The following is a 64,125-nucleotide window of genomic DNA, read 5'->3' on the forward strand; positions in this document are numbered from 1 at the left end:
CAAAGAAAGAAAACTACAGACCAATATCTCTAATGAACCTAGATGCAAAAATCCTCAATAAAATTTTGGCAAATCGGATTCAAAAACATATCAAAAAAATTGTGCACCATGATCAAGTAGGATTCATCCCTGGGATGCAAGGCTGGTTCAATATACGGAAATCAATTAATGTTATTCACCACATCAATAGACTTAAAAATAAGAACCATATGATCATCTCGATAGATGCAGAAAAAGCATTCGACAAAGTACAGCATCCCTTTATGTTCAAAACGCTAGAAAAACTAGGGATAACAGGAACTTACCTCAACATTGTAAAAGCAATCTATGCTAAACCTCAGGCTAGCATCATTCTGAATGGAGAAAAATTGAAGGCATTCCCTCTAAAATCTGGAACAAGACAGGGATGCCCTCTCTCACCACTTCTGTTCAACATAGTTCTCGAATCACTGGCCAGAGCAATTAGACAGACGAAAGAAATTAAAGGCATAAAAATAGGAAAAGAAGAACTTAAATTATCACTATTTGCAGATGACATGATTCTATACCTAGCAGACCCAAAAGGGTCTACAAAGAAACTATTAGAGCTAATAAATGAATTCAGTAAAGTGGCAGGATATAAAATCAACACGTATAAATCAAAGGCATTCCTGTATATCAGCGACAAATCCTCTGAAATGGAAATGAGGACAACCACTCCATTCACAATATCCCCCCAAAAAATAAAATACTTAGGAATCAACCTAACAAAAGAGGTGAAAGACTTATACAATGAAAACTACAGAACCCTAAAGAGAGAAATAGAAGAGGATCTTAGAAGATGGAAAAATATACCCTGTTCATGGATAGGCAGAACTAACATCATCAAAATGACAATATTACCAAAAGTTCTCTATAGGTTTAATGCAATACCAATCAAAATCCCAATGGCATTTCTTATAGAAATAGAGAAAGCAATCATGAAATTCATATGGAAAAATAAAAGACCCAGAATAGCAAAAACAATGCTAAGCAGGAAGGGTGAATCAGGCGGTATAGCGATACCAGACTTCAAACTATACTACAGAGCAATAGTAACAAAAACAGCATGGTACTGGTACCAAAACAGGCGGGTGGACCAATGGTACAGAATAGAGGACACAGAAACCAACCCACAAAACTACAACTATCTTATATTTGATAAAGGGGCTAAAAGCATGCAATGGAGGAAGGATAGCATCTTCAACAAATGGTGCTGGGAAAACTGGAAATCCATATGCAACAAAATGAAACTGAATCCCTTTCTCTCGCCATGCACTAAAGTTAACTCAAAATGGATCAAGGAGCTTGATATCAAATCAGAGACACGGCGTCTGATAGAAGAAAAAGTCGGCTACGATCTACATACTGTGGGGTCGGGCTCCAAATTCCTCAATAGGACACCCATAGCACAACAGTTAATAACTAGAATCAACAAATGGGACTTACTCAAACTAAAAAGTTTTTTCTCAGCAAAAGAAACAACAAGAGAGGTAAATAGGGAGCCTACATCCTGGGAACAAATCTTTACTCCTCACACTTCAGATAGAGCCCTAATATCCAGAGTATACAAAGAACTCAAAAAATTAGACAACAAGATAACAAATAACCCAATCAACAAATGGGCCAAAGACATGAACAGACACTTCTCAGAGGAGGACATACAATCAATCAACAAGTACATGAAAAAATGCTCACCATCCCTAGCAGTCAGAGAAATGCAAATCAAAACCACCCTAAGATACCATCTCACTCCAGTAAGATTGGCAGCCATTATGAAGTCAAACAACAACAAGTGCTGGCGAGGATGTGGGGAAAAGGGTACACTTGTTCATTGTTGGTGGGACTGCAAATTGGTGCAGCCAATCTGGAAAGCAGTATGGAGATTTCTTGGAAAGTTGGGAATGGAACCACCATTTGACCCAGCTATTCCCCTTCTCGGTCTATTCCCTAAAGACCTAAATAGAGCATGCTACAGGGACACTGCTACATCGATGTTCATAGCAGCACAATTCACAATAGCAAGACTGTGGAACCAACCTAGATGCCCTTCAATAGACGAATGGATAAAAAAAATGTGGCATTTATACACAATGGAGTATTACTCTGCATTAAGAAATGACAAAATCATAGAATTTGGAGGGAAATGGATGGCATTAGAGCAGATTATGCTGAGTGAAGCCAGCCAATCCCTAAAAAACAAATGCCAAATGTCTTCTTTGATATAAGGAGAGTAACTAAGAACAGAGTAGGGACGAAGAGCATGAGAAGAAGATTAACATTAAACAGGGACGAGAGGTGGGAGGGAAAGGGAGGGAGAAGGGAAATTGCATGGAAATGGAAGGAGACCCTCAGGGTTATACAAAATTACATACAAGAGGTAACGAGGGGAAAGGGAAAAATAATACAAGGGGGAGATATGAACTGCAGTAGAGTGGGTAGAGAGAGAAGAGGGGAGGGGAGGGGAGGGGAGGGGAGGGGGGTAGTAACGGATAGGAAAGGCAGCAGAATACAACAGACCCTAGTATGGCAATATATAAATCAATGGAAGTGTAACTGATGTGATTCTGCAATTTGTAAACGGAGTAAAAATGGGAGTTCATAACCCACTTGAATCAAAGTGTGAAATATGATATATCAAGAACTATGTAATGTTTTGAACAACCAACAATAAAAAAAATAAAAAAAAAAAACAAATAAATAAAATAAAGGTATTGTGTCCAACTACAACTAAAAATAAGTATAAAAATTGTTTAAAAAATTTTTTAAATATACATACACATATATTATCTTCTGAATATATATTTTTATATTTTACAAAATACTTATATATATATATATATATATATATATTTTTTTTTTTTTTTTTTTTTTTTTTTTAATGGTGCTGGGAATCAAACATAGGGACTAGCTGTATCACATAACTACACCCCCTAGCCCTTGTGTCTCTGCTTGTTCAAATCATTTAAAGAACAGAGGTGGAAGAGCTGGCTCTTTCCAGGACCCAGGTCTGTTCTTTCAGTTCAAACATTTCTGTCCTACTTTCTCAAAATAAGCAATTAAGGTGCAAAGTTTGCCAGCTACACAGGCGATAGGCAGGTTGCTTGTCCTAGTGCTGTTTAAAGCTATCAGATGTAAATGAAGACTTTTGATATCCTTAAAGGCATCAAGTAAATCTTTCCAACACACACAATTAAGTTCTGTATTCTTTACCCATGTTTTACCTGTAGGTAAATACAATCTAATGGGATTTGGTTTCCCTTTATTCCACAAGCCAGAGCTCAGGAATAAAAGATTTCTCTGTATGAAAGGGCATGTACCTACTTTAAGCCTTGATTCTGCTTTTCTCTCTGGCCCTTCCAATTGGGTTCTCTGATTTTACAAAAATAATATATATTCACTGTCATTTTGAACTTAAAAAACTCAGAAAAGCTTTTGTGTACAGAGCATAATTAAAACAACCTAAAACAGGGCCATAGCCTGGGACCTTACTGGATGAACTCCAGCTTGCTTTTTCATTGTGACTGATAAATGGGTTTAAGAAAATGCTGCTTGGCTAGAGATTTGCCCTGTAACAGAAGGGATAAGCAGGGCCCTGATCAAATGCCAAATCTAATCCTTCCAATTTTGAGACTAGCATACAATGTACTTTTTCTTTTTAGGACAACCTTATTCTTGAGCTGACATTTATGATTCAAAATGCTACAGGATTAACTATAAGTCATTTGAAAAGGAAATTAAGGAAACAATTTCATTTATAATAGCATCAAACTGAATACTTAAAAATGCTTAATAAAACACTTAGGAATTGTACAATAAAAAGCACAAGAGATTTCTAAAAGAAATTAAAGGAGAGATAAATGGAAAGACATTCCATGTTCATGGATTGAAAGACAATATTGCTAAGATGTCAATATTATTCATATCAATCTATAGACTTAACTGTCATCTCTATCAAAATTCAAGTGGCCTTATTTTTTTTTTTTTGCAGTAATGGAAAAATCCCTCCCAAAATTCATATGGCATTTCAAAGGATCTCGAATAACCAAAACACTGCTAAAAAAGAACAAAGCCAGAGCACTCACACTTCTTGATTTCAAAACTTACTACAAAGCAACAGTAATCAAAAACTGACATAATAAGACATGTAGACCAAAAGAACAGAATAGGGCTGAGAAATAAATCCTTATGTCAAATGATTTTCAAAAAGAGTGTCAAGACCAATCAATGGCAAAAAGACAGTTTTTTTTTTTTAAACAAATGGTTCTGAAAATTTTGACTATGATACACAAAAGAATGAAGTTGGACTCTCACTTTAAGGCCATATAAAAAAAATTAATCCAAAATAGACCCATGATGTAAATGTAAGACCTAAAACTAAAAAATTCTTAAGATATAGGGCAAAAGTTTTATGACATTGGGTTTGGCAATGATTTCTTGGAAACACACAGGCAACATAAGAAAAAATATTGTCTTGTGCATCAAAAGACACTATTTAGCCAGATGCAATGATGTGTGCCTATAATCATAGCTATTTGGGAGGCTGAGGCAGGAGGATTGCTTGAGCCCATTAATCTGAGGCCAGTAATGTAGTGAGACCCCATTTTTTCCTCTCTCACACAAACACACACTATCAAATCACAGGATAAGAGGAAATATTTGCAAGTCATCTGATAAGGAATATCTAAAATATATATAAAAAAACTCCTAAAACTCATCAACAAAAACCTGGTACCCAATATAAAAATGAACAAACAGAAAGACAAATCTGTATGATTCCACTTATAAGAGGTAATTAAAAGAGTAAAAATTTAAAACACAGAAAATAGAACAGTGGTTGCCAGGGGCTGGGGAGAGAGAATAGGGAGTTATTGTTTTAATGCGGAGTTTCAAAGTTTGCAAGTGAGAGTTCTGAAGATAGATGGTAGTATAACAATATGAATGTACTTTATATCAATAAACTGAATACTTAAAAATGGTTAAAGTTAGCAGGGCACTGTCATGCACTTTTATAATCCCAGAGACTTAGGTTGAGGCAGGAAGATTGAAGCTGGAGGTTAGTTGCAGCAACTTAGTGAGACCGTTTCAAAATAGAAAGAAAGGTGCTGGGAATGTAGATCAGTAGTAAGGCACCTGTGAATTTAATCCCTAGTACCCCTCGAAAAAACAAAACAAAAACAAAAAAATCTAAGGTAGTAAATATTTTCAGTGGTGCTGGAAATAGAACCCAGGGCCTTGTAAATGGAGGTAAGCACTCTGCCACTAACCTGTATCCACAACCCAATATGTAAATTTTATGTGCATTTTACCATTTTTAAAAATTAGGAGCTAGTCATGATGGTGCACACCTGTAATCCCAGATACTCAGGAGGCTGAGGCAGGAGGATGGCAAGTTCTAGCTTCAGCAACTTAGGGAGACTTGTCTCAAAATAAAAAGGGCTGAGTGTGCAGCTCAATGGTAAAGCATCTCTGGGTTTGATCCCCAATAACATACACACACAAAAAAAAAAAAAAAAAAAATGGGGGAAAAAATGTTACAGGATATCTGAGGTTTCAATTATATTCTCAACACTTACTGATTTTCTAAAATTTATATTTTCCTTTCTACATCTAGATTTTTCTTTTAGAAACATGTTTTTAAACATGTCAATTTAAATGAAATAAAATAGAATGAAATAAAATAGAATAAAATAAAATACCACTGATAGAGGATAGCAAATTGAAACAGTAACTCTGTTTCTTCAAAATTATTTAAACCTCACACTTTCTTAGCCTTAAAGTTAGATGTCACAAACCTTAGGAAATACACAACATTGTCTTCCCTCTCCCCTTTCCCCCAGCCTGTTTTACAGAAAATAAACCAGAATGGAAAGACTAAGTAACACTGGGGCTTCTTAAATGAGTTAAAATATTTAAAGTACCTCTGTAATAAGCATTCAGAAAATGGTAATAATTCCCTAGATGATAATTTTTTAGGTCTAGTAGAGGCATTTTTCCAAACTTAAAAAATTGTTTGTAAACCATATATGGTGGCACATGCCTGTAATCTCAGTGGCTTGGAGGCTGAGGCAGGAGGACTGCTAAATGCAAAGCCAGCCTCAGCAACTTAGCGAGACCCTTCTCAAAATGTTAAAAAAAAAAAAACAGGCTGGGATGTGGCTCAGTGGTTAAGCACCCCTGGGTTCAATCCCTGGTACAAAAAATAATAATAATAAATAAAAAGGTTATAATCTTATCATGGAAAAGGTTGAGCCAAGAGAAAACAGAACAAATAAGATGGAGCAATCCTTTATTTTATACACTTTGAAGTTTTCAGTAAACAATCTTTCAATGGAAAAGAGAACATGAAACATCAGCCTCTTGCCATCAGCAGCTGCTCTGCTCAAGGCCTAGGATCCGCCTTGCCCAAGTGGTGAGGTGGAGGGGTGTAGTTCCCTTCCTTTATTAGCTTATCCCGCTGCTTCCTGATGGTATTCACACGTTTCATCTGTCAAAGGAAAAAAGCATTTAAAGTAGAAGAAAAGTTGTATCAGAAAGCAAGGTCTGGAGAAATCAAGCTAGATTTTTGTTTCATTTTTAAATTCTGTAAGGTTTTTCATCCTATAAAGGAACTTTAAGACAAAGTCCATCATTTTCTTTTTACTGTCCTAGGAATGGAAATCCCCCACACATGTTAGGCAAGAGGACCACAAGTTCAAGGATGGCAGGGGCAACTTAGCAAGACTTGCCCTCAAAAAAGGGCTTGGGGGTGGGGTAGGGTGCTGGGTTCAATCCTCAGCACTACATAAAAATAAAATGATTTTGTCCATGTACAACTAAAAATACTTTAAAAGAAAAAAGAGGGGAGGGCTGGGGTTGTGGCTCAGTAGTAAAGTGCTTGCCTAGCATGCGTGAGGCACTAGGTTCGATCCCCGGCACCACATAAAAATAAACAAATGAAATTTAAAAAAAGAGGGCTGGGGATATAGCTCAGTTGGTAGAATGCTTGCCTCACATGCACAAGGCCCTGGGTTCAATCCCAGCACCTCAAAAATAAATAAACAAATAAGATTTAAAAAAGAATAATAAAAAAAAAGGCTGGGCATATAACTCAGTGATAGAGCACTTGCTTAGCATATGCTAGATCCTGGGTTCAATTCCCAGTACTGTAAAAATGAATAACATAAAATAAAAAATGAAAAAGGGCTGGGGATATAGCTCAGTAGTAGAGTGCTTACCCAGCATACAAGAGGCCCAGGGTTTAATCCCCAGGAACTGGGTGCAGTGGCACACACTTTAATTCTAGTGACTGAGGAGGCTCAGGCAAGAGGATTCCAAGTTTGAGGCTAACTTCAATAGTTTAGGAGGCCCTGTCTCAAAATAAGAAAATGGGGTGGGGTGGGAGGCTGGGGATATAGCTCAGTTGGTAGAGTGCTTGCCCCGTATGCATAAGGCCCTGGGTTCGATCCAAAGCACCACAGAAAAAAAGGAAAAGAAAAGAAATAAAACAGGGGCTGGGGATGTGGCTCAGTGGTTAAGTGTCCCTGGGTTCAATCCCAGGTCCAAAAAGCAAAAACAAAAATTCAGTAAGGTACAAAGAAAGAAACAGTCAATATGAGATCTCTTTTTAGGTAAAAAAGTAAAGGCTTGGAAAGTGCTTGGCCACCTTTGAGCCCTGAGTTCTATTCCATTCTCTGATGGGCCACTGGTTTCTTCCCAATAAATCAAAGCCTAGCCACAACAATGATATGATTTGGCCCCTGGTTTCTGTAACATAGAAAGTATACTTACCAATCCTGAGGCATTCCTCTAATAATCAAAGCCCTTCAATGGCGTCTCCTCATAATGGCTTACAAGGACCTCTCTGACTTTATCTTTTAATATCCTTCTCTATTCCAGCTCAGGGACCTTTGCACTTACTGTTTCCTCTGCCCAGAACATTCTTCCCTCATATCCATGTGGCTTTCTTAAATTCTTTGCCTACATCTTCAAATGCTGAGAGCTCTTCTTTGACTAACCTAATATCTGCTTTATAATAATTTTTTTTTTTTAGTTGTAGATGAGCATCTTATGCGGTGCTCAGGATCAAACCAAGTGCCTCACAGGTGCCAGGCAAGTGCTCTACCACTGAGCCACAACCCCAGCCCTGTTTTATTTATTTATTTTTGTACCAGAAATTGAACCCAAAGGGTGCTTAACAATCGAGACACATCCCCAGCCCTTCTTATTTTTATTTTGAGACAGGGTCTTGGTAGGTTGCTTAGAACCTCACTAAATTGCTGAGGTTGGCTTTGAACCTGCAATCCTCCTGCCTTAGCCTCCCAAGCCGCTAGGATTACAGGCATGTACCACCACCCACTGACTACCCTAAGGGCTATTCAGAGTAGCATTCATTTAGCTCCCACGCTAACACTCTCTGTCCTACTCCTAGTTTACTTTCCCCATCACACTTACCACCTGACACATCATATTTTGTTTGTCAATTTTCTTCTAATCGCACTAGAATAAAAACTCATGAAGTCAGAGACTTCTGCTATTTTGATAATTGTGATATTCCTACTGCCTAGAATAGTTCATAACATAATAGGTGCTCCAATTAATATTATCTTTAAATTAATGACTATCTTTTACCAAAAGCACAAAGTTAGCATATTTAGCTAAAATCTTATCAACTTTAAAGAAGTAATATGGGGTGGGACTGCGGTTGTGGTTCAGTGGTAGTGCTTGCCTAGCACATGTGAGGTACTGGGTTCAATCTTCAGCACCATATAAAAAACAAAATAAATAAAATAAAGGTATAGTGTCCATATACAACTAAAAAAAATAAAATTAAAAAAAAAAGAAGTAACATGGATATAACTTCGGTAGGAAGAAAAAAAAAAAGTTAACCAAAATACTGATATAAATATTAACAATTTTAAATGGACTATATTCTTTTTCTTATTTTCCCTAGTATTGGGTTTAGCCCAGGTGTGTTAAATAGCAACACCCCAGTGTTCTTTATTTTTTTGAGATAGGGTCTTGCAAAATTGCTGAAGCTGGCCTCCAACTTGTGATCCTATTGCCTCAGCCTCTAGAGTGCCTAGGATTCTGAACATGTGCCACCTGGCTAGGTTTAACAGACTACTTTCTTACCATTTCTCTCAAAAGCATTTCTTTTTTCTTTTTTTAAATATTTATTTTTAGTTTTTAGGTGGACACAATATCTTTATTTTATTTTTACGTGGTGCTGAGAATCGAACTCAGTGCCCCAAGCATGCCAGGCAAGCATGCTACCACTTGAGCCACATCCCAAGCCCCTCTCAAGAGCATTTCTGAATGAGTCTCCCAACAGAACAAGTCATGGTTGACAATACCATATATCAAATCTTTCTGAGCGAGAAGCAATAACCACTGAATGGGGCTGAGGAAATAGTAGTAAAGTGCATGCTTAACATGCACAAGGCCTGGGTTCAATCCCTAGTACCAACAAACAAACAAGGAAAAATAATTAAAAAATGACACTCAGTGTTGTAGATAAGGACAGTCTCTAGAATAGCCTTACCAGGCTGAAATCCCAAGTCCAACACTTACTAGCTCTAAGAGTTTAATCAATGTCCTTAATTTTTCCTTGTCTTAATTTATTTATTTTAGGTGCCAGGGCTTTGCAGATGGTATGTTAAGTGCTTTACCACTGAGCTACAACCCTATCCCCTCTCAAATTTTAAACTTATAATAGAAAAAATAATAGTAACTCATCTCACAGGATTACTTTGAGAAACAAATGCATTATTATATACTAAGAACTTTTAACAAAATATTTTTAGATGTAGATAGACACAAAACGTTATTTAATTTGGTGCTGAGGATCAAACCTAGTGCCTCACATAAGCAAGTGCTTTTACCACTGAACCACAACCCCAGCCCTGCTAAGAACTTTTTAACAATGCTTCATTTTAATTCCCTGATTTACTAATTTCTTTGCCTATAGGAAGTTATTCAGTCATTTAGCAACACCTGTAACATGGTAACTTATCTATTCATAAACTATAAGTTTAGGAGTGAGTTTGGAGGCAGCTCTAATTTCCCCTTATAAGAAAACTAAGACAAAGAAGAGGACTTGCTCAATGTCATGAAACTAGCGGTGGCAGAACCAGCACCAGAATCTGGCTCTCTTAACACCCAATCTGATGTTCTTTCTACCTCACACACTACCTCCTTCTGATACAAATTTTTGAAGATTATGTAAACATCTGGATCTGAGCAATAAATAACTGGGCCAGAAGAAAAAAAGTTAGAGGACATGCTGTGAACTAAATGGCTATAAAGTGGTCACAATCTACCCATCGAACCTGGGTAATACTAAACTATTAACTAATGAATGACTGGATTCCGGGAGAGATCAATATAAGAACACTACCTGATACTTCCTCATTCCTTCCAAGTTTAGCTTCCTATTATCCAAATGTCAATAGCAGATGTTAACAGATAAGAACTTTAAATTATTTTTTGGCAGGGGTGCCAGGGTAGTACTGGGGATTGAACTCAGGGGCACTCAACCACTAAGCCACATCCCCAGCCCTTTTTTGTATTTTATTTAGAGTCAAGGTCTCACTGAGTTGCTTTGTCCTTGCTGAGGCTGGCTTTGAACTCACTATTCTCCTGTCTCAGCCTCCCGAGTCGCTGGGATTATAGGTGTGTGCCATCACACCCAGCCAAGGACTTTAAATTGATCCAGTTTGCTGCAAATTTAACTAAAAATGTGAATTGTCTCCCTGAACCCCAAGCATTTGTAAGTAATAGAAACATTTCTATGGGCTGGAGATATAGCTTAGTGGTAGAATGCTTGCATGGCATGCATGAGACCCTGGGTTCAAATCTTAGTACCACATAAAGAATTAAAAGTTGTTTAAATATGTTAAAAAGAAGTTGTTGTTTTTTTTTGTTTGTTTGTTTGTTTTTGTTTTCTATATGGATCCAGGCTTAGCACCATACTCTGGGACTATGGGCTAAGGAAGGAGGATCACTTAAGTCCAGGAGTTGGAGACCAGCCTGGGCAATGTGGCAAGATACTATCTTAAAAGGGAAAAAAAAAAAAATCTGTTATATCTGAAGCACAGAAATAGGCAAAATTAAAGCCCAAACCAAGAGATTTCTTCTCTATGGGAAAATAGGTCCCTTTATGTTATAAAACTCATTCAACTCTTGAGGAGGTGGGCACTGTGCTGCTAAGATCTTTTTTACTCTGCATCTTGGTCAGCAATCTCTTTAACACTTCCATCTTCCCTAGAGTATGAACGAATTCAGACTGCTATATGATGTTCATTCTAACAGATCTGTAGGATATAACCTCTTCTCAATGAGTGTTCAATGAATCTAAAATATTTTTTGCCCAGAGATTTTCAAGGACAGTTAAAACACCCAAAGCTACTTGGTATTTTCTGCTTTATAGCCTACTGAAAAAAATGTACACACATATAATTTCTAACCTGGTGGCTACAGCAGGGAAAATTTGGGAGAAGATGAAGAAGAACACTAAGGAAGACTGGGCCTCCTCAGATCTGAAGGCACTTGGTCTCTCAGTAGCCCCAGTCTCAAGACCAATTAAAACACTTTAAAAATAGCCCCAAAGAAAAAAGCAAGTCATTCAGCTCCCATCTCCACCATTTCCTCACCGTTTTCAGTCGAAGCAAACATTCTATGAAATCTTCATATTCTATCTTGCACTCTTTCTGGGCGCGGATATTACCAATTCCATGTGCACACTCTATCCATTCTTTTTCAAAAGCGTGGCATCGAGAAGGAATCTTGTAGGGCTGATCAGCACTTTGGATTGTTAGATGACGGTCTAAGTTAATGCCCAACCTTTTCTGCACATCAAAGAAAGGCATGGCTGTAATGGAAGATAAATAATAATAATAATGCCACAAGAATACAATCAAATGAGACATTACCAAGGAAAAAATGAGATAATCATGATAAGTATCCTCTAGAATGCTGTATTATCCAAATTTCTTCTCAACAAACTTTTTCATTAGATAGATTCTCCCAATTTATGGTAGGTGAGCAATTTTTGTACTTACACAAAACTCAAGGAAAAACTTGAACTAGAATTAAAAAACAATGTTAAAAACTCCTCTGTATATTAAGAACATTTTTGTCAAAAGTTCAAAAACTTTCACGTTTTGAGTGAATACCAGGTATTTGAAATAGATCTGAAGAAAACTGAAAAGAACAAAATAGATACAAACACAGAATACTTCTTTACATTGTTCTTTTTCCTTTTTCTGTATGAGGATTGAATCCAGGGGCACTCTACCACTGAGCTACATCTCCCCAGCCCTTTCTAATTTTAATTTTGAGACAGTCTTACTAAGTTGCTGAAACTGGCCTCAAACTTGTGATCCTCCTGCCTCAATTTGCCAGAAAGCTGAGATTACAGGTATATGTCAGAGTGACAAGTTTCTTTACATTTTTTCTGTCCATTCTTTCCATGTCAACTTGGGCGACACATTTCCTGAGAAACCCTCCTGAATATGGTGTCCCTCCTCTGTTATATAGCATTCTCAATTTCCAAGAAGTACTTTGCACAGTACTATATATAACAGATTTTTCTTGTATCTCTCCTACTGGACAAAAAATGCTTTGAGGGCAGGGGCTTGGTAACTGCTGAAAAAAATGAATTTACAATAACTGAAGCAGGGCATGGTGATGATGACTGTAATTCCAGTGACTTGGGAGCAGGAGGACAGCAAATTTGAGGACAGGGGCTGGGGATGTGGCTCAAGTGGTAAAGTGCTCGCCTAGTATGCGCGGAGTGCTGGGTTCCATCCTCAGCACCACATAAAAATAAAATAAAGATGTTGTGTCCGCCGAAAAATATTTTTAAAAAATTGAGGACAGCCTGGGCAACTAAGCAAGACCTGTCTCAAAATATAAAAAGGGCTGGGGATGTAGCTTAGTGGTAGAGCATACCTGGGTTCAAACCCCAGTACTGCAAAAAACAAAAAACAAAAACAAGACAAAAAAAAAAAAAAAAGAAAGAAAAGAAAATCCCACACATTTACAAACCAAAAACACTTAAATGTGCAAATAATAAAGAAATGGGTAATTAATTTCTGGTATTCAGTAGAATAAATGAGACATCGGGAGAAGAGAATATACATGTCAAATACCTTATACTGTTAAATAAAGTAAAGACAAAGAGACAAAGACACACATAATAAAACAAAAGGAGGAAAAAATAAAAATACCATTGCAATTGTGTATACAAAGTAGATTTACTGGTGAATTTAATTTCTAAAGTTTCATCCTATTCTTTCCTGAATAATTTATTTCCAGGCACTGAGAAGGGGGAAAGCAGCTAATCAACGTATGCACTAGAGAGACACTGGGAACTAGAAACCCACTGCAAGAAACAGAGTGGTTCAGAGGTCAAGAGTTTTTGAGGAAGCAGCCGAGGATTCCCTGAGACTTGAAAATGCCTTTGAGACGGGCTGAGTTGGCCAAATGAAGATCGGTGGACACACTACTCCAGTCCAGCAACAGAATGCGTTCCAGCGTGTGTGCTGGGCATGTTTGGGGACACTGAGGCCCCGGAGAGGGTGAAACACAGAATGCACGATGGGAAAAATGAAATGAACGAGGCTGGAGGGGCCAAAACCACTCAGGGGCTTGATGGCCGAGATAAGGAGCGTGGATTTCAGTTAAGGAACAGAAGGCCAAAGCATCAATCCGGTAAAAACTAAATCAACCTGGAAAGACAACTGAGCAAGGTGCGGTCTCCAGGAGAGGGGGTCACGGGATGTGCCAGGGAGCAGGCCCAGAGCTCGGGCCTGGGAGAAGGGGACACCCAAACCATGAGGGAATTCGTCCAAGACAGGTCAGAAGGAAACTCATTCACTGCCATGCAGACATAAGCAACTCCTACCTTCCCACCGCCGTGTCCTTGTCCCCTCCCGGGCCTTCGCTTCAGAACGTCCGGCTAGCGACGCACACGCCTGCCGTAAAGGACGCCCGCAGCGCGACGTTTGCAGTTAGACGCCCGGAGCCGACTTTGCCTCTGCAGTCTCAGCCCGGAAACCACAGAAACCTAGCCCATCAATCTGCGCCCGGGTGCCTTTCTACCTGGGCCTCTGGGGACGCTGACTGTGGATAAACTGACCTGCCCTGAGCCACCCTCTGGAGAAGGCTTAGCTGTTAGTGCGTTCTTGCTGTCTCCTAGCATAGGACTAGCACTCCCACGGTAGCGCTGATCGGTGAGCGATTTTGACTTGGAGCCACCTGTGAAGAACACTGTTCTAGCCCCCAAACCCGTTAAACCCGTGGACTGTGAACCCAGATCATTTTAAAAAAATATTTATTTTAGTTTTTGGCGGACACAACATCTTTGTTTGTAAGTGGTGCGTGAGGATCGAGAACCCGGGCTGCACGTATGCCAGGAGACCGCCCTACCGCTTGAGCCACATCCCCAGCCCCGAACCCAGATCACTGAGGGGCAAATTCTGGCAATGCAGCTGTGTGACCCGGAAAGATTTCCTAATCTCGCCCGCCCTCAGTTTCCTCTTTTGTTATAGATAATAGTAATCTGTCCGGCCTGTGGTGCACTGTGATCCCAGTGACTCAGGAAGCTGAGGCAGGAGGCTCACAAAAGTCAAGGGCCAGCCTTGGCGTGACCCTGTTTCAATATAAAAAATAAAGGGGCTGGGGTTGTGGCTCAGTGTTAGAGCGCTTGCTTAGTATGTGTGAGACACTGGGTTTGATTCTCAGCATCGTATATAAATAAATAAAATAAATTTGCTCAACAACTAAAAAAAAATAAATAAAAATAAAAGAGGCTGAGGATGTGGATCAGTGGTTAAGCGCCCCTCTGTTCAATTCTCATACCAGTATAATGATGATGATGATGATGATGATGATGATAAAGCCTACAGAGTAGGATTGTTATAGGGACTAAATTTGAGTTATTATAATTTAGTGGGGCAGTGGCAGGCACTTGGAAAGCACTGTAAGCCAGTCACAGTTTTTTGATGTCTCAGCTTCTAAAATTTTGCAGATGGACTGGTAACATGTCTTCCTCTGCTCCAGAAGCTACAGTGATTCTCTTTGATTGTATCAGAGCCTCCTAAGTGTGTGCAATGGGATATACAATTTACATATAAATAACTTGTAAACAAGTATTTATTGGGGGTTTGGGCTGAAATTTTTTACTCCTTAAATGGTGTGCTATCAAAAACATTTACAGAAGTCAGCCTTCCCAACTTCCCAGCCTCATTGTCCAAAATCCCCTGCCTAATATTCTGAATAAGAGCTTGGTGTTTCAACAATTCAGGTAAAGTCTTGCAGTTTGGTTTCTTAACCTTTTGATTTTGTTCCCTGGAGCAACAGCATTTTCTTCCTATCTCCACTTCTCATACTCAATTCCTGTTTTGCTTCTGGACTTCTGCACAGGTTTTTTTTCCCCCCAAATGGAATAACTATGACCAAGGCTGAGGATCACCCATCCTGGAGAAATTCCTAAGATGCACAACTTACTGGTTTCATTTGACCATTCCAGCTCTCCAATATCCCATCAGATATGGTTCACATGAAAATCAGGTATAATCCAACTAGAATTTCCTGAGCACCTAATATATGTCCAGCAGAATACTGGAAGATTATGTATTTGGTAACTCATGGACCTTGCTCACAAAGTACTATTGGCAAAGTATTGATCATCACCCTTTCCAGTTACTCCCTATCTTTCTTTCTTTTCCTTCTCTCCCTCCTTTTGTTTAGTGGTGCTAGGGATTAAACCCAGGGCCTGACATGGTAGGCAAATGCTTTACTATGAAGCTATACCCACAGCCCTCCCCACTTTGTTGTTCTTTGATGATGATATCTTCCTGGCCACTTAGGCATGAAAAATCCCTAGAGTTTTATATCAATATTCCTTCAACAGGTTTCCAACCTATTTCTTATTTTCTGACTCCCAAATTTTGCATTCAATCTGTTTTGCATGACCAGTCATTCTAAAATAGATTTATTTTATCATTCCTCAGAAATACCATGTAGAAATAGTACAATGATGGGCATTTCAAACATTTCCAGGCCAAACAGGACTCAGTATAAGAAAATGACAACAGGGCTAGGGATGTGGCTCCAGCGATAGAGCACTCACCTGGCATGCCTGCGGCTCAGGTTGGATCCTCAGCACTACATACAAACAAAGATGTTGTGTCCACCGAAAACTAAAAAATAAATATTAAAAAAAAAAAGAATCGCTTGATTCTTATAAAAAAAAAAAAAGAAAATGACAACAAAAGCACATGGTAAATGACAATCAATACTTCACCTCAGTTTAAGGGATGGAAGGGATAGTGGGAAATGTGATAAACTGGAGGCCATATATTTTGTTTAAAGGCACAGCAGATACACAGCTCCAGCTTATTAATTATGAAAGAATCAGGGCTGTAAATTGTCAAATCTTCTGATGTTTCAAGAGAAGTTAGAAATCTTAGCGTTTAAATGTTAGGTCTTCTATTTTAAAATATGGGCAAACTAACTTTTGGGGGCGGGTAATGGGGATTGAACTCAGAGGCACTGGATCACTGAGCCACATCTGCAGCCCTGTTTTTTTAATATTTTATTTAAAGACAAGGTCTCACTGACTTGCTTAGCACCTCTTTTTTGCTGAGGCTGGCTTTGAACTCCAGAGGCTTCTTGCTCTCAGTCTTGCTGCCTTCTTATTCACTCTATGGTTGACCATTTCTTTTTCTTGTTGTACTGAGAATTGAATCCGGGGACTCATACTTGCTAGGCAAGCATTGTACCACTGAGCCACATTCCCCAAGCCCCTGACCATTTCTTTTTTAAATCTCAGATATGATCATCTAAAAAATACTTTTTAAACTCTGACCACGTCATGATCCTTACTGGGCTCTTGGGTTGTAGCTGCAATCAGCATGCTATAGCAAGTGATCTTTTTGTTATAAAAAGATGAACTAGGGCGGGGGTGTAGCTCACTGGTAGAGCTGCTGCCTTCCGTGCCAAGGCTCTGAGCAGCACAAAAGAGGAAGAAACACAAAAGTAGGGAGCCATTCATTCTGCAGGGGCTGTGTGGTGTCCATACATTTAAAAAAGGTCAAAATCTTGAATTTGACGTTCAGACTCTTCATGACTTGGTTTCTTTCCACTTCTAAATCCTCAAATCCACTGTTTGCCATACCTACTCAAACTTGTGTCCTCAGCCATCCAGAATTGCTGCTTCCAAGTTTTCTAGGAGCAGTTTCTTCTACCTGGGATGATCCTATCACTTCTAGCACGCTTTCTTCCCACTATCTTCAAGCGTATACCTAATTCATTCATACTGTTTATCTTGCCATTTTCTGGTAAAAACTTCCCGAATTTTTGAGACTCCGTAAACTTCCATCGGAGAAAGTGTGGATACAGCTAGCCCCTCCACTGGACGGTGCAAACAACCTGGCCTACAGAGGCCGCAGCTCTTCCTCCACCTCCAAGGATGGAAGACTACAACTCCCAGAACCCCACGCGCGCGGTTGCTGTGGAGCTCACGGGCCGCCGGGATTTTGCTGTTGTGTCTTGTAACCCTTGCGGAGAGGGGCTTGTTGGTGTTCCATTTCTTCCCGCCCCTTTTACCTGTTCTTTCAGGGCCCTCTTGCATCACGGTAGGCAAACCCCTGCCCCGAAGTTCTTCAGTACTCCCCGCAACACCTTTTCATGGCCTCGCCCTGCAGGTCCTTTGCTTCCTTAGAGACTTTATGCCTCTGGAGGCAAGCCCCAATGTTTCCTCTTTTCATTTCATTTTCAAGACTACGTTTTGAGACCAGGTGGAACCCGACTAGACGGTTCGCTGCAGAGTTCCTGGGGATGTGTTCTTCCAGCAGAGCTTTGGAAGTATAATGAGATGGAGCTTGAAGTCCTAAACGAAGGTCCCCAGGCTTTCCCCTCTAAAGAGAGAGTGAGCACCTTTAAATCTTGGGTTAACTTATTTACTAGTTTGCCTGTCTTGCTTAACAAGAATATAAGTGCCACAAGAGCAGGGACCATGTCTATTCAGTTCAGTTCTAGGTATTCCTAATACCTAGAACAATACTTGGCAAACAGTAGTGCTCAATAAACATTTATCTAATGAATAGGTAACTGCCTTGATGAAGGGAGCAGAAAGCTGATCACCACTCAAGTTGGCATCTATCAAGAATGGAATTAATTCCAAGCAGAGGTCAATAGGAGCACCATGAAAGATAAAGATGATGGGCCAAGTATAGGTTTCTGGGGACAGTATGAAAGGAAAAACTTCAATAGTCCATATAAGAGCTAATTAATGCCTTTAATAAGTAAATTTAAGAGACTCTATGTCCTCCCACTCCTAAAAAAAAAGGGACCAGCAGTAGCTAATAGAATTAGACTAGATTAGAAAGTGAAGGGGAAAGACAGATGAAATTAAGAGAAAATCTCTCTCTGAACATGTGTTATGGGGACCAGGAAGATAAGACTGGGAAGATGCTTTAAGAGCAATGTTCTGGGGACTAGGGTTGTGGCTCAGTGGCAGAGCGCTCGTCTAGCATGTGCGAGGCCCTGGGTTCAATCCTCAGCACCACATAAAAATAAAAGAAAGTGGGGCTGGGGATGTGGCTCAAGCGGTAGCACGCTCACCTGGCATGCGTGCAGCCCTGGTTCGATCCTCAGCACCACAAACAAAGATGTTGTGTTCACCGATAACTAAAAAATAAAATATTAAAAATTCTCTTTTTCTCTCTCTCTCCTCTCCTTAAAAAAAAAAAAAAAAAAAAAAAAAAAGAGCAATGTTCTTAGCTAGTTTAAAGTATCACCAAGTTTAATCATTCTTCCCAATCAATGTACAGGTCTTTATTACTTCTGACTAGCCCAAACTATTAGTTTTTTTTTTCTTTTTGTGGTGCTGAGGATTGAACCAAGGGCCTTGTGCATGCAAAGCAAGCACTCTATCAACTGAGCTATATTCTCAGGCCAAATTGTTAGGTTCTTAATGGTCAATCTGCCAAGGGTGAAACTCCTAATAGTCAAAGCCCTTTATTATGTAGGTCCTACTTACTTCCAAACTCTCTTCCCAGGATCCACATGGGTTTTCTTTTTTCTTTCTTTTTTTTAAGAGAGAATGGGGGAGAGAGAGAGAGAATTTTTTAATATTTATTTTTTAGTTCTCGGTGGACACAACATCTTTGTACGTGGTGCTGAGGATCGAACCCGGGCCGCACGCATGCCAGGCGAGCGCGCTACCGCTTGAGCCACATCCCCAGCCCCCTCCACATGGGTTTTCTACTCTGGCTAAACAAAGTCCTCATTGTACACCACCCACCACTATTTCCTATCACTTCAAGTCCCAGTTCCTAATTTTGCCTACATTAGTTCTATTCCTACCCTTTGAAACCTTGTTGCAACTGTACATTCCTAATTACTGTTGCTACTTAGAACCATCCCTTCTTTTTCTTGGCTCATTACCTGTACCATTCAATCTTTAACTCCAAGGGCACAAGGGGTTACTCACAGAACTTGCCAGGCTTTAAAAACTCAAATATTGTCCTCCCCAAATACAGAACAAAAAAGACTCGAGTAATAGTTACTCAAAGGTTGAGAAACAAAGGCAATATAAACATGTCCTTCCCTACTTGCATCCCATTAATATGAAGGAAAGTTGAATATCAAGCCAGGTCAAGAGCCTTCACCTACTAACCGCAGCTCCAAAGAAATAAGGAATCCACTTCTAGGACTGGAGTATGGAGTATGAAGAAATTTGATCAACCCAGTGCTAAAGCCAACTAAAAAGCAGTTGAGGGGCTGGGAGCATAATTCAAGGATAAAGCATATGCTTAACTTATGGTGAGGCCCTGTGTTCAATCCCTTGTACTTCTCTCCCCTCAAAAAACAAACAAACAAAAAAAAAAACGGGCAGCTGAAATAATAATTCACTAAACGCATCAAAAGGCTAAGTAGATAATGAAGAATAATAGAGTCAAAGTCTAAAAAGAATTTGGAGCCCTGTTTTTTCCTTTAAAGCATTTGCCTATTGGGAAGCAGCCCTACATACCTGATATTAATTTTTTGAAGTCTTCAGAAACTTCATGGACTGAAATGGACTAAAATCAAAACCAAAGGAACCTAAAGGTGGGAAACTTCAATCAGAGACATTGTAAGCTGGAATCCTAAAGTATTACACCTTCAGTATAGAGGAGAGATAAAATTAAACCAGTCCTCAAGTGGACTTGCCAACTGGTTATATCATCTGGATGATGCAGGGAACCTCTAGTCTTCAACCTAAGTTAAGATGGTTTGGTAGTATCCCCAGCACAAGAACCAGAAATCGTTCCTGGAGGTAGAAATCCTCATCCTTGTTCTGTTCATTTTTTTTTTTTTTCTTTTTTTGTGGTGCTGGGGACTGAACCCAGGGCCTTGTGCATGTGAGGCAAGCACTCTATCAGCTGAGCTATATTCCCTCCCCGGACCTGTTCTTATTTCTAAAAGCAATTTTTCAAATATACTATGTGCCTCACAGTTAACCTGACAAATAAGGAGATGAGAAACTATACTGAAATTATTAGTTAAAGTACTCTATTCTCTCTGTAATGAAGTATTAATTATTTAATTTAAAGTATGATTTGAGGTGGGTAGCCAATTTTTCCCTAAACATGCTCTTTTCTTCCTGGAGGTGTCCAAATTTATCCAAGGTCTTGTTTGTTGAACTGTAGCTCTAGAAGATACAACATGAAGCAATTTTCCATAAAGAATCTCCAGGGCAGCAAAGAAGTCTCGGTTCTGTAAGAGTATTTTTTCTTTTTTTGTGGGGGAGGGAGATTGCGGAGGGGAGGACACTGGGGATTGAAGCCAGGGACATTTTCCCACTGAGTCACATCCCCAGCCCTTTTTGAGACAGCCTCAATAAACTGCTGGGATTACAGGCATGTACCACTGTGCCCAGCAAGAGTAGTATTTACAAACTACCTTTAAATCTATGCTATTTTCTGATAAACAAAACATAAAATTCCCAAATCCACTTTTGTACATAAAATTTCAAAATATGCTGGAAATAACTAGTCATTCTGAATCTTTCCCTCACCAACAGCATGTACCCTGTCCCCAGCCTTGAGAATCACTGCTTTAAAAACGGGTTCATTAGGTTACGTGTAGTGGCACATGACTGTAATCACAGACTTGGGAAGCTGGAGCAAGAAAATCATAAGTTCAAGGCCAGTCTCTGCAATTTAATGAGGCCCTGAGAAACTTCAAGACCTTGTCTCAAAATTAAAAAATTAGAAGGGTCTTGGGGCTGGGGATGTGGCTCAAGCGGTAGCGCGCTCACCTGGCATGCGTGCGGCCCGGGTTCAATCCTCAGCACCACATACATACAAAGATGTTGTGACCGCCAAATACTAAAAAATATTAAAAAAATTCTCTCCCCCCCCCCCTCTCTCTCTCAAAAAAAAAGAAGGGTCTGGAGATGTAGCTCAATGATAAAAGTGCTTCTGAATATCCAGTAACCACCACCCTCCCTTCCTTGCAGCCCGCCACCACAAAGTTGTTCATTGACCTTTCTGGAAGATGTTCACTTCAGCAGTTTTCATTTGTGAGCACAGGACTTTTTCATCATACCTTGCGGTATAAAATTTTCTAGGAATGTCAAATTAGGGCAAGTATTCATGAATCCATGACAACCAGATGCATCAAAGAACATAGTTTGCTCTTTTTAAATATTTATTAATGACAAGAGTCAGCAAACTCTGAGGCTCATACTGTGGCCTTTGGGCATATCTTCAAGATCATAGATGGAGCATTAAAGTGGCCATGAATGCAAACAAATAGGTAATGGTAGTGTTCCCATAAAACTATGAAAATCAAGCCATGATTGACCCCTGCTATAGTGAACAGATTCACTTAAAGGCCTTAATAAATTAATTTATCATTCATCTTTTATTGTTTCTTTAGACAAATACTCAAAGTATACATTCTAATAAAAGAATGTGAAATTATGATCTTAAGTAATGGACATATTGGAAACCTGAGAACACCACTATGTAAACAGGAAGGTTTTTGTCTTCAGATCTGATAAAGACCATGATAAAAATAAATGAAAAAAAAAAAAAAAAAAAAAAAAAAACTCTTTTGGGGCTGGGGGTATAGTTCAGTGGCACAGCATTTGCCCAGCATGGATTGATCCCTAGCACGCCGCTGTAACACTTTAAAGCATATATTCTATGCCTCAAGCTATGCTAAATACTTTGTGTAAACTATTTCTTGCACTTGAAAACAAAACTGAATGCTGTACATTTTATTAAGCCTCACTTTACAGATAAACCATGGCTGAGAGTAACTTGATCAGGTTCACATAAGCAAATGATTAACACAAGAGGAACTAAATCCCAAGACTTCAAATACCCAAAGACCATTCCTTTATGATGCTAGCCAACCAATTCTCCTGGTGGACAGAGAAGACTCAACCTAAGCCTTCCTGAAAATTAATTTTTATTTATATACTTACTTTTTTTGTGGCACTAGTGATCAAACCCAGGGTGCATATGCTAGTCAAGTGATCTACCATTTGAGCAACATCCACTGCCCCCAAATTCTTTCATCTCTTGACATTCTCCCCTTGGGGAGCTAGCTCTCAACAATTATCATTACCTTTAGAACTTTGTTTTCCTTTCATTCCTGACCAGGAAGAATACTTACTCCTTTTATTCCCCTTAAGCTTAACGTGTTACTAAAAAATAGGATAACAATTGCAATTAAAATAACAAAACTTGGTGGGGCTCAGTGGCACATGCCTGTAATCACAATACTCGGGGAGGCTGTGGAAGGAGGTTCATGAGTTCAAAGTCTCAGCAAAAGTGAGTTGCTAAGCATATCAGTGAGACCCTGTCTCTAAATAAAATACAAAATAGGGCTGGGGAGGTGGCTCACTGTGAGTGCCCAAGTTCAATCCCTGGTACTGCTCCCCCTGCTACAAAAACGTGAAACTTTTTAACTAGCTCAGTAGATACAACTTTCTGAAACTACCAGTCCCAATGTATCCTTAAAATTTTTGTAGGTTTTCTTCTTCCTTGGGCCAGGATTTCCAGGTTAAGGGATGTGTCCTTAGTTTAAGTCCTAGAAATTCTAGGGGAAAACTCAATTTTTTGCCAGTCGAAGACCTACCAGCTTTTAGGGTCCAGTTTTCTGTCCTTGGAATTATTTTTTCCTCTGGATTATAGGCATTAAACAAACGTGTATGTGTAGATGCTTTACAGGAGATCCCACAAAACAGCCATGGTGGTATCTCATCCTATGGCCCCAGAGGGTAACCTATTCGTAACACAATAGCCAATACAGGGGGCAATGAGGGGGGGCATGATAGAGTGGAATGTCATTTTCCTTATAGAAACCTATTTTACTTCTTAGCCAGAAGCCATTTAGTAGGAATGGGTATTGACACTTGCAACAGAAAGGGAGCACACATTGATCTATAATTAGTCTTCAGTGAATCAATGTTCCTCATTCCCAGTCTAGCCTTCACTATTTTTTTCTTTTGCCCGATACTGGGGATTGAACCCAGGGGTGCTCTTTCACTGAGCTATATACCAGCCCCCCGTCTTTTTATTTTTTATGTGAGATAGGAAGTCTTGCTAAGTTGCCAAGCTGGCCTCAAATTTGCCATCCTTTTTTTCAGCCTCCCAAGTAGCTGGGATTACAGGTTTGTGCCACTGCTCCTGGCAGCCTTCACAACTTTTGATGGCCCCCACCAACACCCCTTTCTTGTTTTGGTGTGGCTATTCCATTGCTGGGCCACTCCCATTATATAGCTATTGCTTATAGAACAGATAACTAACTACTCTGGGCGGCGGGGGTGGGGGTGGGGACGAAACAAATTACCCTCCAAGTATGAAGTAAAAATCATTCTTTAATTATTTAAAACTTAATGCTGGGTTTTAAAAAAAGTCTATAAATCTTCAATGCACTGATGAGCTGGGTAAATGGGTATAGCAGCCGATGTAGGTTATTTGAAATAATAAACATTATCACAGTATGAAGAAGGCAAAGTAAACAAATAGCTTAAGTATTTTATTTGCAACTAAGCTTGTTAACACTATATAATGAAAATGTACAAAGAATAATGTTGCAGTTTTTGGTTAGATTTAAGTCAGACATTCATTAATAAGGAATCTTCGAATGTGAATATTCCAGAAATTTCTCTAAGCCATCTGATCAGAACAACTGTCTCTGAATATTACCTTACTTTGGAAGGTATTGGCATACATTTGAATTAAACTCAAAAATTTTCAAAATAAGCCATAATTAAAAAAACTATTCTATGTTCAAACTAAAACAATTTTAATAGAACTTTCCTTTCCAGAAACAATAAAGGAAACAAGGCATTTTGTAAAATGTGGTCCTGAACAAGTCACAGTAAAAAATAAATGTATACTTAACTCCACCTCCTCAAAACAGAGGCTACTTTCTGCTCTGCAGCCTTGGAAACAAGGTGAAGAACAGCCTATAAGCAACTTCGGGTAGGGGGTTGCCAAAACAAAGCTCAAGCAGTTGAACATGGACACCTCAGAAGAATTTGGGGGAACCTGACCAAAGAATCTGAATTGTATTTTTAATAACTAATACAAAGGTGAAGTGGTTCCTCCCAAGTAGCAGTGCTGCTGGGGCCTGGCCCAGTCCCTTGCTCACCTATACTATGCTCCCGAGCAAACCCCAATGCTTCTGCTCCAGGAGAGACTGTTTCCCTTTAGAGGTTCAGTGTCCAGGGAGCTCTTTGATTGTATGAATGAGGTGAGCGGCGACTCCACGGGGTATTTTAAGGCTTGGAGTCAAAGATTTTTTTTTTTTCTAACACGACTAGGTAGAGTCCATGTGTCAATGGCCTGTCTCCAGTTTGTTCTAACTTCTTACCACACATTTGTAGATCTAGGACCGCAGACCTTTGCTATACCATCATAATCACATCTAATGTCCATCCTAACTTATGATTCATATTCTGTGCCTGGAAACAGTCCCTGTATTTAACAATAATACCTACACATAAAACAATCCACTGTTACAACTTATATGGTCACAAAACATTAATGATCTTCTATAGACCAAGCAAATGTTTTTAACCATAATTGTCGTGCATCAAATTCACAGCCAGAATCCCCAAGATCAAAAAAAAATTTGCACAATACAAATAATAACTTAAAATATACATACACACACATACACACACTCTCACACACACTTCTTACAGAACTGTGCTTGGGGAAACTCCATTTGTTGAGTGCCACTGAAGGCATATTTTGCTAAACTGCTGCTCCAGGTATTTTTGTTTGGAAAAATCTATCACAGTAGGGCACAGCTGTTTATTGGATGAGCAGAAAAGAAAGATATGCTTGTGGCAACCAGAAAGTTTTAAGGTCTTTCAAGTTGTATAAAATGGACCTGCAGAAACGTTTAAGTGTTCTCAGGATGCAAAGTTTTGGAGCTGAAATGTGATATCAAACCAGTTGCAAAAAGTGTACAGCAGCCATCTCTTGAGGTCAAACCTGGTACCCAGATAATGCAAGAAAGCTTCAGGATACATCTGCAAATTAGGAATAAAAAGCAAAAGAGGGTAAGAATACTAAAAAAAAAAAATAAATAATAATAATGTACTGTCATGCTTTTCTAATATTTATTAACAGCATATGTGTCACAATGTAAAAGGTACTAAACTTTATGAATATAAGAAACCTGGCTCAGGTTCAATTAGATATATTTATAATTTATGCTGTAACTGGTAGTTAAAAAAATCTCCTGATCATGTATAAGCTAGCTAGCTTAAGGAAACAACTTTCATGAATGAACAACTGGAACCACCTTTCTGGAGAAAAGATAGGTAAACAAAATAATATTGGTGCTGCAGCCAGAATACTGTAGGTTTTAATCCTGGCTGAACCAATAGCTACATGAGCTCAGGCAAATTACTTAAGCTCTCTTAAGTGCTATCCTTACTATAAATGAGGCTAATGATTCCTCCCCTCTTGGTGTTACTGTGAGGAATATGTTAAGAGTCACTGAAAATTTAAAGGGCTTAACCAGTGCTGGGCACAAAGTATTCTTAGCTTACTTCACAGGGTTTTTGCTCTCAGGGACAAGATATTCTGTGTCAACATCTTGCTCTCGGTACTTGGGAAATCCAAAGAAAAACTTGGCATACTTACAGCTTGTTGGTCTTGTCCCATATCGCCGCATAATCTGATCATGTGTGAATTTCACAAAAGATTCGTACTGTTCTGTGAGGGAAAAAACAGCATGTACTTATCCCAGAAACTGCCTCCAATCCCAATTTTTCAAGAATCAGGTATCAAGATCATATCTATCTACCCAGTTTGAATTCTCTGCCTTCTCAAAGCCTCCTTATAAAGGTCATTCTAAGATCTCTTCCTTTTTGATCTCAAATCCAAATTCCTAGCTCCTAGACTTATCACTGATCATCTATGGTAATATTTTCCTAAAAAACCTCTTCCCTTATATAAACTTCATCACCTACCCCTGACCAAGAAAGAAATACGTGCTTCACTACCACAGGCCAGCAAGTTTTAGCAAATCTCCTTTTGAGACATGAAGTGTTTTGTTTTTTGGTACTGGGGATTGAACCCAGGGTCTTCTGCATGCTAGGTAAACATTCTACCACTGAGTCACATTCCTAGCCTCTGGGACATCAAGTGTTTTTTTTTTTTTTTGTTCTTTTTTTTTTTTAAGGGGTGGGGTGAGGTGGGCACTGTACCAGGGATTGAACTCGGGGGCATTCAACCACTGATGATGAGACATATCCCCAGCCCTATTTTGTATTTTATTTAGAGATAGGGTCTCACTGAGTTGCTTAGTGCCTTGCCATTGCTGAGGCTGGTTTTGAATTCGAAATCCTCCTGTCTCAGCCTCCCAAGCCACTGAGATTACAGACATGCACCACCATGCCCAATCCAAGTTTTGAAATCCTCTTTTGCCGTAAATTTTACACACACATTGAAAAAAAAAAAACATGAATGGAAGAGGCAGGATGGCCAGAAACCTAAGAGAAAACCCTATACTATGTAATTATAGATAATTCTGCAGAAATACCACTCTCTAAAGGGAAAATCATTAGAAAGGTAGAAGTAGTTTGATATCTGTGAAAAGGGAAGTAACTTGAGTCAATTGATACCGGAACTGAACCCAAGGCCTTGTACATACTAAGCACACACTCAATTATCAAGCTATACTCCCATCCTCTATAGAGTTATTTTCTTAAAATATAAAGTATATTAAAGGATCCAAAGTTCTATAAGAGAACCTATTTAACTTTGTTTAACACAACAATTCTCAATTTAAAGCAGACCGGGATACGATGGTGTGCACATCAGTAATCCCAGCAATTCAGGAGGCTGAGGCAGGAGGATCCCAAATTTAGAGGCCAGCCTGGGCGACTTAGTGAGGTCCTGTCTTAAAATAAAAAATAATAGGAGGGGAATTGCTGTATGTATACAGGTGACTGTATGACCACTGTGATTCTGCAATCTGTACAATCAGAAAAATGAGAAATTATACCCCAATTGATTCAAATGTATGAATTAAGATCATTGTAATGTCATGTGTAGCGAAAAAAAAAAAAAAAAAATAGGAGGGGCTGGTGTTGTGGCTCAGTGGTAGCATGCTCGCCTAGCAAGCACGAAGCCCTGGGTTCGATCCTCAGCACCACATTAAAAAAAAAAAAAAATAAAGGTATTGTGTTCAATTACAACTAAAAAATAAATATTAAATAATAATAATAATAATAATAGGGAGGGCTGAGGATATAACTTAATGGTAAAGCACCCTGAGTTCAATCTCCCAGTACTGCTAAATATATATACATGTACATTAATATATACACGTGTGTTTGTGTGTGTGTGTATATATATACACACACACACAAATAAATCAGACCGATTAATATCTTTTTAAATTTTTTTTTTAGTTGTAGTTGGACACAATATCTTTATTTATTTTTATGTGGTGCTGAGGATCGAACTCAATGTCTCACATGTGTGAGCTGAGCGCTCTACCACCAAGCTACAGCCCCAGCCCCAGACCAATTAAAATTCTAATGAACCATGCTGTGTAGGTCACCAGATTAAAAAATGATATTGTTACAGAAAGTCGTAACCTAAAAACACTCTGATCCCAACATAGATCGTGCTCTTCCACCCCACCCCAGTACCAAGGGATATAACCCAGGGCCTTGTGAATACTAGGCAAGTGCTCCACCACTAAGCTACAGCCCTGGTCCTTTTTTTTAAACTTTTATTTTCCAACAGGGTCTAAGTTGCCCAGAATGGACTGACCTTGTGATCCTCCTGTCTCAGCTTCACAAAAGCAAAATTATAAGTGTGCATCACTGCACTCATTTCTAACCCTGTCCTTTTTTCACTAATCAGGCACTACTTTCTATTCTGGATTCAGAGGATCCTGACCCCCATCCCCCCAAAATTGCGTGTTAGGAACTGACTGAACCCAAGGCATGCTAGGCAAGTGCTCTACCACTAAGCTATATCCCCAGCCCTCTATTCCTGATTCAGATTCCTTCCTTTCACATAAGACTGTATATTCTATTATACCTCTCAAATCACAAGATGCCTAATTTCCCATATTCACAATTAACAATACTGTACTCCTCCCAAACACCTAGTGGGAAGTTAGTACTATATCCCACCACTGATTAACCAACATGATAGATCAAATCAATGATCTTTTTTGCATGAAGCACTATTCTTTTTAAAGTTACTTAGCAGAGGGTTAATTCTTACTGAATCCTATTTAACAATGATAGCATAATTATTGCCTGGGCCTACCTGCTAGTTTGGTGTTGAGGATTTGCTCATACTCCTCCCGAATTTTATCTTCATAGTCTTTTAAAAGCCTCTCACATATTATTCCAACTTGTCGAAGGGTAAAGGTGGGCTGGTCCTTCTTCATCCAGGAGGAACCTGACCAAAAGATAAATATAGTTTATATAATACATTAAGGTTCTAAGGTTTGTAATTAACAATTTATATAAACATCCTCAAGATTATAAAAACTAAAACGGGGCATGGTGGCACACACCTGTAATCCCAGCTACTCAGGAGGCTGAGGCAGAAGAATCCCAAATTTAGAGGCCAGCATGGGCGACTTAGTGAGACTAACTCAAAATAAAAAATAAGGGCAGGGAATATAGCTCAGCAGTAGAGCGTCCCAGCAGCACCACAACCACCAAAAAAAGAAAAAAATTATATTTTTATGTTACATGAGTATTTTCATAAAATTTGGCTTCTACCTTTATTTCATAAAGCAAAGCCAAAGGTAAACTGAGATAGGAAGAACAACATGTATTCAGATGTAAGAAAAAGTTATAATGCCATAAGAATCTATTCATATTCAATGCTCATTTCATAAGGACAAGAACAAAAAGTTTAAAGGGTATAAAATCTCGAGTTCAGATTAGGGAAAATAGATTCAGAACATGAGAGCTACTTGATCTTTGGAGATCATCTAGACCTATGTTTAATGAAGTAGGTAAAAGATCTGTAAAATTAACTAGAAAAGATTTAAATTAAATTCTGATTTAATTCTGTGGCAGGGCTTGGGCAGCTTTTATTCTTAAGCCCCACTGGTGATTCTGGTTGATATGGGTAATTAGAAGCTCAGGAAACCAAAGGACTTGCCCAATATTAAAAAAAAAAACTTAGCAAAGGCATTAACCTTTAAGGTCACGGAATCATGTTAACAAGCTCAAACATATTCACAAAGAATTCCTTTCTAAATTAAAACTAAAGGAAACAAGCTGGTGGTGCTCGCCTATAATTCCAGCTACTTGGGAGGCCTAAGGCAGGAGGATCACAAGTTCAAGACCAGCTCAGACAACTTGATGACACTGTCTCAAATTAAAATTAAAATTAAAAAAAAAAAAAAAAAGGAAGAAAGACTGGGGCTGTAGCTGAATGGTACAACACTTGCCTAATATGTGCAAGGGCCTGCATTCAATCCCCAGCACTGCAGAACATTAAAAACAAACAAACAAACAAACAAACAAAAAAAACCCACACACATATGGAAATCTATCATGAGAATGAGAACTTCCATGGTAAACATCATTAAGAATACCCCTGCTTAAATGTTTATTAATACCTATTATAACCCTCCTTCTAGCGTCCCTTCTGTCTCTTTGCCAGCAGACTGTGAAATTCAAAACCTTGGTAGCTTAAGATTTCAGATGTCGTGGTCTTACTAATCAGATTCACTCACAAAAGATCTAAATTCATTACTGAAGTAAGTGGGTGGATAAGCTTAAACCAGGAACCTATTTCAATGTTGAGGCTAAAGGATAAGCAGCCTGGTTCTGGAGTTGGCAACTGGAGCAATAGATCCCAAAGGTGATTTCCTGATCAAAATAAAGCAACAGCCTCAGTGATGATCCAGTTTTGAAGTGTTTTTCAGAGATCACCCTAGGATCTGTTTCTTCATCCCTATTTGTTTTTTAAATATTTTTTTTATTTGTAGATGGACTCAATAACTTTATTCTATTTGAAAATATTTTATGTGGTGCCAGGGATTGAACCCAGTGCCTCATGCATGCTAGGCAAGTGTTCTACCACTTGAGTCACACGCCCATTAGTCTTTAAGTCATTTAACACAGAAAAACAAATGGTTTAAGCCATTTAATACCCAGAAATAAATCATTTTTGCTTAAACTAAAGAGCATATATTTTGCCCTACAAATGAAATGAAACATGACTGAAACATCTTCCTTGGTCACTTTGTGATCCAGACTTGCCTGCTGGTCCACAAAGTTTACAAATATCATTTGTAATAATTTCTCTACCCATAACATATTCTAGTACTTTTAAATTATATTACTAAAATCTAAAAAAAAAATTATTAGGGGAGACTTTGAAAGCTCCATCATTTAAGTACATGCAAAGACAATTAGAAAGGTACTTACTGTTCCAGAGCTAAAATATTTGGATTATAAGAAGACAACTTTAAAAAAAAATAACTTGTCAGGCATGGTGGCTCACGCCTGTAATCTCAGTGACTTGAGAGGCTGAGGCCCCAAGCAACTCAGGGAGACTCAGGGAGACTCAGGCTCAAAATAAAAAATGGCTGGGTATATTGTGGTAAAGTGCCTCTGGAGGGGCTGGGGTTGTGGCTCAGTGGTAGAGCGCTTGCCTAGCATGTGTGAGGCACAGGGTTCGATTCTCAGCACCACATACAAATAAACAAAAGTCCACTGACAACTAAAAGAAATATTTAAATAAATAAATAAATAAATAAATAAATAAATAAATAAATAAATAAATAAATAAAGTGTCTCTGGGTTCGATCCCAGTACCAAGGGGCCAAAAAAAAAAAAAAACCCGACTGGCAGTGGTTGAGCACCTGCTTAGCATACCATCAAGCCCTAGGTTTGATCCCCAGCACTGCAAATATTAATAGCAATATAGGGCTGCATTTGTGACTCAGTGGTAAAGCACTTGCCTCGAATATATGAGACACTGGGTTTAATTCTCAGCATAGCATAAAAATAAAAAATAAAGGCCCATCAACAACTAAAATGAATAAAAATTTTTAAAAAGTAATAGCAATATATTAAAGCTGAAGTTCACATAACAGAGAATGAACCATTTTAAAGTGAACAATTCAGTTGCATTTAGTTGCAACTGAATTGTTCACAATGTTGTTAAACAACCATTTCTTCCTAGTTCTAAAACATTTCCATCACTCCAAAAGGTAAAAATTCCTTACCTGTTAAGCAGCTTCTCTCCATTCTCCCCTGACCTTTTACTTCCTGGCAAACAACAACTTCTATAAGAAGATAATTCTTAATCAAGGCAACTTGTTTTTATTTGTTTATTTGGTACCGGGGATTAAACCCAGGAGCACTTCTACCACTGAGCTACATACCTAGCCCTTAAAAAAAAATTTTTTTTTTTGAGATGGGGTCTTATAAAGTTGCTGAGCTGGCCTCAAATTTTTGATCCTCCTGCCTCAGCCTCTCAAATTGCTGGGATTGCACATATGTAACATGCACTTAATTTAAGGTAATTTTTTAACCTTTAGAACTGTCAAAGTTTGTGAGGAAACAAACTCCTCAACTATTAAAGGAGACAGCCCACCACCACTGCAGATGTTCAAACACAGGTCTGCTGACTATTTGGAGGAAATGGCAGGAAAGGCTGGTTCACAAAGTGACCAAGAAGATTCCCTCAAACACTGAGATTCTATGCTTGTTTTTTTTGGTATGGGGATTGAACCCAGAGGCATTTAACCACTGAGCCACACCCCCAGCCCTTTCTTTATATGTTATTTAGAGATGGGGTCTTGTTGCTTAGGACCTCACCAAATTGCTGAGGCTGGCTTTGAACTCATGATCCTTCGGCCTCAGCCTCCTGAGCCACTGGGATTACAGGTAACACCACCATACCAGGCCTGAGATCCTACTTTTGAGTTTCACTGGCCATCTGTAAATGATGTTATATAGCAGTACTGTTCAACAGAGCATTCTAAGAAGCAGAAATGTTCTCTTGTTTGCTGCCCAATACAACTGCCACATATGGCTACTGTGTGCCCTTGAAATATGATCATTACATCTGTCTGAGAAACTGAACTCTTAGCATACCATGAAGCCCTAGGTTTGATCCCCAGCACTGCAGATATTAATAGCAGATTATTTGTGAACTTAAGATTTATTTACTTAAATAAATTTAAGAACTTAAATTTTATTTAACTTATTTAAAGTTAAGATTAAATAGCTCTCCTATGGCCAAAAGACACACTGCAGTTATAGAGGAACATGCTCTTGTACTGGGTGGAAGACCACCAAACAAATTAATCCAATTTTGTGACTATGGTTTTAAAAGTATTAAGCAGTAACCACTTTATGCAACTACTTTACTAATTTAATTACTTTAGAAAAGATCAATTCTGGATTGGGAAGCCACCATTATAAATACCATTTATAAACTCTTAAATATCCATTTTGCCCATGAAAACATGCTTACCTGGAGAACTAGGTGCTGTGAGTGCTGAGGAGTGAGGCTGGCTTTCTGAAGTACAAGCTTCACTCTGATTAAGAACAACTTCTAAATGTCTCCACCTCTGATAACGACTATATTCTTGCTTTATGTTCTGAAAAATTTGCTCTAACAAAAAAGAAACAAACAAGCATTCACTTTGTCATTTTTTCCAACTTTCTTCAGAAGGTGGAGGACAGGTCTTTCGACTAGACTTTAAATTAAATATTCCTTTTAGCATGCAGTTCTCAAATCTCCTGCCTTCCCACCATGGTATTTATATTAAAAAATGAACACTGATACTATATCAAACACTCCTTCCATAGCCCCAGATAGTGTGCTGTTATTGCTATTTCAACAATGAGTAGAACAGGAGCTATTTTGGCATAAGCCACCCAAACAGTTCCCCACACTTGTTTTCTCATAGCAATGAAGATCAGAACTGCTGTTTGCTAGATAATAAGTACAATTTATAGTAAAAGAAACCCCTCTTTGTCTAACAGGAATTATTTTTGTTTTATTTTAGTGGTACTAGGGATTGAATCTGGGGGTGCTCTACCACCAAGCTAAATCTCTAACCTTTCCCTCCCCCCCTTAAATTTTGAGACAGGGTTTCACTATGTTGCCCAGGCTGGCTACTGACTTGTGATCCTTACTCAAACTCCTGAGTCGCTGGGATTATAGATTTGCACTAATGTACCCAGCAGAAGTTATTTTTTATCTTTATCTTTTTACATTTTCAGAGACAATAGTATTAAGAGGTGAGTCTCTTATCACCCAACACCTTCTAACAATGAAGCTTTTGTCGCATGTGAGACTCAAAGATCTTTGAGGAAAACAACAAAAACTATTTTCACAGCCTGGACACTGATTAGGGGAGAAGCTAAGATTTATTGCTTACAGTCATAGAGCTAAGACAAGAATTTTCTGATCCTACAAGAGACAACACTTGGTAGGATTCAGATTGCTATTCTGCAGAATGGCAGCTATTAAGAATACAAGAATGTAGAGGAAAAGGCACATTCATACATACATTGCTGATGGGAATACAAATTGGTGCAACCAATCTGGAAAACAGTATGAAGATTCCTTGGAAAACTTGGAATGGAACCACCATTTGACCTAGCTATCCCACAGCACTTAAAAACAGCATGCTATAGTGACGCAGCCACATCAATGTTTACAGCAGCACAATTCACAAAAGCTAAATTGTGGAACCTACCCAGATGGCCTTCAATAGATGAATGGATAAAGAAACTATGTTATATACACATAATGGAATATTAGTCAGCATTAAAAGAGAATAAAATCATGGCATTTGCAGGTAAATGGATAGAGTTGGAGAATATTATGCTAAGTGAAGTAAGCCAATCCCCCCAAAAAACAAACAACAACAAAAAACAAATACCAAATGTTTTCTCTGATATGAGGATGCTGATCAATAATGGGGACTGGGTGGCAGGGAGCATGGGAAGAAACTTTAGCTAGGACAAAGGGGAGGGAGTAAGAAGGAAGGGGCAGAGGTGTAGGGAAAAAAAAAAAGATTGCTATTCTGAGTCAAGAAAATCACAAACCAAATTTGCTAAGGCTATTAAAGGGAGTCCAGGAAACACCAAAAATTACCTTGAAGTATACTCCTAGAGACAAAAAAGAATCTGGAAGGATGTGGTTTTCAAGTTTTTCATTTTTGGAGTGTAATACTCCATTCACCTGCCAGACATTATAAAGCCTCCCTAATAAAAAAACAACAACAAAAAGCTGGGGCATCGTGGTCCACACCTGTAACCCCAAGTACTCAGGAGGCTGAGGTAGGATTCCAAATTTGCACACAGTCTTGGCAACATAGTAAGATGCTGTCTTGAAGATAGGTAGGTAGGTAGATAGTTAAATATGCAAACAAATAAATAGGGCTGGGGATGAAGCTCAGTGGTAGAGTGGATCAGGGCCAACCTCCAACACTGCCGCCCCCCCCCCCCCGCACAAAAAAAAAAAGGGTGAAAACAAACAAAAAAGGTGAAAAAAAAAAAACACCCCCACAAAACATAAAACCCCAGAAAACTATATCATCCTTGTCTCAATTCAAATTATTCTTGTGTATATGCTGCTATAACCTATTTTTTAATGGTGGGAGATGTTAATGCTCTTTACTTAATAACCATGTGACTATATCTTGGGAAGTCATTCAAGATCTTTAGTATAAATGTCAAATGCCTATGTGAATCAAAAATCAAAGAGTAATTCATAATGCTATAATAAATTATGGTACTGTCTAACAAATGGTATGAACTCAAAATAGCTCCACACATAGGTAAACTCCTTAACTCTCCATCTAAATTCTGGAACAATATAGGATAAACAATGCTTTCCTTTAAGAGTGCTATGAAGTTCCTATTTTAGATCCTTGAATTTACAAAGTCTTCACTTCATTTTTAAAATGTACTATCCTCAAGCACATACTTGCCAGATTCAATACAAGGATGTAAGAAACTGTAATGACTTGAAACAAGAAAGGACAAGTATGAGGACAATGCTCAAGAGAACAGAAGTTCTTTGATAAACAAACCTCTTTAACAGCCTCCTGTATGGTAAAGTGTACAAATGGAAAGATACAATAATTAGAAAGACTACTAAGTCTAAGAATATGAACATCCAAAGGAGAAATATAAGCAAGTAGGTGCGATTTTTTTTTCTGAAGAACATAGAACAGAAAACAGTAATTTTTTAAAAAGAAAAATGCAAAAGTCCTTAACAGTGGATGTTATTTTTGTTGTTGTTGTGGTTGTAGTGCTGGCGATTGAACCCAGGGTCTTATGCATGCCAGGCAAGTACTCTACCAACTGAGCTATGTCCCCAGCCCAGTGGATGCTAATTTTAATCCTTGTTTCTCATTATTTGAAGTAGTTCTTCCAGGTTCTATCAGACTAAAAAACTGTACCATGGTTCCTAGTTGTTAGACCAAAATTCAAACTCTTGAATATATCTTCCAAAACCCAGCCCCAATTTATTTTCCCAGGTCCCTTTCCCACTATAAGCTAGTTGAACGAAACTATTAGTTCTTCAGTTCCTGTAGAGTTTGGGACCCTTGCTCTAGCAGTTTCCATTTGCTTGACAAGGGACGGTGTGCCATTCCTCCACTGAAGACCCAGCCAACTAAAATGCTATCTCAAGTCAGAATGTATTCTCCAACTCACAAGTCATGATCCATTAGTTGCTTCCTGCCAGGAGTGGTGGTGCAAGACTATAATCCTAGGGCTGGGGTTGTAGCTCAGTGGTAGAGCACTTGCCTAGGATGTGTGAGGCCCTGGGTTCAATACCTAGCACCATATAAAAAATAAAATAAATAAAATAAAGGTATTGTGTCCATCTACAACTAAAAATATTTTAAAAAAATACTATAATCCTAGCAACACAGGAAGCTGAAGCAAGAGGACTGCAAGTTCGAGGCCAATCTCAAGAGATTTAGTGAAATACTGTTCCAAAATAAGAAGTAAAAAGTCTGGGGATGTAACACAGTGGTAAAGCATCTTTAGATTTAATCCTCAGTACTTTAAAAAAAAAAAAAAAAAAGCTTTGCATATAGACTCACTCCATATTTATAAACATCTCCCTGAGGTCAACAATCCCCTTTCATGCCTGGCATTTACTATTAAAAATTTAAGCAATAAAAGGCTTAATTCTAGGTCTTTCTACAGAAAGTGCTCTATTATACATATCTTTTTTTTTTTAATGTCAAGTAAAAAAGTTTCTTGACCATTCATGACATAAGTTTACAACCTTTGAGATAACTGGGATATTATAAAATAAAGTCACTGATTATTACACTTACTTTCCATTAGCTTCTTACTTGACTCTGTTAGTATAACAACTAACATCCCCTTCCCCATTCTTCCTTTTTAATCCACAAGGCACCTTTCACTTAAACCAAAGCATCAAATTATGAATCATTAATACTTTCTATATCTCTCCTGATAGAACCAAATAAGCATTAAGAAACATGGGGAGGCTGAGGTTGTGGCCCAGCAGTAGAGCGCTCACCTCGCACATGTAAGACCCTGGGTTCGATCCTCAGCACCACATAAAAATAAATAAACAAAATAAAGATATATAAAAAAGTTTAGTTTTCTTAAAAAAGAAAGAAAGAAAGAAACATGGGGCTGGAGGTATAGCTCAATGATAGGGTGCTTGCCTAGCAAGAGTGAGGTCCTGGGTTTGATCCCCAGCCATCACACAAAAGAGAAGGAGCTGAGGATGTACTGCAGTGGTGGTGCTAGAGCACAGCTAAGTATGCCTTGGGCTCAATCCCCATTACCCTTCCCGCCAAGAAACAACTGATCTTTAAAAATAAATATTTCATTTTAAATAAAATGTAACATAAATGACCAAGAAACTGGTTTGCATAATTTTTTTTTTGGGGGGGGGGGGCGGCACAATCTTTCCAAAGGCTAGGTTTTTAAGATTTAAAAAACAGCAGCCCTTGGGTGGGTGTGGGGCCCTAGGTACAATACCCAGCACACACAGAGAAAGAAAAAATAACAAAAGTTCTCATTATTACACTTCCATATTCAGGCTCCCAAATGCATTCAACAATCATTTATTCAGCATTTATTGTAATATGAACAACACTATTAGTCTACAGGGTAGTACTTAATAATTACATAAAGCCTACTACTATAGTTTTCAAAAATACTTTTTGCAGCCATCTATGTAGGTCCTCAACAAATGATAAATGGAGCAAGTATTAATTCCATTTTGTAGAAGTGAGACCTCAAAAGATAAGACAATCCTTGGGTATCTAAGATCATTGGAAGGAAGGGGAAAACACACACACACACACACACATCACAAATCCAGTGGAACTTTGGGCCTCAAGTGATTCTTTGGGCCTCATGTGATTCTCCTGTCTCAGCCTTTCCAGTAGCTGGGACTACACCATTTCTGCCCTCTGCTTTTGTCCTTAAAAAAATAAAAAAACAAAAAACTTTTCCAAATATGATTTCATTCTGTGCATAAAGCTATTCAACATTAAATGATCAGGGAATTTAAAGTAGAAGAGAGATACTTATGGGGCAGATTGGGTAATGGATAGGCCACTTGAAGAAATTACGCAGTGGAATCAGCAAACACGGGAGAAACAACAATGATACAGGCACAGCAACATGGATCTGGGGGAAAGAGTAGAGGCGGAGTTTTAAGAAAATGTTTAAAAAAACGTGACCAGGTCACGCCTGTAATCGCATTAACTTGGGAGGCTGTGGCAGGAGGATCACAAGTTCCAGGCTAGCCTCAGCAACTAAGTGAGACCTCATGTCAAAATAAAAAATAAACTGTTCGGGACATAGCTCAGTCGTTCGATCCCTAGTACCAAACCAAAAACCAACCAAACAAAACATCAAAACTGACTAGATAAGATATGGTTATAGTTGATAAATCCTTCGATTTTCAAGGTTTAAAAAAGAAGTGAACACAGTAAGGATCTAAAGTCCGGGCGAGGGCTAGGTAGGTATCTCGGTGTTACAGCACTTGTCCAGCGGTACTGGAGACCCTGGGTTCCATTCTCAGAATGGGGAAGAAGAAGAAGAAGAAAAAAATCCGAGAACTCTGCTGGCTGCAGCAATCTTGGTGTGGGAACGAGGGTCTAAATCTACATTATAGATATGTAGAGGAAGGAGGAAACGAAATCTAAAGGCACTGGTAATTGAAAAAAGGTAAGGAAAGAATGGTTTAAAGGTGATTGCTTTAAGCTTGATGAACAGAAAAACGCACAAAGAAATAACTTCCAAAAATCCACTTTAGGAATCCCTCATTTCTGGACGTTCTTTGAAAGTGCTGAATATTAATGTCGATGCACTTTCCCCTCTAGTAATGCAATATGATATGTATCTTTACTGTCACACCAGCCCTTTCCTTGGCCAAAGTGGAATGCCTTATTGAAGGAGAGTCTCTGCATTAGATAGTTGAATTCCTGCTACAAGAACCTCAGTATGTTGAAAGAGCCTCAAATTCTGGCCAATGACCTACTGATTTCGAGCTATATTCGGTACAAGACAATAACCATAGAATAAAACTTGGCCAGTCCCTTTTAGAAATAGATTGAAATCGGATTCCAAGACTCCTGAGACGGCTTCTGGTCCCTAAAGACGTCTGGAAATCAGGTCTTCCTATAATCTACATTTCGGTGCTGAGCTGCACATACTCAACGCCCCTTCCGAGTAACCCGCCCCCACCCGCCACCCTCAAGGCCGGGTTCGTGAGCAGAATCCAATTTCCCATGGCCCACTGGATCTGCAGGGCGGCAGGGTGCAGCCTAGACAAGAGGGGTTTCAGGGACGGGGAGGGCTCAGCGGCCTGGGTATTCCCATCTTCCTTTTGGTGCCCACTCCTCTAGGTTCTCCAGCTTCAGGAAAACCGAAAACCGACACCGAGGGGCCACTACCCTTCCCGGATGTCTCCCATCCCCGGAAGCAGCCAGGCCCAGCAGCACCCCAGTTCCCTTTTCTTAAGGCAAAGAAGGGGTCCGTGGTATAATTCGCCCGGCGTTCAAGACCCCTTCCCACACCCCAGCCCCCAATGCCTGGGCCTGGCTTCCTGCCAAGCCCGCAGCAGCGCAGGTTACCCGGAGTTGGAAGGCGCCGCTCGCTGCCGGGCGGGGCGGGCTGCTGGAGAGTCGGCGGCGGGGTCTGCGTCTGAAGCGGTGGCGGCGGCTCCGCGTCCGGGGGCCTGAGGCCCGGAGTGGGGCCGGGCAGAGGGGCGCAGCGCCGCCGCTTCGGGGAACCGGGGCTTAGCAGCGCCGCCTCGAACTCCATGGGCCGCTTCAGCGTCGCCCCGCACGCCATGCCGCTGAGGGGCCAGGGACCAGGGGCGGACGCGGCGGCTGCTGCGGCCCAAGCTCCGGCTCCTCAGCGGGGCTCGCAAGCCAAGCCGGGTCCAATGGCGCCTCCAGCACCCGGCAGCGGTGCTGGCCCCGCCTCCTGTGACGTCACGGGAGCTCGCCAACGCCCGGCGGAGGGGGGCAAGCCGGAAGAGGGCCGCTCCGGGAGGTCGGTCACCGACTGCGCGGCCCGCGGCGCCCCTGCCGAGGAAGTGGAACGGCCTGGGTGGAGAGCGCAGTCGCCAGGCAACACCGGGAAGGCCCCCACCCCCGCCTCCGCCCCTCCCGGGGTCCCATCCCCCTGCCCCCGGGCCGTCGCGCCCGGGTGGCCTCTGAGGTTTTCGCACCTGCGCGGCACAGGCCTGGGGGAGGGGAGAGCTGGAAGGGCCTGGGGAAACCGTGAGGGTCTTGGGGACTCGTAGCCCGGTAACCTCTTGGGCCCCTCTAGTTCGCGTGATGAAAGAGCGGCGATTCTAAAAGGTCATCAAGGGCATTCCGCCGCGTCCGGTGGAATCTGCATTTAAACATAACCGATTATCTGAGTATGGGTTTTAGGAAGTACATGAACCCATGAAATTATGGGCAAAACTATGGAGAGGTATGTTTGTGGATGAATTTTGGGGATAGATGACCTATACCTTAACTCATCAAATAGATTTATCTCACACACACACACACACACACACACACACACGCACACACACAATTAAAAACAAACAGAAAACAATCCACTGGCTTAAACTAATTATGGTATCAGGGCATTAGGAAATTGGCTTGATAGGTGATTTACCACTCTCCCCTCTGACTTGGCAACTCAGGCAGGTTCTTCGTCAGGTTTATCTGAATTCTCTAAGGCTCTGGAAAATGAATAGAACACAGCAAGGTTCTGCTTTTAGGAACTGTATTTTCCTGGGGAGCAGTGCTTTCGGCAGGTCATCAGAAGGATTTGTGATCCCCAAAAAGCTTAAAACCTTTCTGTTACTATACATACATATTAAATAATGACCATGCCTCCTGGGATCTGTCTTCAACACCTCGCTTTTCTAATAGCCTATATGCCAAGATCAGTTTGCCCAACATTTGAAATGGAGAATGTGGGCATACATTTTTTTTTTTATTTTTTTATTTTTGGTCCCTTTTCTGTGAGTCTTCCAGTTTCTCCAGATTTTTTTTTTTTAATTTTGTTTTTTGTTGTTGTTGTTGTTGTTGCACATTTTGTTTATTTATTTTTATGTGGTGCTGAGGTTTGAACCCAGTGCCTCACACATGCTAGGCAAGCACTCTACCACTGAGCCATAACTCCAGCCCCTCTCCAGATTCTTTTAACTATCATAAGTCATGTATTTTTGCAAAACAGTTCTAAAGTGACTGAGTATGTTAAGGCTTTTTTGTTGTTCTAGAGATCAAACCCAGGGTCTTGCTCATGCTAAGCACACACTCTGCCAGTGAGCTGCTACATCTCCAGCTCACCTTAAGTTTATTTTAGTCCATCTGTTGTCCATAAGAACATTAAGAAAGTTTACAATTGGCTACAAAACTAGAAATAGAATAGTAGAACCAGAGGAAAAAAGATCACAATTATCCTGGAGTTAAACATGACTAACTGCATTTGAAATTTATTTCTACATTTCCTGAATACCAGGGCAAAAATGAACCTAAATTTGTCATCGGAAAGAAATCGTTTCATCAGAGAAGATAGACCATAGTTTTGACTTGTTTCTGTATCACTAAATTAGGAAATGGAGAGTTGATATTCTAAAGCAGTTAAGACTTTTGAACAACAAATGCAAAAGCAAAATTTACATGGCTATTGCTTTCTCCCCTCCCCCATATGGACTTTCTTGTGACCAATAAAAGCCAAGAACATAAAAAGCAACCTAGTGATCCTTACTTTTAAAGGGGGCTTGTTTAATGTGATCCAAGTAAATTGCTTTCTCCTGGTGTGAACAGGCCTGAAGTTAGAGCTTAGAATGTTTGAATATATGTCCAATGGTTAGTCATTTTACATAGCATTTCTATTAGCTAAGCTTTTGCTAAGTGCTTTGGTAGTCACCCTTCTCTGTGATCCTTTAAAACTATGAGTGTGCCTCATAATATTAATGTTTTTAAAGAGGAAGTTATAGTTTGTTTATATATCTGTGCTTCAAAACCATACATTTCGGGCTGTGGATGTGGCTCAAGCGGTAGCGCGCTCGCCTGGCATGCGAGCGGCCCGGGTTCGATCCTCAGCACCACATACAAACAAAGATGTTGTGTCCGCCGAAAACTAAAAAAAAATAAATATTAAGAAAAAAAAAAAATTTAGGGGCTAGGGATGTGGCTCAAGTGGTTGCGCGCTCGCCTGGCATGTGTGCGACCCGGGTTCAATCCTCAGCACCACATACAAAAAAAAAAAAAAGATGTTGTGTCCGCCAATAACTAAAAAATAAATATTAAAATTCTCTCTCTCTCTCTCTGTCTCTCTCTCTCTCTCCCCCTCTCCCTCTCTCTTTAAAAAAAAAAAAAAAAAAAAAAAACCATACATTGCTTGAGAATGATAACTTGTCCTTGTTCATCTGTATTTACCCATCTGAGTCCAGTGTTTGAATACAGCAGGGGTAGGCACAGAATAGCTATTGGTCAAATGAATAAATGGCAGTTATTGTTTTCTGTATCTCTGAAAGCTGATAAACCACATTGCTGAATGAGGGTGGATTCAGATGATTCAGAAACCAAACAAGTAGGTGGTATATTCTATTATATGTTGCAGATGATGTCTTTGAGGGAGGTAAATAGGCTGCTCTGAGAGGGCTACTCAGTGTGATGTCTCTTTATGAGGTCACCACAGTCCAGGTTTGCTTTGCTTTACATATACAGACACTTGATCAGTCACATACATGCATCCCGCCCCAGCACACACACGTAATTGAGTATGTCTATGTGATAGGCATTATACTATCATTATGTTTTATGATTGAGGATACACTGGTTTGAAAAGAGGTTTGCTTCTTCCCTCCTAGGACTTCTAGTCTATTAGAGATGACATATTAATCAAATAATCACAACAGCAAATATGTAATTACAGTCTGTGACAAGTACTAGGAAGGAAAAGGACGATGACATGAGAGCATACAACTGGGAGTCTGAACCTGTCTTGGATTGCAATAAGGATTTTCTGAAGAAGTGGCATTTGAACTAAGAGCTGAGGAATCAGTAGGTGTTAACATAGCCAAGAGAGTGTAGAGACATTCCAGGCAGAGGGGATAGCATATAGAAAGGCCTGTGATAGAAGAGATCACAGAGTGTTTGAGGAACTGAAAAAAGTCTCAAGTGGCTGTGGTACAGAACATGAATGAAGTCAAGAAAGACTGGCAGTTGATGAACACATTTACATTTAAAAGGGTTCCTGGCTGCAATATGGAGAATACGTCCAGGAGCTCAGGGATGGATGAAGGTGATCAGGAAAGAGATTATGTATCCATTTAGATTATGCTTTGTATTATTAGTTTTACAATTTTATGAGGAATCTCTTACCTGCCAGCACACACGTGTTCTTTAATGTCTGCACTTGGGAGTTCACCTTGTGAAAGCTCAGCAAAAGGTCTGAGGCTCTACCTTTTCACTGTTGTACAACCTAGGGGTGTGGTTAGACTAAAAAGATGGAGATAGGAATGAAGGGAAAAGGATACCATCTTCCAAAATCTGCCAGTATTCTTTCCCCAGAGGTTCCAAAGAAACCATCTATGTGTACAGTTTTCTTTTATGTACTTCTTGTTCACTACCTATCAATCTATACCTATCTGACCTATGCTCCCATCCCATTCCAGTCAAACAGGTAAGGTTTCAAACTATGGATAAAAATAGACTGATATAAACAAATTTTAGGAGATGAAGTCAACAAGATCTTGGAAAAAACTCAATATGGAGGTGAGGGAGATGAAGAATGCAAGTATAATTCCTAGGCTACTGGCCTTATCAGAGCTATTTCTGAGAAAGTTTTCACTGGAAAAGGACCAGGCAGGGAAAGAAAATGAGTTGGGTTTTGGACATACTGAGTTAGAAATTGCTTTAAAGTATCACTTATAATTCTTAAGTGGGTATATATGTAAATATATGAGTCTATAATTTAAGAGTAGTCTGGATTGGATAAAAATATTTGGGCAAGTCATTGATGTAGAAATGGTAATTGAAGTTGGAGGGGTAGCTGAGTCAAGCAATCCCTCCTTTCCTCCCTTTCTTCTTTCCCTTCCCTTCCCCTTCCTTCCTTCCTTTCGTCCATGTGTTAGGATCAAATTCAGGGCCTTGAACATGCTAGACAAGCATCCTACCACTGTGTGACATCCCTAGCCTTGAATTAGCCTTTTCTATCCCCGTTTTTGTTTTTGTTTTTAAATTTTGTTTGTGATTTTTTTTTTTTTTTTTTTTTTTTGGTAATGTTGGTGTGGAACCTAGGTCTTCATGTAAAGCTGGACCAGTGCTTTACCACTGAGCACTGCCCCAGCCACAAATTAGCCTTTTCTTACATGTGATAAACCTCTTCTATGAATGTTTTTTCTTTTTAATATTTTTTAATTGCCAATAGATTTTTAACTTTATTTTTGTTTATTCATATGTGGTGCTGAGGATCAAACCCAGGGCCTCACACATTCTAGGCAAGTGCTCTGCACTGAGCCACAACCCCAGTCCCTCTTCTCTGGATGTTTTTAAACATGTAAAATAAAATACATATGATTACAAAGGAAATCAGTTATATTAAAATATAAGCTGATATATTTACACATGTTATTTTAGTGTAACTATATAACTTTTATATATTTGTGTTTTGATGGCTTATATATATTATATAATATAATATGTATTTTGTGTGATAGTCTAGATAGTATGTCAATATCCATTGGATATCCATTGGATACTGATAGATTATGGAAGTATATAATATATATCCATTGGATGTTGACTGACTCTCCGGAAATATATATTATGAAGGCTAAAATTATTACTGAAATGGAAGAGACATACTTCAACTTCAAAACACTTCAGTAGTAGCCTGAAAGAAAGAGTACCAGATTATCTATGCAAAACCTGAATACTGGAAATAAACCTGTGGGAGTGGTAAAACTCATCCAAAGATTTCATGTGAATATAGGACGTGAACAGGTTGAAGGAGAATGGGGAAATGAGATTATTCTGAAAGATCTTACTGGGGAAAGGGAAGGAGGAAGTGAGGAGACAAAGCATCTCTATGGGGCAAATAGTAGATTTTAAATATATGTTAGTCTATAATAAGCATAGGAAAAAGAAAAGAAATCATAAAATGGAAAAGTATAGCAAAACTAAAAAATTAACAAGTAAAAAGGGGAGCAGATGGAAATTTGATCAGACTGACAAAAAATGAGGAAAAGGATAAGACATCAGCAAACTAAAATAAATAGTAATCATAAATTATTAGAACTTAATGTTATCAATTGCAACTAAATGTAACTAAACAGAATTACCCATTGAAAGAAACTGTCAGATTGAGTTAAAAACAAACTATGTGTTGTGTATAAGAAACAAATTTTAAACAGTGATAGAGCTGGGTGCAGTGGCGTACACCTGTAATCATACCTGTAATCACATCTGTAATCAGAGGCTGAGGCAGGAGGATGGAATGTTCAGAGCCAGCCTGGGCAACATAAACTCTGTCTCAAAAACAATAAAACAAAAACAGAAGCCAGGGGTGGGCCCTGGGGGGTGGGCCTCAGTGGTAGAGTGGTCCTGGGTTCAATCCTCAGTATAATACATACAAAATATATATTTTAAAAATGATAGAGTTCAAAACAAAGATGTGGGCAAGACATATCTGGTAAATGCAAATAAAAAGAAGACAGGAGAGGAAATGTTAATATCAGGAGGAATCTAAAATAAAAAGAATAAATGGGATAGTATGATATAATAATAAAAGGCATAATTTAAAAAGTTTTAATAGTCACAAGCTAGACAGCATGGCAGCTAAATACATAAGACAAAAACTGTAAGACAAATTGATAGAAATAAATTGCAGGCATTATGTTACTTTTGGGAGAAATAAATAAAAAGTTTGTAGAGTATCACAGATAAAAAAGAGGGAAAAAAAGAGGTATAGGTAAATGCCAAGAATGTTCAAGAAATATGGAGTGAAGGCATAGCAATGATCTGATAGCAAGTGTTTGAGGTGTCCCCTTCCTGCCCCTTCCTTATCACCCATAGTTGTAACCAATAAGATAGGGTAGCACAGCAGAGTCCACCCCTCCTATCTCTCAACATGGTATGGGAGGGGTGGCTCTTGGGCCACCAGAGGTCACTCTGTCTTCCTTTGTTACACGTGTCAGAAGCTGTCCAGTATTGGAACAGGTTCCACAGTGCCTTGGGTCTTCTTGCCATTTCTCCCTAAGTTGTTCCTTTGCCTCCTCTCTTCTGGCATGGCTCTTGATGTCACTGCTGCCAGCTCTTGCTGGGACAGTCACTGTCATTCTCAGGGACAGGAGCTAGGGAAGGCCCAGCAGTCTGCCAGAGAGCAGAGTGAAGAGGCTAAAACTCAGATGTGGGGATCAGGCAGGTGTGGGTTCAAATTCAAGCTCTATTATGGACTAATTGGTAGGTATATCACAACTTTTCTGAGCCTCAGTTTTCTCACCTATAAAATTAACCTTCATCACTGGTTATTAGTTAGAATAACTGAGATAATGGAGATCCAGTGCTTAGCACAGCTTGTATTATGAATTAAGTCTGAATGTTTCCCCAATTGGTAGAAATTGTTTTCAGTTAGTTTTCCTTTACTTTTTAGCTCACAGACTTTTTTTTCTTGTTGTTATGGGATTCTTACCAAAGAAGAAGTTGGGCAAAGGGCCAACTATTTTGCTTGCACATCCTCTAAAACAATTTTGAAAAATTGTGTACCCCATTGCATATTTTTAAGTTGACATTTAAATTTTTTCATCCTAAGATTAAATATTGTAAAGAATAAGATTTCCAACATATTGCAAGAATCAACATTGAAAAATAAAAAACTATCACGTAACTCTTTTGAATTTATTGAGTGGAATCTATATACCATAAGAGGAAGAATTAATTGGGCTGGAAGCAATGGATGACAACTTGTAGGGGGTGGTGGGGAATAAAGTTTTCAGTTTCTATTCAGACACTAAAGCTGTTACTGATGATCCTGAATGGTAAAAAACAAGTTTATTTCCACAAAGTTTGATCATTCAACCAGAGATGTTTTTGTGGCTCCCACTTTATGAATCTTTATGTCAAGAAGACCCCTTTTCCTGAGGGAAACTGGGGATACATTTTCTTCCTTTAGTCTGAAAGAGCTAGGAGTGGGGTTGCAAGGAGCAGAAGTTTGGAGGTTGTGAGGAAGTAAATGCGGCATTAACAGAAAGATAGTGAGCAGTGAGAATCTTTAGTCCATTTGTTACAGAGTAGCATAGCCCTTAGGAATGCAGGATCTTGAGCCAGATGGACTAGCTGTGTGCCTTCCTCTTTTGTTGCAGGATTTTGGGGAAATTTTTTCACCTCTCTAGACACACATTTTTTTTCTTTAAATCTGGAACATTTAGTGAATTTGTGTGTCATCCTTGCATGGGGCCATGCTAATATTCTCTGTATCATTCCAATTTTAGTATATGTGCTGCTGAAGTAAGCACTCTAAGCACATTTGTACTTCACTTTTACCATACTTCATGGGAGTAACATATTACACTGTGTTTTTTTGTTTGTTTGTTTGTTTTTAATACTGGTGATTGAACCTAGAGGAGCTTTAACACTGAATTACATCCCCAGTCCTATTTATATTTCAAAACAGTGTCTCAGCAAGTTGCCTAGGCTGCCTGCAAACTTTCCATTCTCCTGCTTCAGCCTTCTAAATTGCTGAGATTACAGGCATGTGCCATGGCTCCCAGCCTATCACAACTTGATGCCTTAAAATGATAGAAATGTGCTGTTTCATAGTTCTGGAGCCCAGATGTCTGAAATCAGGCTCACTGGGTCAAAATCAATGTTAGCAGGGTCATGAACCATCTGAAAACTCAAGGTCAAAATCTGTTCCTTGCCTCCTCCAACTTTTGGTGCCTGGCAGCATTTGTTAGCTTGTGGCTATATCACTCCAGTCTATTTCTCTGGTCACACTGACTTGTCCTCTTCTATGTCAAACTTCCCTCTGCCTCTAGCTCTTGATCCTTAACTGCACCTTTTGCCATTGTTGTGGTTTGGATATGAGGTATTCCCCTCCCCCCAAAAGCTCATGCGTCAATGCAGGAGGTGACATGATCAGACTATGAAAACTAATCTGTAGATTAATCTGTGTGATAGATTAATAATTTGAGTACATTACTGGGTAGTAACTATAGACAGGTGGGGTATGACTGAGGAAGTGGGTTACCTGGGGGCATGCCTTGGGGATTAAATATTTTTTCCTGGCTCCTGGCCCTCTACTCTCCTTCCCATCTATTATGAACTGAGCAGCTTTCTTCTGCCACACCATTCCACCATGGTGTTCTGCCTTAGCTCAGGCCCAGAGTAATGAAGCCAGCTGACTATGGACAGAAATCTCTGAAACCATAAACCCAAATAAATTTTTTCTCCTCTAAGTTATTGTTAGTATTGTTAGTAATTGTTATTGTCAGGTATTTTGGACACAGTGACCAAAAAAAAAAAAAAAAAAAAAAAACAACCAAACCTGACTAATATAGACATAGGGTAATATTTTGACACCAACCAGTAATAAAATTCTGGCACTAACTACCTGAAGTTATCACAGAACCCACAGATTATCAGTCATGATCCCTAACAAGACTGCTCTCACTTCAGATGCCAGTCACACTCAAGTATCCATAGGCTACCTATACTTCTGGCCAACTGGTTACCAATTGGGGGGTTCCCTCAATTCCCTCAAGGTTTGAGGATTTGCTTATATGATTCACAGAATGTAGGAAAGTGATGTACTACCATTATAGTTTTATTAGAAGGGATGCAAGTCAGAACCAGTCAAATGAAGAAACACACAGAGTGAGGTCTCACAGGGTTCCAAACGCAGAGTTTCTAAAAGTGCTCTCCCTTTGGAATCAGGACACATCTACTTCCTGACACATCAATGTATTCACCAGTCAGTGCTTTTCACTAAGCCTTATTTATGTAATATTTTCAATAGTACAAACACTTTATTTAACAGTCATAGATTATCCTATTGGCCAACATACAGGATCTAAAATTCAGAGCCTTTGAACCTCTCACTCTGACTCCAATAGGGTGAATACACTTCAGCTTGAAGCCTTTCACACTGTGATTGATGGAGCAGGTTTGGACATCCATAAATTCCACAAGAACCTGTGTGTATTTTCCCTGCAAGCAGGTCCTGTCCCTTATTTTAGTTATCCTGACCAACTCAATGGGCTTCACATAGTTCTTCTCTGTGATGGTGGTATGGCAGCAGTCAGGCAGAATTTCACTAAGCCAGGATATTTATTGGGACTTCATTTTATAAGCATGATTGACTGAATTATTTGGCTATTGGTTGGCTATTAATCATTGCTTGAATTCAATATATTTTCCTCTCTTCCTTCACCAAAGTTCAGGCTTGACTTCTGGATGATGTGCTCACTGAAGGTAAGACGCAGAGGACTTGATTAAAACAATTTCACAGAAGTAAAAAATGTCAGACCACTGAAATTATTGTGGTCTGCAGTTTATGACAATTAATTAACCATGATTGTTTGACTTCTAAATCATGGTTAATTCTAGACAATCATAGTTATTTAACTTCAACAGCAAACCCCTAAAATTGCAACAGAATGCCAATCAGGGTTGCTGGAGGCAACAATAAAAGCCATATCACATGGGTATAAAGTGTAGATAGATCTCATTGTGATTTTGATTTGCATTTCTATAATAACCAATGCCAAATAACATTGAGCATTTTTAAATACAATTATCAGCCATTAATAGATCTTCTTTGGATAAATGCCTATTTAAGACCTTTGCTGGATTTTTTTTAATATTTATTTTTTGTTGTTGTACACAACAACTTTATTTATTTATTTATTTAATTTTATGTGCTGCTGAGAATCAAACCCAGGACCTTGCACATGCGAGGCAAGCGCTCTACCACTGAGCCATAACCCCAGTCCTTTGCTCAGTTTTTAATCAGGATATATATATATATATATATATATATATAATTAAAATTAAGTTTATATATTTGGACAAATCTCTTATAAGCTAAATTTTTTCAAATATTTTATACCATATAGTGGGTTGTCTTTTTGCTTTCTTAATGTATAGTTTACACACAAATGTTTTACTTTTGAGGTAGGCCAACTTATCTGTTTTCTTTCTGTCACACACATTTTTTGGCTGTATTGGGGATTGAACCCAGGACCTTGCACATTCTAGACAAGTGCTTTACTACTGAGCTACATCCTAGCCCTCTATATGTTTAATGAATCTATGAAACCATTTTAAACCCAAGGTCATGAAGATATGCTTTTTATTTTTCCTGAGATGAGGTCTCACTATGTTGTCTAGGCTGATCCCCAATTCCTGGCTCAGTGATTCTCCTGCCTCAGGCTCCCAACTAGCTGTGACTATAGACACATGTCACTGTGCCCAACTTATGAAGTTACCTGCTATTTCTATATAGGAGTTTTATAATTTAAATTCTTACATTTAAGTCTGTGATCCATTTTTACTAAATTTTTGTGTATGTATGAGGTAGGCGGGTCCAACTTCACTGTTTTGCAAGTGGATATCCACTTGTCCCTGCAGCATTTGATGAAAATCAGTACATTTTTGAAACAAGAGTTCAATAGTCCTGGATACAGGCAAAAGGACTTCCTGCTGTATTTTTACAATAGTATTGAATTTTAAAATTTGCTTTGAATTGGGAAGTCTAAACCAGAGTTTTTCCTTTCTTGCTGTTGGTGGCATAATTAATGAACTCCATCTTCCTTAAATTTTTCAGCCCATGAAATTATTCTAATCAAATCTTCAACATTTCTCCTTTGGGGGTACATCATCCAGAAGTCAATCATGGCTAATTAACTACCACATACAGCAGACCACTAGAATTCCAAAAGAATGCCAACCAGGGTTGCTGGTTGCAACAACAGAGGCAAAAACTGGATAGCTAAATTAAAAAAAAGAATTATCAGGAGGTTAAGTAGCTCATAGAAAGACATGACAAACAGGACAAGCAGAATTAGAAAATAAATAGAAATTCATTTGTCTGGCCAAAAGAAGCTAGGCAGCCTTGGTTAAACTTCATTCCCCAAAAGTATGATCACAACACTACCACTGGACACTGTAGCTGACACCATTTTACACCCCTAATAATCTTTTTAAAATTTGTTCTTATTAGTTATACATGACAGTAGAATGTATTTTAACATATTATACTCATATGGAGTATAACTTCTCATTCTTTTGGTTGTACATTATGTAGAATTACATTGGTCATGTAATCATAAATGCACATAGGATAGTAATGTCTGATCCATTCTACTAACTTTCCTATTCCCATTCCCCCCACTTCCCTTCATGCCCCTTTGTCTAATCCAAAGTACTTGTATTCTTCCCTACCCACCCCCTTATTGTGAGTTAGCACCCACATATCAGAGAAAACATTTGGCTTTTGGTTTTTTGGGATTGGCTTATTTCATTTAGCATGATACTCTCCAGTTCCATTCATTTTCTGGCAAATACCATAATTTCAATCTTCTCTATGGCTGAATAATATTCATTATGTGCATATACCACATTTTCTTTAGCCATTCATCTGTTGAAGGGTACCTAGGTTGGTTCCATAGTTTAGCTATTGTTAATTGAGTTATTATAAACATTGATGTGGCTGCATCATTGTAGTATGCAGATGTTAAGTCCTTTGAGTATAAACCAGGGAGTGGGATAACTGGGTCAAATGTGGTTCCATTCCAAGTTTTCTTAGAAATCTCCATACCGCTTTCCAGAGTGGTTGCACCAATTTGCAGTCCACCAGTAGTGTATGAGTATTCCTTTCACCCCGCATTTTCTCCAAGATGTAATGTTACTTGTATTGTTTTTTTAAAAAATTCAGTTGTAGATGACACTTTACCTTTATGTGGTTCTGAGGAATCAAACTCAGTGCCTCACATATGCTAAGCAAGTGCTCTACCACTGAACTTCAATCCCAGACCGTTAGTTGTATTCTTGATTATTGCCATTCTGACTGGAGTGAGATGAAATCTCAGTATAGTTTTAATATGCATTTATCTAACTTCTAGAGATATTGAACATTTTTTCATATATTTGTTGACCAATTTATCATATTTCTTCTTCTATAAAGTGCCTGTTCATTTCCTTTGCCCATATATTAATTGAGTTATTTGTTTTCCCTGTGTTAAGTTTTTTGAATTCTTAATATAGCCTGGAACTTGATGCTCTATCTGAGGTTCAGGTGGCAAAGATTTTCTCCCATGATGTCAGCTCCCTCTTCATGTTCTTGATTGTTTGCTGAGAAGAAGCTCCTTAATTTGATTCTATCCCATTTATTGATTCTTGATTTTACTTCCTGCACTTTAGGAGTCTTGTTAAAGAAGTCAGTTCCTAAGCCAACATGATGTAAATTTGGGCCTACTTTTTATTTTATTAGGCACAGCATCTCTAGTCTAATGCCTAAGTTCTTGATCCATTTTTAGTTGAGTTTTGAGCAAGATAGGGAGAGATAGGGATTTAATTTCATTTTGCTACATATAGATTTCCAGTTTTCCCAGCAACGTTTTTTGAAAAGGCTATCTTTTCTCCAATGTATGTTTTTGATGCCTTTGTCTAGTATGAGATAACTGTATTTATGTTGATTTGTCTCTGTGTCTTCTGTTCTGTACCATTGGTCTATGTGTCTGTTTTGGTGCCAATGCCATGCCATTTTTGTTACTATATCTCTGTAGTATAATATAAGGTCTGGTATTGTGATACCTCCAACTTGGCTTTTATTGGTAAGGATTGCTTTGGCTATTAACCCCTAATAGTCTTAAATTGAGTCTTTATAGATGCCCTATGACAGGTATGACCATCAAATGGCCAAGCTTGCATTATTTGTCCATGAGCTAGATGATAGGGGTCAGGAAAGGGGAATCCTTCAACTTCTGTAATACAATTGGGTTTTTACATCTTCCTGGGACCCATAAAAGGAGAATTTACCTCAAAACAAGAATGTTTGAACATGAGATGGCCAAAAACCAAAAAAGGCATGTTATAGAAATGAATAATAAAAATAATGACCAACATTTTTGAGGGCTATCTACGTACAAGTTTTAGATGTATTAATCCAATACTTACCACAGCCCTATGAGGTATGTTGCATTATTATCTTGAGTGATAGACTAAATAATGACCCTCCCCCCAAAATCTACTTTCTAATTTCTGAAGCTTATGAATATTATCCTATATGGCAAAAGGGTGAATATTATCTGTGGAACAATGAAGAATTTGACTAGTTTTTGTCCCTAGTATATGAATTATGTCAACAAGCTGTTAGCATATTTATTAGGGCTGGGATGCAGCTCAGTGGTAGAGTGTTTGCCTAACACGCACTGGGTTCCATCCCCATCACCACATAAAAAACTAAATAAACAAAATAAAGGTATTAAAATAAATAATAAATAAAAAGAGTCCATCACCAAGGAGCAGCAAATACACAGTTGATCATGCATGTTTGGTTACTTTGAGGAATTAAAAAAACAAGATTTAAGGAATTAATTAAGGCTGTGACCTTAAGTCTTAAATCTTACAGGGCTGATACAAGTTTGGAGCCAATACTCTGGTCAACCAAGTTCTTAGAAAAATTGCAGAGGAAAGAATTCAAAGCTGTAAAAAACTATACAGACACATATATACCCACAGAGATAGATATACAAACTAATTATAATAGTTACTTAAGAAATGGACTTAAACTGGGCATGGTGACACACACCTGTAATACCAATGACTCTGGAGGCTAAGGCAGAGGATATCAAGTTTGAGGTCAGCTTCTTCAACTTAATGAGACATTGTCTCAAAATAAAATAAAATAAATAAAAAGGGCTAGGGATAAAAAGTAGCTCAGTGGTAAAGCACTTGCCTAGCATGTGGCCCTGGGTTCAATTCCAAGCACCATCAGAGAGAAAGAGATATAATGAAGGCTTATTTTGGCTCACAATTTTGTTTTATTTTTTTAGGTGGACACAATATCTTTATTTGATTTTTATGTGGTGCTGAGGATCAAACCCAGTGCCTCATGCATGCCAGGCGAGCATGCTAACCACTTGAGCCACATCCCCAGCCTGGCTCACAGTTTTGGAAATTTCCATCCATAATCTGTTGGCCTCATTGCTTTTAGGCCCATGGAACATCATGGTGGGAGCATGTGATGGAGCAAAACTACCCATCTCATGGCTGGGAATCAAAAAGAGAAAGAGGAAAACACCAGAGTCTCACAAGCCTCTTCCAGGGGATGTATTCAATGACCTCAAACCTCCCACTAGGCCCCATCTCTTAGTTTCTACCACCTCCCAGGAGCACCAAGCTGTAAACACATGAGCTTTTTGGGGACATTTAAGATCCAAACCATAGCAACCTATTAAAAATATTTTTTTAGCCAGGTGGGTTGGCCCATGCCTGTAATCCCAGAGCTCAGGAGTTTGAGGCAGGAGGATTGCAGGTTCAAAGCAGCCTCTGCAATTTAGGGAGGCCCTAAGCAACTTAGTGAGACCCTGATTCTAAGTAAAAAATAAAAAGTGTGGGGAATGCAGCTCAGTGGTAGAGTTCTCCTGGGTTCCATCCCTGATAAGAACCCCCACTCACCCAAAAAAGTAGCACTCAGAGATTAAAGAAAGGCAGAATGGGTATGGCAGATAGAGTAGAGATGACTCAACATCTATTCCAACCCCTTGTTATGATGCCTCCCTGTGGTACAGAAGCTGAAAAACTAAAACTACCTTCTAGACCTCCTTGAAGCAGATTGGTCTCTGGATGTTTTAAATTCCCAATCAGACACATACCTAAGGAACTTGAATATAGAACTGAGTTAAAGAGAAAATAAGGTATTACTAAGGATTTAGTATACCAAAACTCTAAAGGATGACTTCCTGTTTTCCAGAATGTGGCTGAGGTAGTATATTCCGGGAGTCATAGTTGGAACGGTGGATTTCTAATTTCCTGGTTTTCTGATGTGGCAGGGGTAACAGTTTTCCTGGTAAAAGCTTATGCCTGACCCATATCCACTCTCATTCATAACTAACTTTAAATATAGATTGATAAAACTTGTGAGCCTTTTTGCACGATACTCTATGAAGTGTGTTGGCACCAAAACAAATGACATTCCTGGCAAAGAGGAGGAGTATCTTGAAGGTTAAGTGTGTAGTAGACATTAGATATTTATTTTGGATCCCAGCATTGGAACTCCCTTTCCTGCATTTAGGGAATTACTCAGGTTATGAATCAGAGATACAGGCCTATTATCCCCTATAGAAATTGAAAGTACTAGGAACTCACATTCCTTGCAGTTAGAGCATTGCAAACAGGCTCTGCCTGTCAGGCACACTTGCCTCAAAAAAATTCCTGGAAAAGTTGGTTTCAGGAAGCTCATTTCCTGGAAAAGCAGTGGCTATAGGATAGTGATTAGTTCAATATCCCATGCTATAGGTACCACCAACACAGGCCACATGTCCAGAACTCAGCAGCCAGGCAGCAATGACCTTATCTCCAGATCAGCTCTGCAACTTGGTTTCGACTCTTTCTTATTATGTGGCTGAGAATATGCTTATTCTGCTTTTCCCTTTATTCAATGAGTTATTTAATATCCTTTTAATAAATTCCTTTTGGCTTAAGTTGGTTTTAGTTTCTTATAATTAAGAATTCTTGGGCTGGGGATGTGGCTCAAGCGGTAGCACGCTCCCCTGGCATGCATGCGGCCTGGGTTCGATCCTCAGCACCACATACAAACAAAGATGTTGTGTACGCCGAAAACTAAAAAATAAATATTAAATATTAAATTTCTTTCTCTCTCTCTACCTCTTTAAAAAAAAAGAATTCTGAGGTAGTGCTCGATTCAGCAGCACCTATACTAAAATAGGAATGAGGGCTGGGGATGTGGCTCAAGCAGTAGCATGCTCACCTGACATGCGTGCAGCCCGGGTTCGATCCTCAGCACCACATACAAACAAAGATGTTGTGTCCGCCGATAACTAAAAAATTAATATTAAAAAATTCTCTCTCTCTCTCTCTCTCTCTCTCTTTAAAAAAAAAAATAGGAATGATACAGAAAAGATTAACATGGCCTCTGCACAAGGATAACCTGTGATTTAGTCTGGTTCTTCATTGCTATGACCAAAAGACCTGGCAAGAACAACATAGAGGAGGAAAAGTATATTCTGGCTCACTGTTTCAGAAGTTCAGTCTGTGGTCAGCTGACTCCATAACTCTGGGCCTGAGGTGAGGCAGACATTATGGCCAATGGGCAGTGCAGAGGAAAGTAGCTCAGGATGTAGCAACAAGGAGAGAGAGAGAGAGAGAGAGAGAGAGAGAGAGGGAGAGAGGGAGAGAGGGAGAGGGAGAACTTCACTTACCAGGGACAAGTGCCCCCAATGACCTCCTTCCTCCAGCTGCACCCTATCTGCTTATAGATACCACTTAATTAATCTATATCAGTACATCAATCTGCTGATTAGATTACAACTCTTGTAATCTAATCATCTCATCTCTGAATGTTCTTGCATTGTCTCATACATGAGTTTTTGGTGGATACCACATAGCCAAACTATAACAACCTTCAAATTCATGAAGCAGGGGCTGGGGATGTGCTCAAGCGGTAGCGTGCTCACCTGGCATGCGTGCGGCCCAGGTTCGGTCCTCAGCACCACATACAAACAAAGATGTTGTGTCCGCCGATAACTAAAAAATAAATATTAAAAATTCTCTCTCTCTCTCTTTCCTCTCTCACTCTCTCTTTTAAAAAATAAAAATAAAAATAAATATTCAAATTCAAAAAAAAGTGGCTGGGGATGTGGCTCAAGCGGTAGCGCGCTCGCCTGGCATTCGTGCGGCCCGGGTTCAATCCTCAGCACCACATACAAACAAAGATGTTGTGTCCGCCAATAACTAAAATAAACAAATATTTAAAAATTCTCTCTCTCTCTCTCTCTCTTTAAAAAAAAATAAAAAAATAAAATTCAAAAAAAAAATTCATGAAGCATTCCATATTTTCCAAGATGGAATTATTGAGACATACTGGTAATATGAAGAGACTTGGTTGAGTGTTAAAATAATAATAGTGTTTAAAATGTAGAATTCAAATCCCCAGTACTGCAAAAACATTCAATAGTTTATTTTATTTAATAAAATCAAAAGTATTTAAAATTTAAAGAAGAATTCTGATGAACACAAACAGAGAAGACAAATCCTCCCACTTGGGTAGGGCTTTCGCCAATAATAGATGCTGTTGAAGGAACACGTTACATTAAAAAGAATGGTGATAACATGGATTCACTGGTGCCAACATGTATTCTACTGTATTAATAAGCATTCATTTGCTTGAAAAAATAAAAACAAAAAACCAATTTAAACTATGTTAGGCAAAATGGGAAAGATGATTGTAAGTCACAGAAACTTGACTGGGGAGAGTTGGAAATAGAGTTGGAAATAGAATAGAAATAGGGTTGGACTTTAGAATTCTCTCTTCTTTATCTTCCCAAAATTCATATTGAAATACTAAAACACAGTACATTAGAATGTGACTGTATTGAGAGATAGGATTCTTAAAGAATCCATTAAGTGTGCTGGGGCTGGGGTTCAGTGGTAGAGTGCTTGCCTAGCACGTGTGAGGCACTGGATTGATCCTTAGCACCACATAAAATAAATAAAATAAAGGCATTCTGCCTATATGTAACTATAAATTTTTGTGTTTTTTTAAGAGTCAATTAAGTTAAAATGAGGGCTGGGGATGTGGCTCAAGTGGTAGCGTGTTGGCCTGGCATGCGCAAGGCACTGGGTTCGATCCTCAGCACCACATAAAATAAATAAAGATATTGTGTCCACCTAAAACAAAAATAAATAAATAAATAAATATTTTTTAAAAAGTTAAAATGAGGTCATTAGAGTATGTCCTAATTTGATGACTGGTATCCCTACAAGGAGAAAATTTGTACACAGACATGTACAGAGGGGAAATACAGGGAGAAGATGGTAATCTAGAAGCCAAGGTGCAAGGCCGCAGAAGCAAGCAACCCTACCAACACTTTGATCTTGAAGTTCTAGCCTCCAGAACTGTCATATGAATTGTATCCTCTGGAGTTGCAAGTGTGGTGAGCCTGGTCCAGAAAATGTGTTCATGAATGAGGTTGACGAAATTTGCTGGCCTTACTAACCAGCAGTCTTTCTAGGTTGCCTAGTCTGGGGTACTTTGTTATGATTGCCCTAGCAAACAAATAAGGACCACTCCTCACCCATTCTAATAAAGATCTTGATGAAAACTCTCATTTAATTCAGATGCTGTAGAGTGTACCTGTAGTTCCAGTTAGTTGGGAGGCAGAGGCAGTCGGATGACTTGAACTCAGCAGTTTGGTGCCAGCCTGGGCAACACAGTGATACCCCATCTTAAAGAACAAAACAGAGCTGGGTGCAGTAGTGCATGCCTGTAATCCCAGTAGCTTAGGAGGCTGAGACAGGAGGATCATGAGTTCAAAACCAGCCTTAGCAACAGCAAGGTGCTAAGGAACTCAGAGAGATCCTGTCTCTAAAAAAAAATACAAAATAGGGCTGGGGATGTAGCTCAGTGTTTGAGTGCTCCTGAGTTCAATCCCTGGTATTCTACCACCCCCCCCCCCAAAAAAAAAGAACAAAACAGAACATAAACCTCTTATTTAAGCATGGAAATAAGAAACAATGTGCTAATATGAGATATACTCCATACAATGCTGGTTAGAGAGAGGGCAGTAAAGCCAGAAAATTTCACTCACATCGTTCATTACCCCATTTTCTTGACAGGGTTATATACTTGCAACTCCAGAGGGTACCGTTCTTATGATAGTCATTGAAAACGATTCCTCCTGTGTTGTACACCAAACAACAACAACTCTGCATTCTCATGCAGTAGCAGTTTCTTCCCATGGGGAAATGCTTGTTTAGAGAATAAAGTTATCTCAGGTTATGACCAGTAGGAGATTTCCCTTGTCCAAAGTCTCTTACAGCTACTCTTGTGTGGGAGTGTGTGTGTGTTGCTGGGGTTTGAATCCAGGGTCTCCTGCATGCTAAGCAAGTGATCTAATGCTGAGCCCCAGTCCTAGAAATAGTCTTGAAAGGGAGATAGGAGAGGATTCCTCTTTAGGGGACTGTTCCCCAGTCTTTGTCCTTCTACTATTAAGGTAGAAGACCCTAGAATACCTTAGAGGTTGCACAGTTTTATTGGCCTCTGTTGTTTTGTTTCTTGGCAGTACAATTTCATTACACCTTAGTTGGCTGCCTTTTAATTTCATTTTGGAGATTTCTATTAACAATTATGGTTTTGATTTGTTTTTTTTTTTGTTTTGTTTTGGTACTGGGGATTGAATCTAGGAGTACTCTACCACTGACTCACACCCCCAGCCCCTTGTATTTTTTTGTGACAAGGTCTTGCTAATTACCCAGGTTGGCTTCAAACTTGCAATCCTCCTGCCTCAACCTCCCCAGTTGCTGGGATTACAGGTATGTACCACCACACCCACTTGGTTATATGTTGTTGCATAAAAAATCATCCTAAAACTTAGTGACTTAAAACTACCATTTCTATCTACTTAAAGAGAAACATTTATTCAGTATCATGATCAGACCATTACAAGGGTGCAAAAAAAAAAAAAAATCTACATTAAAACCCTTTGTTGGAATGCTTTTCACTTTCCACAGAACAGACACTAAAATAACCTGTTATACAATTAGTCACAAATACACATGAGTATTGTCTAAACCATGTCTTCTTTGTAGCAGTTAGGCCCTGCCACCACTGTGCTTGGCTGAGTTCACAAATCTGTTATAACCTGTAGCTTCCCTGTCACTTCTCTGGCTCTCCTTTCCTGCTAAGCTTTGTTTCCTGGCAGTATTAAAACCTTCTGCCACTGCCATAGCTACTGCTGTTGCTGCAACTGCCGTAGCCACTTTGGTTTGTGGTTTGTCAAAATATTGGCCTCCACCACCATAAGGCCCAGAGCTTTTGCCTCCAAAGTTTTCACCCTTCATGGGTCCAAAATTTGATGACTGATTATTGCCAAAATCATTGTAGCTTCCAACACCTCCCAAATTGCTTCCACTACCACTGCCAAAGCCACTGCCACCGCCACCTCTGCCTCCTCTGTTGTCATAACTGTTACTCCTGCCATAGCCATGCTCTGGTTTCCATAACTGTCCACCACTTCCATAGATTCGGCTTCCTCCAGAGTAACTAGGACTGCTTCCTCTATAACCACCGTCATTACCAGATTCATTGTAGCCATCTCTGCTGCCATCATATCCACCACCACCATGGCTGCCACCATAACCTCTGAAGTTCTCTCCATAATCAAAATTATCATTTCCACCAAAAACACCTCCACGACTACCACCAAAGTTTCCAGAACCACTTCGACCTCTTTGGCTAGATGAAGCACTAGTCATCTCTAGCTTTGACAGGGCTTTCCTCCCTTCACAGTTGTGGCCATTCACAGTATGGTATTTCTGAATGACAATCTTATCCACAGAGTCATGGTCATCAAAAATTACAAAAGCAAAGCCCCTTTTCTTTTCACTGCCTCGGTCAGTCATGATTTCAATAACTTAAATTTTCTTGTACTGTTCAAAATAATCTCATGATGTTCCTCAGTGTCTTCTTTAATACCACCGAATAAAGATCTTTTCCACAGTTAAGTGGGCCACTGGTCTTTGAAAATCTTCTCTTGAGACAGCTCTCTTTGGTTCCACAACTCTTCCATCTACCTGTGTGGTCTTGTATTCATGGCTCATCCACTTCCTCCATAGTGGCATAAGTGACAAACCCAAAGCCCCTGGAGGGCTTTGTGTTTGGGTCTCTCATTACCACAGAGTCCATGAGTGTTCCCCATTGCTCAAAATGGCTTCGCAGACTCTCAACAGTTGTTTCGAAGCTCTGCTCTCTGATGAATAGCTTCCATAGCTGTTCGGCTCTTTACAACTCTGATTCAGACATGATGGCAGCAGGAAGAGAGACTTTAACGATGCTTTCTCAGCAGCGTCCATGGGCAGAAAGGAGTAAGCTAACAAATGTATCCACCCCACATCTATTTATTATCTCTTACAATTCTGGGTTTTGGTTTTGGAATTTTGGGGGTCCTGGGGATGGAACCCAAGGCCTTATATGTGCTAAGCACACACTCTGTCACTGAGCTATACCTCCAAACTTCATTCTATGCTCAGCTGGGCCTTTTCCCCTTTCAGGCTGGAGTTTCAGAAGTCCCAGACTTGAATGAACTGGAACATCCAAAGATGGCTCACTCACTGGACTGGCTTTTGACTTGGGCTCAGCCAGGGTCGTTGACTAGAGTACTTAGTAATCCTTCACATGACTGATGCACATAGTTTGAGCTTCTCATATCAGGGCAGTTGGATTCTAAGAGGGAGTTTCCCAAGTGCATGAAGGTAGGTGCTACAGATTTCTTTTTTTTTAACATTTGTTTATTTGTAAATGGACATAATACCTTTATTTTATTTTTTATGTGGTGCTGAGGATTGAACCCAGTGCTTCATATACTTCACACATGCTAGGCAGGTGCTCTACCACTGAGCTACTGATAAGCTTGAGTTCGGGACCCCCCAAAAGCCCACCAGAGACCAAGATGGATGTAAGCAGCAAAGAGGCATTCATTTCGAGCTAGCTTGGTCCTCTGCGCACACAGCAACTGGTGACGCCTCCGAGAGGCCCGAGCCCAGGGTTTGCAGCAGTTTTATACACCCTTTGAGGAAGGCAGGGACTTCACATACATCATAGCATCTCTTAGCAAATCATCACACACCGCGGGAAAATCAAACAACAACTCTTAACATTGTTTAGCACATTCACTGGCAGGAACAAGTTCGGTAGGGGTGATTGCTAAGTACAAGAGGGGAATTTGTTTGAACTGATTGGATTAAGCCACGAGAGGTGTACGTGCTAAGCCATGAGAGGTGTACGTGCTAAACTACATGGTTTCCCAACATGTTATCAACCACCATAAACTACTGGGGGTCATCTGGCATCCTAGGTATTTTCCCTGTCTCATGCTGATTGGTGGTTGCTAGGGAGTTGCTATGGGTCCTCAGCTAGCCTAACTGAGTCAGGGACACATCAGCAGATCTCTCCAGTTATTTACAGATAAACAACTCAGCAGGGTGGGTGTGTGCCTAGGAGTGCTCTGTGGGTTTTTCCAAGGACAAGGGTCATGCCCCCTTCCCTGGACAGGCTTTGCTCTGAGGTAGAGGCTGGTTTTTCAAAAATGGAGTCACATCAGTTTCTCACTACAAACCCAGCCCTGCTACAGATTTTTTAAGATACAGAATCAAAAATTATATTGAGGAAGGATAGAAAACGTGAAAAATGGAAAGGAGATGAAAGAGAAAGAAATATAATTTTAATCTGAGATTCCTCATACCTTTCCAGGCCTGTCATTCCCAAACCAGTCTCTCTTGATCAGCATGAGTTCTAAGAATTACTAGACCACCATAAACAATCTTTTGACATCTGAATGATGTCAATCTCACATGTCTGCCCAAGCCTACCCCTCACCAAGTTTCCTTCAAAGGAAAATCCCAAGAGCATCTCTTTAAAAAAAAATTTTTTTTTAGTTGTAGATAGACACAATATCTTTACTTATTTTTATATGGCGCTGAGGATCGAACCCAGTGCCTCACATGTAAGAAGGCTAGCGCTCTACTACTGAGCTACAGCTCCAGCCCAAGAGCATCTCTTATTCTCAAGATGGGCTGCCTCTCTTCAAAGTATATTCCTTGCTTTCCTAAATAGATAACTATGCCTGAAACTCTTTTCCCTTACCTAAGTCAAGGACCCCACTTGTCCTGAGTCAAGTTCCCTGGTTCTCTGGGAATTCTTTGGGACCCTATTTTGGTGACAATATAACACCAATGTCCTTACATTCTTTCGGAAAGTAAGTCACAGGGTCGGCCCATATTCAAGGGGAAAGGAAATAGATTCATCTCTCAATAGGAAACAGGAACAGAGGCAAGGAGTTTGTAGCTCGCCTTCTCTCTCTCTCTCTCTTTCTCTCTTGTTCTCACTAGGTATGGAACCCAGGGCCCTGCACTTGCTAGGCAAGAACTTCACCACTAAGATATACCCTCTCTCCAGCCCTTATAGCCATCTTTAATCTACCATACCAACCAATGTTTTTATATAAAATTAGACTATCACTTGGCTAAGGAGAAGCTAGATCTGATACCAGATTACCTGTGTCCAAAGCCAAACTCAGCCACCCATCAGCTAGAATGATTTAATCTCTATATAAATTAGAATTTATAAATTGATATTTATGTAAAACACTTGTTATAGTGTCTGATACAAAATATGTACTATTTGAGTTCTTGCTTTTGTTATTAAGGAAGAACTAAATGATCTTTATGAGGAAGGAGCAATAGATAAACAGATCTGTGGTCTGGAAAAAGAAGTTCCTCTTTTTGAAGGTGAGATAGACTAAATTTCAAGTTCATTCAGATAAGATAAGAATCCACAGAAATAAGTAAATAGGTGAATGAGAATGAAAGTTGTGGTACTATGATATTATGTGTATGTATATATATATTTTTTAAAGAAAGAGTGTGAGCGAGAGAGAATTTTTAAATATTTATTTATTTAGTTTTCCGCGTATGCAACATCTTTGTGTGTGGCGCTGAAGATCGAACCCTGGCCGCACACATGCCAGGCAAGCGCGCTACTGCTTGAGCCACATCCCCAACCCTATGTGTATATTTTGATTTTTGCCCTGATTCCTGGCTTACAGCTCCCATAGTTTTTATAGTTTCCTAAGTGACTAGAGCAATAAGGGTATCTTTTGTAATATTTGGTCCTTGCTCCTTGATTCCTGCAACAGCTTCAGAGTGATAAAGATGAAAGTCAGTCTTCTGTTATTTATAACAAGCCCTATCAAACACATCTAAACTTGTTAATGAGGTGCTTTTGGAAAGTCCCTAAGTAATTACAGGATGGTGAGGAGGTGCTGGTTGTCAGGGGAACAAACCATATGCTCAGAGGGTTGGAACTTT

The 64,125-nt window shown here is 39.3% G+C and overlaps 2 protein-coding genes, 1 non-coding gene and 2 pseudogenes across 3 annotated transcripts; 1 reads left to right on the plus strand and 4 right to left on the minus strand.

Moving 5' to 3' along the window:
• Nucleotides 1-6,290: 6,290 nt before the first annotated feature.
• Ndufs5 (NADH:ubiquinone oxidoreductase subunit S5) lies at nucleotides 6,291-14,014 on the minus strand. The gene is made up of 3 exons (XM_076862924.1): nucleotides 13,907-14,014; nucleotides 11,652-11,869; nucleotides 6,291-6,505 (listed from the first exon to the last, which is right to left on the minus strand). The coding sequence occupies exons 2-3, from the start codon at nucleotides 11,865-11,867 to the stop codon at nucleotides 6,401-6,403; spliced, it is 321 nt and encodes a 106-aa protein (XP_076719039.1). The 5' UTR covers nucleotides 11,868-11,869; nucleotides 13,907-14,014; the 3' UTR covers nucleotides 6,291-6,400.
• A 10,004-nt stretch (nucleotides 14,015-24,018) lies between these two features.
• On the minus strand, nucleotides 24,019-39,970 carry Akirin1 (akirin 1). Its single transcript, XM_076860690.1, has 5 exons — nucleotides 39,634-39,970; nucleotides 33,009-33,149; nucleotides 28,821-28,955; nucleotides 26,172-26,243; nucleotides 24,019-25,552 (listed from the first exon to the last, which is right to left on the minus strand). Exons 1-5 carry the CDS (start codon nucleotides 39,851-39,853, stop codon nucleotides 25,542-25,544), a joined length of 579 nt encoding a protein of 192 aa, XP_076716805.1. The 5' UTR covers nucleotides 39,854-39,970; the 3' UTR covers nucleotides 24,019-25,541.
• Nucleotides 39,971-47,428: 7,458 nt separating this feature from the next.
• Nucleotides 47,429-47,534, minus strand: LOC143405278 (U6 spliceosomal RNA). The gene has a single exon (XR_013092001.1). It is a non-coding gene; the product is annotated as a U6 spliceosomal RNA (small nuclear RNA).
• Nucleotides 47,535-56,124: 8,590 nt separating this feature from the next.
• On the plus strand, nucleotides 56,125-56,221 carry LOC143405308 (U6 spliceosomal RNA; annotated as a pseudogene).
• A 3,744-nt stretch (nucleotides 56,222-59,965) lies between these two features.
• LOC143404910 (heterogeneous nuclear ribonucleoprotein A1 pseudogene) lies at nucleotides 59,966-61,063 on the minus strand (annotated as a pseudogene).
• Nucleotides 61,064-64,125: the final 3,062 nt, after the last annotated feature.

This window comes from Callospermophilus lateralis, chromosome 7 (genome assembly GCF_048772815.1).
Source record: "Callospermophilus lateralis isolate mCalLat2 chromosome 7, mCalLat2.hap1, whole genome shotgun sequence".
In the NCBI taxonomy this organism is placed as follows: domain Eukaryota; kingdom Metazoa; phylum Chordata; class Mammalia; order Rodentia; family Sciuridae; genus Callospermophilus; species Callospermophilus lateralis.

Coding starts and splice junctions, on each gene's coding strand:
- Ndufs5 (XM_076862924.1), bottom strand. CDS start 11,867: ATGCCTTTCTTTGATGTGCAGAAAAGGTTGGGCATTAACTTAGACCGT. Junction 6,506..11,651: donor GTTTGCTTCGACTGAAAACG/GTGAGGAAATGG, acceptor TTCCTTTGACAG/ATGAAACGTGTGAATACCAT.
- Akirin1 (XM_076860690.1), bottom strand. CDS start 39,853: ATGGCGTGCGGGGCGACGCTGAAGCGGCCCATGGAGTTCGAGGCGGCG. Junction 28,956..33,008: donor CACAGCACCTAGTTCTCCAG/GTAAGCATGTTT, acceptor TCTTTTGGTCAG/GTTCCTCCTGGATGAAGAAG. Junction 26,244..28,820: donor CCTCAACACCAAACTAGCAG/GTAGGCCCAGGC, acceptor TTTCCCTCACAG/AACAGTACGAATCTTTTGTG.